The sequence below is a fragment of the Rhipicephalus microplus genome, chromosome 1 (assembly GCF_043290135.1).
Source record: "Rhipicephalus microplus isolate Deutch F79 chromosome 1, USDA_Rmic, whole genome shotgun sequence".
NCBI lineage: Eukaryota > Metazoa > Arthropoda > Arachnida > Ixodida > Ixodidae > Rhipicephalus > Rhipicephalus microplus.
This window is the reverse complement of record NC_134700.1, coordinates 211,097,207-211,169,295: the sequence shown is the minus strand read 5'-3', so window position 1 is coordinate 211,169,295 and position 72,089 is coordinate 211,097,207. Positions and strand designations below refer to the sequence as shown.

At 45.6% G+C, this 72,089-nt stretch overlaps 2 protein-coding genes and 2 non-coding genes across 4 annotated transcripts; 2 read left to right on the top strand and 2 right to left on the bottom strand.

Annotated features, from left to right (window-relative positions):
• Positions 1-12,409: 12,409 nt before the first annotated feature.
• On the top strand, positions 12,410-12,481 carry TRNAP-CGG (transfer RNA proline (anticodon CGG)). The gene has a single exon. It is a non-coding gene; the product is annotated as a tRNA-Pro (tRNA).
• Positions 12,482-22,792: 10,311 nt separating this feature from the next.
• Positions 22,793-49,156, bottom strand: LOC142766902 (disintegrin and metalloproteinase domain-containing protein 10-like). The gene is made up of 14 exons (XM_075868109.1): positions 49,094-49,156; positions 46,894-47,032; positions 45,890-46,011; positions 44,087-44,355; positions 43,202-43,633; positions 42,168-42,360; positions 41,102-41,292; positions 38,360-38,540; positions 34,405-34,561; positions 33,628-33,743; positions 30,885-31,178; positions 26,508-26,719; positions 25,389-25,550; positions 22,793-23,201 (listed from the first exon to the last, which is right to left on the bottom strand). Exons 1-14 carry the CDS (start codon positions 49,146-49,148, stop codon positions 23,196-23,198), a joined length of 2,529 nt encoding a protein of 842 aa, XP_075724224.1. The 5' UTR covers positions 49,149-49,156; the 3' UTR covers positions 22,793-23,195.
• Positions 49,157-59,623: 10,467 nt separating this feature from the next.
• On the bottom strand, positions 59,624-61,351 carry LOC142766895 (solute carrier family 22 member 7-like). The gene has a single exon (XM_075868102.1). It carries the CDS (start codon positions 61,349-61,351, stop codon positions 59,624-59,626), a length of 1,728 nt encoding a protein of 575 aa, XP_075724217.1.
• Positions 61,352-66,395: 5,044 nt separating this feature from the next.
• Positions 66,396-66,477, top strand: TRNAS-GCU (transfer RNA serine (anticodon GCU)). Its single transcript has one exon. It is a non-coding gene; the product is annotated as a tRNA-Ser (tRNA).
• Positions 66,478-72,089: the final 5,612 nt, after the last annotated feature.

Here is a 72,089-nt window from a genome sequence, read left to right as displayed (position 1 = left end):
GGAAAATAATGCATCTTTGTGAATGTAACTCGATTTCTTCACTCGTTTGTTGATATTACTGGTGGTCTGTTTGCGTACGCGGCTGACATGGGAATAGCCTCGTGCATTTTGTTCGTGAGGTACCCACGCGATTATCATGTTTTGAAACAGACCCGCGGAATAAAATATGTGTATACCACAAATGTCCACATGTAACCCACACTGGAGAGTGGGTTACCAATTTGCTCCTCGAATTCTGACACGGAATACCCTTTTGAAATGATGCATACATCAGATATGGGAAATACGCTGTTTCAAACGGGAGCGTTGAATGACATCTTGTTTATCCCTACCCCTTTACCTGCTCGAACATTCTCCACTGTCCCGCCAATTGAGGAAACTAAAATTTTCGAGTGCGACACGCTATCTGAGGTGGGTTTGGGACCTCTGGTTTAGACGAGCATGTGCAATCCAGCCTCAATGAAGTACACGTATTCGAACGAAGCACGAATATTTCGCAATAACTTCCGACAGCGAATATGGGCTGAACATCCATCTAAACACTCATCTGAATTAAACATACTCCGCACACGACCGGCCAATGTAGACGGCAAAGCACGCGGTGGTCTGTTTACTTCTCAGCATTTGAGTCTAACGCAATGCTTGGTTCAACGGCCGCTGCAATTGCGCAAATATGCTCTTTCAATCTCGCCTTCACGCTTTGCGGGTCGGAAAGCTGGAAGTGTCGGCCGTGTGTTGCTTCGCCGCAAGGGCAACATCAGTGTGTTTGTATTGATTGCCCCATGGCACCCGGAGTCACCCTGTTAACATTTCGGAGTTTACGTCGACTTCAACAAGGACATTATGGGCATGCCTCAACTAATTATTTACGACGATTTCTATTTTTATTTCACTCTTATTTACTAGTGTGCTCGTCTGCAATGTTTCTTTTCATTTGCGTCAGTTTGTCAATGCAAAATCTTATTCCAAGATCTCGTAGTCAAATTATATATTGCCACGTTCCATTTCACAAGTTTTTGTTATCGTTCCGAAACACCACACGATTCTCGGCGCAAACCGCGCCTGCAGGTTTCGAGAAGGTTCCGGACTGTAGTAGATCATTTCGATCACGCCCACTGTGCGAAAGGTACGGATTGTTCTGGAACCTACGCCACCGCCAGCGATAACGCTAGAACATTCGACGGCAAGGGTATAAATGCCGACGCGCTTCGCCGCTTGTCAGTTGTTGATCGAAGGCCGACGCTGCGTTCGCCGCTATCAGTCCGAGACTGCTATCTGTGCAAGACTGCTGCTGTAATTAGACTTTCCCTTTACCGGGCACAGGTTCGCCCAAATAAACAGTTAAATCCCAACACGAAGTTTTCTGTCTTTGGCCACGTCACGACCCCGTGACATCTGGTGGAGGTGCTGCTTCGTTCATGTACCGGACGCCCCCGTCAAGCCGTGAACCCAGCCCCCTTCGCGGAGAAGACACCGACGCCAACCAAGAGCAGCGAACGAGCCGCCGACAGCAAGGTCTCCCACCGGAGTACGGCCTGCTACAAGACAAGGCGCGGAAGACCAAGACCATGACCTCGACTGCAGCGACAATGACAACCGGAGCATCCCAGCCCGCGATCGTCATTCATCAACCCAGGGAACCACCAACGTTCCATGGCTCATCCTTTAAGGACCCGGAAACCTGGCTACAAACATACGACCGTGTGGCCGCCCTCAACCACTGGGACAACGAAGAAAAGCTCCGTCGTGTGTACTTCTACCTGGAAGACACCGCAAGGACCTGGCTAGAGATTCGGGAGTCCACGCTCCGAACATGGGATGTCTTCTGCGGCGCATTTCTTCAAATGTTCGCAAGCATCGCTCGCAAAGAGAGGGCCGCTGCTCTACTCGAGACCCGGGTTCAGCTACCAAATGAAAAGGTTGGAATTTTCTCAGAGGAGATGACCCGCCCATTCCGTCACGCTGACCCAGACATGCCTGAGGAAAAGAAAGTTCGTTTCCTCATGCGAGGGGTCAAACAGGAGCTCTTCGCGGGACTAATGAGAAATCCACCGAACACCGTCCAAGAATTTGTATCTGAGGCGACCACCATCGAAAAAACGCTGGACATGCGCACCAGACAGTATAATCGTCGCCTGACTCCAGAATGCGCTGCTACTCAAGCCAGTGACTCCGACGACCTGCGTGAAACGATCCGAGCGATCGTGCGGGAAGAGCTGCGCAAACTGTTGCCTTCGGCGCAGCCTCAAGTGGATTCTATCGCCCGCCGACATTGTGCGAGAAGAAGTCCGGCAATCGCTTCGAATTCCCGAAACACCGCCGCCCGAGCCAGAAACTATGAGCTACGCCGCTGCAGTGCGCCACAACGCTCCTCCCCGTCCACGCCAAAACGCCGCCCCGTCACACTTCCGTCGCCAGACGCCACCGCCGCCACCACCCCAACCGACGTCCTACCGTTCCCCAGCGGGCCAGCGCAGTGCACCGAGGAAAACGGACGTTTGGCGTGCACCTGACAACCGCCCGCTCTGCTACCACTGCGGCGAGGCCGGGCACACATACCGCCGTTGCCAGTACCGACAGATGGGACTGCGTGGCTTCGCCGTCAATGCACCACGTCCGCAGCCAGGAGATCGGCCACGTGACATCGCCGACTACCTGGCAGAAGCTCAATGAACACCACGAAGTCCTTCCCGTTCGCCGTCGCCCAGCCGCCGCATGTCACCGCACCTCCGGCAGTACTCTGGCCCAACGCGGGGCCGGTGTCCTAGCCTGTATCCGGGAAACTAAGTGCAGCAACCGATGGAGGTGCGGTTGCTGTGCGACGAACTACCGAAGATCCTCCGACGACGACGCCGACGCGACGGAGCTTTTTGAACACAACCCCAACCAGGCAAAGCCCTGAAGGAAAAAGCTCACTTACCGAAGGTGGCCGGACGACGCAACATAGAAGCAGCGGAACAAGCCGACGCAGCCGTGACCCGACGCCACGCCCTAACTGTAATGCGAGACGGCGAACTAGCGACCTCGACGTTCTTATCGACGGCCACAGTGTGACTGCTCTCGTCGATACTGGAGCCGACTATTCTGTCATCAGTGGGTCGTTCGCCGCGAAGTTAAAGAAAGTTAGGACAGCTTGGAAAGGCCCTGAAATCCGCACAGCCGGAGGTCATCTCGTAACGCCTGCAGGAATCTGCACAGCGAGAGTCACCATTAATGGCCGTATTTATCCTACAGACTTCGTAGTCCTACAGCGTTGCTCGAGAGATGTCATCCTTGGCATGGACTTCTTATGCCTCCATGGTGCTGTCATCAACCTAAAAACAAGGTCGATAACGTTATCCACAGAAGAAGCACTACCGCCGCGCACGCCGTCAGGACACCATGCCTTGAATGTGCTGGAAGAACAAGTCACCATTCCGCCTCGCTCAAGCGTCATTATTTCAGTCGGCGCTCCTAAATCACCTGACTTGGAAGGCGTCGTTGAAGGCAGTCAGCATCTGTTGGTCACCCGAAATATTTGCGTCGCAAGAGGAATTGCAGAGCTGCGGGGAGGCAAAGCAACGGTTATGCTCACGAATTTCAGCAATGAGTACAAACATGTGAATAAAGGAACAACGGTCGCATACATCGAAGAAATTGTCGAAGCCACCAGTGCTTTCGCCCTCGCCGATTCTGCGGAACCTGCTCAGAGGAACCAAGCCCCTCCAATAGCTTTCGACGTCAATCCCAGACTTCCGAACGATAAGCAAGAACAGCTCAAGGCCCTGCTCCTGCAATACGAAGATTGCTTTTCGTCGTCATCGAAAATTCGGCAGACCCCAATCACGAAACATCGAATCATCACCGAAGAAAATGCCAGACCACTCCGTCAGAGTCCGTACAGGGTTTCGACGCGAGAACGTGAGGCAATGAAGAGACAAGTTGATGAAATGCTGCGAGATGACATTATCCAGCCGTCCAAGAGTCCGTGGGCATCCCCCGTGGTGTTAGTGAAGAAAAAGGATGGGACCCTACGTTTCTGCGTCGATTATCGCCGCCTGAACAAAATCACAAGAAAGGACGTGTATCCTCTCCCACGAATAGACGACGCCCTTGATCGGCTCCATAACGCCAAGTACTTCTCGTCAATGGACCTAAAGACTGGCTATTGGCAAATCGAAGTCGACGAAAGAGACCGAGAGAAGACGGCGTTTATAACACCGGACGGCCTCTTCGAGTTTAAGGTGATGCCCTTCGGCCTTTGCTCAGCGCCTGCAACTTTTCAACGCGTTATGGATACAGTACTGGCAGGATTGAAGTGGCAGACTTGCCTTGTGTACTTGGACGACGTCGTCGTGTTTTCCTCGAGTTTCGACGAGCATCTTCGGCGCCTTGAAGCGGTACTTCAAGCCATCAAGACGTCCGGACTCACACTGAAGCCAGAAAAGTGCAGATTTGCGTATGAGGAGCTTTTGTTTCTGGGGCACGTTATCAGCAAGTCTGGAGTTCGTCCCGATCCACGGAAAACAGCCGCTATCGCCGACTTTCCGCCGCCCACTGACAAGAAAGCCGTGCACTGATTTCTGTGCCTGTGTGCCTATTATAGGCGGTTCGTGAAAAACTTCGCCCGCATCGCCGATCCTCTCACCAACCTTACCAAGGCCGACGTGGAGTTTAAGTGGGAAACGCCGCAGGAACACGCTTTTCAGGAGCTTAAGCATCGCATCCAGACGCCTCCGTTACTTGCCCATTTCGACGAATTCGCCGAGACAGAAATACATACTGACGCAAGCAGCGTAGGTCTTGGCGCCGTTCTTGTGCAGAGGGCTGACGGACTTGAAAGGGTTATTAGTTACGCCAGCCGATCGCTATCCAAAGCAGAAGCAAATTATTCCACAACAGAAAAGGAGTGCCTCGCCATCATCTGGGCTACGTCGAAATTTCGCCCCTACCTCTACGGCAGGCCCTTCAAAGTTGTGAGCGACCGCCACACCTTGTGTTGGCTAGCCACCTTGAAGGACCCTTCAGGTCGCCTCGCACGATGGAGCCTGAGACTTCAAGAATATGACATTACTGTCATTTACAAGTCCGGCAAAAAACACTCCGACACTGACTGTCTCTCTCGTGCGCCTGTCGACCAACCGCTACCCGACGACTCGGATGACGACTACTTCTTGGGAACGATAACTACCGACGACTTCGCTGAACGACAGCGGGCCGACCCGGAACTTAAAGCCCTAATAGAATACCTCGAAGGCAGGACCGCCGAAGTCCCGAAGGTATTCAAGCGCGCACTTGCGTCGTTCTTTCTACGAAACGGTCTTCTAAAAAGAAAAACTTTTCACCGCTTCGAGCTAAGTATCTCCTTGTGGTGCCTTCAGCTCTGCGACCAGAGCTCCTGCAGGCCCTGCACGACGATCCGACGGCAGGGCACCTCGGTGTTTCTCGCACGCTCGCGAGGATACAAGAAAGGTACTACTGGCCACGTCTTACCACCGACGTCACTCGTTATGTGAGGACATGCCGGGACTGTCAGCGACGCAAGACACCGCCGACAAGGCCAGCGGGACTTCTGCAGCCAATTGATCCACCTTGCCGACCTTTCCAGCAGATTGGTATGGACCTACTGGGGCCGTTCCCGACGTCGGCTTTCGGAAACAAGTGGATCGTGGTAGCTACCGACTACCTCACCCGCTACGCCGAGACAAAAGCCCTGCCAAAAGGCAGTGCATCCGAGGTAGCTAAGTTCTTCGTCGAAAATATCGTCCTACGTCACGGCGCCCCGGAGGTCCTTATCACCGACAGAGGAACGGCATTCACTGCCGACTTAACTCAAGCGATCTTGGCATACAGCCAAACAAACCACCGCCGGACGACAGCGTACCACCCACAGACCAGCGGCCTCACCGAGCGGCTTAACAAAACGATCGCCGACATGCTGTCAATGTACGTCGATGTCGAACACAAGACGTGGGACGCCATTCTTCCGTATGTGACCTTCGCATACAACACGGCGGTGCAGGAGACGACGCAGATATCTCCATACAAATTGGTCTACGGAAGGAGCCCGGCAACGACGCTCGATGCCATGTTACCCAACGTCACCGACGAAGAAAACCTCGATGTGAGCGAGTACCTTCAACGCGCCGAAGAAGCCCGACAACTTGCGCGTCTTCGTATCAAGAATCAACAGACGACCGACAGCCACCGTTACAACCTTCGACGACGCTTCGTGGAATACCAGCCGGGTGAACGTGTTTGGGTGTGGACGCCGATACGCCGACGTGGACTAAGTGAAAAGCTTCTGCGACGGTACTTCGGACCGTACAAGGTGGTTCGACGTCTCGGCCCACTTGATTACGAGGTTGTCCCCGACGGCATCACGAACTCTCAACGACGCCGATCGCGACCTGAAGTCGTCCATGTCGCGCGCTTGAAGCCGTTTCATACACGTTAACAAACTGAAACAGTGTTTTTTTTGTATTATTGTTGTATTGTAATTTATTCATTGTACTTTCTTGCATTATTATTGTACCTTCATCTTTAGTTAAATTGTCGGGACGATGCCTTTTTTCAGAGGGGGGCAATGCCACGTTCCATTTTACAAGTTTTTGTTATCGTTCCGAAACACCACACGATTCTCGGCGCAAACCGCGCCTGCAAGTTTCGAGAAGGTTCCGGACTGTAGTATATCATTTCGATCACGCCCACTGTGGGAACGGTACGGATTGTTCTGGAACCTACGGCACCGCCAGCGATAACGCTAGAACATTCGACGGCAAGGGTATAAATGCCGACGCGCTTCGCCGCTTGTCAGTTGTTGATCGAAGGCCGACGCTGCGTTCGCCGCTATCAGTCCGAGACTGCTATCTGTGCAAGACTGCTGCTGTAATTAGACTTTCCCTTTACCGGGCGCAGGTTCGCCCAAATAAACAGTTAAATCCCAACCCGAAGTTTTCTGTCTTTGGCCACGTCACGACCCCGTGACAATATTTTAGAGCATTTTAAGGTTGGAATTTCTCAAGCCTTCCTATAAGGCATGTTTCAAGTTCTCGACGTTTGGTCTTAGAATGTAAATCCCCAAAGAATTATCTAATTAAACCTAGTTGTCTTTCCCTCTTTTTTTTGCCATTACGATTGGAAACGTAGCATTACCTGATGCTGCCAACATGCAAAAGGCACAAGACCTTTGTTGAATTCTTCGCTTTTAGTTTCGTGCCTTTCATTGTCCCTCGTTGTGTTGGGAAATAACTATGACCAATGTAGCAGTTTCCTACGGAACGTTTTATTAAATTTCGTGTTTTTGTTTTCAGTTTGCGTGCCAAGGCAGCTTCAACTATCACTTATTCGTCTCACGTAGGCGTACGTGGCCTCTACCTTAGTCCGATTTTCTGACCTTATCCAGATCTCTGCAGCACTGTTTAAAGTAAGTCCATATTGCACTTTGAGATTTTTGGGCTACTTGGCTCTTTTCTCTAAATGATGTTGTAAGACTGGACAGACGGGACATACGTGTCCAGCCCTGTTTAACGTTGCCTTTCCAGCCCTAAGGCGTCATTCATATCGTGCCTTCAGTGTGCGCTTTGGTCTTTTAATGAGCATTCCATCTGTTTAGGGTCGCATGATTCGGTGTTCTTCATAATTTCATTCCCTCGAGTAAATGAAGCGTATGAAGAACACCGCGTCTTGCACAATGCTCGTGCAAAATGGCGCAGGGCACCTACACAATTGTATACGACTCCTCGCCTGATGCCGCTCTACACCGGCTCGTGTAAGTTGCAAAGCAATCGTCTTGCCACGTGAACTGCCCGAAGTAATCATCTATTCCTGTGCCGTTTCAGCTTGTCCAATTACACTCCTGGCGAAAGTAGATTCGGCATCCTTCCGGGTTCCAGTGTGTTAGCTCCGGCATGGTACTTCTCGTAAGTACGTCATACACTTGGTGCAATGCATGTGCAGACTCGGTCACTGTTAAAACACTCGAATTATCATTTATTATTGCTGGCTCCCTACTTGCAAGTGCATGGGGAAACGTTGAACGTGTGATTTACTAGTTATCGGAAAGAGTGAGTTGTCAACCACCAGTAGCCTTATGCGAATATAAACCCTTGTTTTTATGCAAGAAAATCAAATGTATACATGCTTTGCGTGCAAGTATTCCCTTTGAAAGAGTGGCCACGTCTGTACAATATACTCCCGGATTCAAAAGAGAACATTATTCAATACGACAGCTGTGCATAATTGCTTGAAATAACCACGTCAGGCCGTGACAGATCTGTTCTCTTAAGATTGTGTTGGCTCTGATCAGAGCCAACACTGTGGAAATTGCGTCATATGACGTAAATTCACACAGATGGTTCAAAATAGTAGACACAAAGACGACGGACAAAAAGACACACGCAGGGCGCCTCCCTATTCGTATTTTAGTTTGATTTTCATTGCGCCTATTACGAAACATTCTCGGCGCCGCTTTCACACTGCGAAGTTTGAGCAACCTACCTAGTGGCGTGTGCAGTTCTCCCCTTCAGAGGGCGAAAAGTGGAGGTGCCCAGTCATAATAAATAAATGTGGAAAGCATGTGCGTTTGCCACGAGAAAGGTATCCATGTGCTTGCATATCTGCGCCCACTGTCCCATGCATGTCTACCCGCTGTGCCCTTGAGATAATGTGAGTCTGGTGAAAGATTCCTCGGTGAGATCGGCACGTATGAATGAAAATTTCTAAATGGCTTTGTTAGGCAAGGGTACACTGTATCCAATGCGATTCCCTTGCAAAAAAAAAAAAGGTTCCTCGAGTCGGCTGCCGTAATTGATCGCAGAGTGACATCCCACGAAATGGTGGGAAAAACATTGAAGCTGATGTTTCAGACTTGAGCTTTAGGAAGAAGCCTGCTGGGATCGCATAATAGCTGATGAATCTCTGACAAATATGCCAAATTCAACGACGCTCCCACCATGTGCAACACCTGATTGCATTCACGGCACCTCACTTTCTGGGAGCCCTTGCAACGAGGTAATCGCGTTGACCGTGGCTAATCTATGCCCAAGAGACTAATTTGAAGAATTTTATTATGTGCTGGTGAGATAGAGTGAATTCATTAACATACCTAGTCTCCCTATTTTACTGACTATTTTTCTACATTTGCACTAACTAGTTTACTACTTCGCGCTGCTCCAACAATTCTACTGTGTACATGTGATCAAGTCACATGCTAATTCATGCTTTCTTTCCCCCTGTATTTGAGATTCCACAGACTGCATGTGCTCGCCACTATGATTGCATTCAGTTTTTCTTGGGTGCAATATCTCATGCGAAATACATTTAACTGGCAATTTAACCACAGAACTATGTCGTCCAAGTTGAGCACACTGTGGCACCTGGAGGCGTGCTTATAGGACATGGACTCGCACGTGTATCTCAATTTAAACTGTCAAGTTGTGCCAGCTGAGAGAGTTTCAAAAGGCTGAAAATACTTACTGTTGCCAAAAACATTTCGCTTTCAGTAGTGTCCACTGTGAACTTGTTTTATGTGTACCTTACCAAATGAATGAACAGACATCTAAACCAAGGAAAGCATAGGTGAAGTTATTTGCTCTACCGCAGAATTACCTTTTTTTTAATTAAAAGGAATCAAGGTGGACTAAAAAGCACCCATTCCATCTTTGGGATCTGACACCACAACCTTCAAAGCACATACATGTCTAACGCTGTACCAATCGAAGTTGCATGAACGTCCCCGTCGACTTGGGTGTCTGTCCATGTAATCCCTAGAAGTGTTAGCCAGCGCCACTTGTGCGCAAGGTGACGTGTGGAATATTTTCACTGAGGATGGCACGTGACTTTGGCTCAAGATGACTAATTACTACTAAAACCCCGTATGCTAACCTAGGCTGATAACTCTACCATGTGACGAGCTTCCCGCTTCGAATAAACAAAAGGGGAATTGTTTTCATAGGCCAATTCCTTTGTTATAGGCAGCAAAATAAATTGAACAATCAGCCCCAAAAAAGCATAGAAGACATTGTAGTCTTTATCTTCAGTTGTCACTATCAAGTGAATAGGGTTAGCCGTCACCGAGTAACGGTGACAACTGCTTCGTTCATTTTCTACTTCAATAAGAAAGATGAGAATCAGAGTACGCATAATGTCCTTTTTTGTCCGTGCGATTCGAACCCCCAAGTTCCACATATGACGTCCGACTCTTTACCACTTACAGATAAAAGGCCCTTCTTTCATTCATTCCTCGGCATCTGGAATTGTAGGCAAGCAGAAACTCGACATTGTCTCAAATATTGTGTTACCCGTGATCTTGCGTTACCATGCGCACATTGTGTATCCACAACACCTCAACAGAAATTCTTGGCGTCCTTACAGCTTCTCGACCTTCAGTGGATCTGTGGAAACCTATAGCCATGCCATCCATTCGTCTACAACGAGTCATCTTCGGGTTCCTGCCTCTTGCTTGCCTTCCGGGGAATGCGTCATGCAGCACAGCCCATTGATGTGGCCTGCCCGTCTGCCTTCACTCCGTTTAGGGATTCCCTTCTGTGTTGATGCTCATAACTGCGCTGGGACTAATGGCGGATGAAAACTGGCTGACAGACTGTATCTCACTTTGCCCCCGCGGGACATGCCAGCATTCTCCGGATCCACCCCGGGGTCCGTGAAATGATGTGAAACATCCTCACGTCGGTGTACGTCAGTGTTATTGTACGGTGCTGTTACAAGGACAATCGCAAAGCTTCCAGATAATGTCGCACCTCTAAATATTACGCTGTTCGGCTGCCATATAGAAAATCTAGTGTTTCTAGTGACTGTCATATTGTTAGAGATACATATTGTTGAGTTGCACTAGCGTAATGTCTGGTGCATCGTTTTGTCATTCTTGTATTTCGCCACCATATACGACTGCAGTGAAATTGGTCAATCTATTTGCATGTTGTTCTTATGCATCATAGACAAATCGTTTCTCATTGTGCCATGTAGTGGCATATTAATGCTCTTTTGCTTTGAACTGCATGGAAAGCTGGGCAACTTGGCTAAATCTATCTAATAAGTGTTACTGGGTGGCTCCCTTCTTAAGTCATGTGTTCACACGTGTTCGTTGCGCATCCTACGCTCTTCCATTTCGCCCATTCACTACTGAACTCGGTGCTCCTTTAGCTCGGTCTTGAGGTTATTTTGCGGACGTGCTCTCAGCAGGTTATCGTTTGTTCAATGAAGAGTGTCAGCTGAAGCACCGTCACGTCTGGGTAATAGACTCCATTTCTTTGGAATCTGTTTTCTTCTTTTATCCTGCTTAGAGAGCATTTGGCCAAACTGTGAAAATTTTTTTCAAGAACAGCTGTTTGCTTTTAATAAGACATGCCCTTCCTGTACAATAGAAAAAGTGAGTGTTTAAATACTGGTGCTCGCTGGTACGTGCCTCGGGCATTATTCTAGTTGAGACAGTCTGTGAGCACGTTAAGCTCGTCCCGGTGCCTTTTCTTGCTACCTCTCAGCGCTGCCGAAATGCAGCACGAAGGCCCCGCGTGTCATTAAGGTCTTCTTTACCAAAGGCTACAACGTCCCCGCTGTTCTTGCTCTTGCAGTGAATGCGTTTGATTATTTTCAATAATTGTTCTGAGAGCTAATTGGTCTACATCGTGAGTAAACACGTGATTTATTATCATATCTAACATATCATACGAATAAATGAGTAAATAAATAAATACTGAGAACTAATATTTTGAACCGAAACCGTGTAGTACAGCTTAAACATTTTTAGTGATTTATTTTGGAATAAAAACTAACTGGATGTTCGGCGGCGAACCGGAGGTCCCCGCTTTAGATACAGGTGAGGCAATCACCGCGCATGGCTCTAACAATAAGTGGAGCAGAACTTATGTGCTGACGGTAATAGTAGTAGCCGTTCTCTCGCCTAGTCTCTGCAGGTACTTAATTGTTTTTAGTGCTTCACAACTAACAACAAATCACGTCGTAAAAAACACAGTATGGCTATTCATAAAACCTCCTGATTCGCGCTGTATGGATACATTTTTCACTGAAATTGACCGAGCTGTGATCCCCAAACAAGAGGCATCGAACGACAGCGCTGGTTCCAGGCGCACTTAGAAGTGGAGGGGAATGAACGGGCGAGCCATTTGGCTCGAGGCATGACAAGATTAGTCGCGGACTCCAACGCCACGGGAGGACGCGTCGACACCTGTCATTCCAAGCAAAATGCCAAACTGTCAAAGATTGCAACGTACGCTCAGCCACAACATGTTGCTTTAATTTATATGAAGTGCTCTTTTCTAGCGTAGCGAGCTAAGTGTAGGCCCCCGAAATATTTCAACACTACCCATAGTATTCCTGCTATGGTAGTTTACGCCGTTTGTGGCATGATAAAAAAAAAAAGAATGGATATGCATTTGCAGAAACCGTTGTCGGCTCGTTGGTCTAGGGGTATGATTCTCGCTTCGGGTGCGAGAGGTCCCGGGTTCAAATCCCGGACGAGCCCAAATTTTTTTTACCATATTGTGCTTTGACGAGCTCCTGTCTGCTTAGCCTTCGACGAACGTCAAACAATCTCGCAATTTAGTTCGAGGTTGCGCACCACAACTTCAAAAAATCTAACATCACCTATAGGCTTCTTTCGGTGTTGTGACATGACAACTTTACTGCAGTCCTGTGGGACTGATATTTAGGAAATAGTGACCTACAGATTAATATGCTATACTTTACACTCTCCCCCATCTTTTATTTATTTCTCAACCTTGGTAACCTGTCTCGCCCTTCTAAAATAGCATACTCACGCAGCTCTATCTTTTGGTTATCTAGTAAGGTTATGGTGCTGACCCGCAGGTCGCAGGATCGAATCGCAGCCGCTATGGAGACGAAAATGCTTGAGGCCCGTGTGCTTAGATTTAGGTGCACGTTAAAGAACACCAGATGGTCAAACTTTTCGGAGCCCTTCACTATGGTGTCTCTCAGAATTGTATCGTGGTTTTGGGATGTTAAACTCCAATAATTATTCTTATCTCTTCGCCTTTCCTGCATAATGACATGCAAGGCTGTGCTGTACTTTATGCTCTATCCCTTCCTGGTTTCCCTTCTTCTCACCCTCACTTCCCTGTCCAGCCCCCAATGCAGTACAATACTCTATATGACGTCTCCTCTAGAAATATGTCTGCTGCGTCACTCGCTAAACCATTGCAGCCGCCCTGCGTTGAGTTGTGGTCGCTTGTCGAGAGACGACCCCCAGTTCTACCCTCTTATGCGCTATTTTGGCGCCCCGTTCTGCACTACCCAACGATCAAGTGGTGTCAACACACGCAAGGAATACCAGGGGTAAGCGAATACAAGCACGTCGTAGTATGGATAAATGAGGGTGATATATGTATGAATGTACAAAAAAGAATGAATACGCACCAACTAGCCCAAGCTTCCACTCTTGTGAGTTACAAAAAAGAACATCGGAAGCAAAGGCAAAGAGGAATGCTGCAGTAATGAAGTACAGCGCGTTGGGGCGATACAATAGGTACGAGGTGCTTCGAGGATTGTGCAGAGGTGTAATGGTTCCGTGCTTACTTTTGGGAGTTCAGTGGTGTGCATGAGGTCAGAAGTGCTATCAGGAATGGATGTAGATGAAAGGACAGCGGGACGCTTTTGCGTTGGGCGCTCACGGGAAGACGGCAATTGAAGATGTAAAGGGCGATAAGGGATGGACAAGCTTTTAGGCGAAATTCGCGGCAAAATAAGGTTCCAAGCGAGGCAACGAATATGATAGAGAGTGGAAAGGCAGAGAAAGTGTTCCGTTATTTTTATAGGGAAAGCGCTGACACACAGTGAAGAAAGAGAACTCTGAGGCTCTGTTAAGTATACGGCTGGCAGTGTGAAGGGTATGGAGACAAAGAGCATTAAATGAAAAGTCAGAAGAGTGAAGGAAAATTATACTGGATGACAGCGATGGTAAAAAAAAAGAACTGACACTGAATAACTACAAAAAGGGCAGAAATAAGATAAGCAAGGCGGCATTTCATCATAATTTAAGGGGAAGCGTTTAACTGTTTGAAGCGAGATAGGGTTGCCTTATAGAAGGCACGGTTATAAAGCAAGATTTAGCAAAGAAGGAAAATGCATAATAAGAAAACAACGACAGAGCATATTGTGGTTCAATGTGGAGATATACATCAAGGTGTACGGTTGGGCGCGAATTTGAGTTTTACGGATGACAATGGAAAGCTGAAAGCGCCCCTGATGGGAATACGTAAGAGATTTTTAGAGTATTGCTGGCAGAAAACTAGTATAACTGGACCAAAATAAGTAGTGAGAAAAATAAGAACATTCTGACGTAAAGGGCACAGAGTTGGGCAGTCAATTTGCGTTTCTTTTCTAGAGTAAGATATATTTACTGAATATAATCAATTAGTGCATTAGAGCAATTTCAAAAATAGGAAAACGTTTTTTTTTTTGTCGAGCCCGGTGGCACGCTTGTCACCACCCTGTTATAAAGGGGACGCTATAGCATCGATATATCCATCAATGCCTTGAAAAATTATGGGTCTTGTGGTGTCGGGGGTGGTGGAGCACGCATGCATGCATGTAGGTTGCAAGTGGCTACCACAAGGAGCGCTAGGAACCGCCTACATTAGAAACTATTAAAAAGGGAAACGGAAAACAGGCGTTTTGTGCCTGACGCGCCAAGCATCTTTGTAGCAGAGGAGTTGGCTATATAGAGATGCTGTTACAAATTGTGTGTCCTCTGCACAATTTCCAAGAGTTGCTTTTGTCTGCATGAAGATAAGCGCCATGGGACAACGACGGCAGCATACGATAACAGAATACGATAGCTCAGAACCATCAAGTGCGGAGCTCTTGATGAATACATGCTCTCTTCCTTGTGCTGACAAGTTTCAGTTACTCCTTGCTTTGTTTTGGCGGCGTGTTGCATATCACAACTGTAACACTGATTGACATGTGGTGTTTGATGTCCCAAAACCACCATATAATTGACACTAACACTATCTGAGTGTTCGAAGTATACATGGTACCAGTGGGTGAATAGCGACTAGGAGCGAAGCGGATAAAGTGGATCCGTACTACCGGCCTCATACACATCGCACGCTGCCGTATGTGCAAGGAGCGTATTAAACGGGAAGCTTTCAAGGCGAGGGGTTGAGTGGAGGTTCTTCCATCTGTGCATGTGCTTAAGGATTACATTAGAAAAACACAGGTCTTTCCCTATACCTTATTTACTTAAGGTGAGCCTGACAAGGTACAGGAAGTGCGAGCTGAAAGCACTCCCAGCATACGCCTGCTGCACAGTTGCAACGTCCGTCTCTCGTGCTTATTTTGTGCTAAAAGTTACCATAAGAGGCAGCCCGTTTTGGCAATAGGGAAGTGGTTCATTGTACTGCATCGCTTCAGCAGATGGCTCTTCCCCGTATAGAAGTACGACGGTGCAATTCATCAGACCTTTATCGAAGACGTCATATATCCAGACACTCCCGAATGCCACGTGCCCCACATGTTTTTTTTCATGTCGCGCACACCTCATGTAGTTTCATACAGAACCTTTGAGGATAAATAAATAAATAAATAAAAAGCGACGCAACGCTCAAACACGTGAGCGAGGCGAGGTGCACGAGCATCAACTGCCTTAATCAGATGGGTGGATGCAGTTGGCAGTTCACATAGGCGTGCGCAGGGTTCCTTAACGGGGGGGAGGGCAATATGGTTAATCGCAGCACCCCCTCACTGTTTTGGGTCACTGTATTTATGGGGAAGAGTTTGCGCCTCATGCTTGGCCTCCTGGAGCTCCCACGCAGTCACCATGCTCGGCTTCCTGGTGCCAGTGTGGGAGCTCAAGATGTGCCTCCTTGCAGCGTGGGCCGTCGGAAGCCACGGATTTATTGAGGAAAGCACTCGCACATTCGGCAAATGATATGCCGTGACGTAGGCAGGTCTCCATTCAGCTGGTCACAAGGGGGATCTCGTTGCTAGATGCCTGTGACTGCGGTTGCTCAACTAGGGATTTCAAACACGAGAAAATGCTCGGTGTCAAGCAGCGGAGCTTCACTAAGCCACCATCTATAATGAGCTGAGCTTCATCTGACAAGAAGTAATCAGCTCCCACATCTATGTCCACATGCAAGTTCTCGATGACAGCAACGGCGACAAGAACCTTGCTCCCGGCTTCAGTGTGCATCTGCAGATCCAGTGCACCGACAGGCAACACGCCCCCGCCGCGGCCACACAAGGTTCCATCGGACCAAGGCTGTAGGGTGACCAGGGCATGATGTCTTTGTAGAACAGTACGTGGAGCTCCTGTTTGTACAACTGCTGTGAGCTCGGTGATTCCACAGACGCGGACTCCTACCGTAGGAAGAGGCCGCGTTGGGTATTGGGCGGTTCGATGTCGTGCATGGGCTGGTGCCACGTTATCGGCCCAGTTATCGAAGCTCGGCGGGAGGTCGTTTCTCTTGACTGGATGTGAAAACCAGCGGAGCCAGGTGTTGTGAGGAATTAAGTCAAAGTATACTTGTCGATGAGCCACAGTGTTTAAGTGCAGCCTCGAGGACGTGCTCCTCGGTATTCGTCTGGTTCGGCATGCATGTTCCATGGTGGATTCGGCCGAAAACAACGCTGAGCCTGGCCCTCTATTCCAGCAAGGTCAGTAGCATGATGCCATCGTAGTTGTGTCACGCCTCGGCACGACCGCCAGACATGGCGAGAACTGATGGTGTTATCAGCATCATCCTAGAAGCCTCGGAACTCCGGCACTTCCGAGAGAGCGTTATATGGTGACGGGGCAGACAGAATCCGGAACTCGACGACGCCAAATAGACGAGCTGGTGGGACAATTGCGTCAGGGCACCCTAGAACTCAGCGCTGCTGTCGGTTGAGGTGCCCCTAGCACCTTGGGTGGGGTTCGCCCAGTACGTAGTGGTTCCAGTGCTCGCGGCTGAATCTATGGCTTAGGACGCGTGGACCGCGTTCCTTGTAAGTTGTGTACTGGAGCTGCCGAGGAGTCTTTGACGCCATACCGGAACGGTGGTGGCAGGGGCGGCAGGTGAACAGCTGCCAAGGAGGCGTGGACGCTGTCCTCAAGGTGCGCTTACGGCGGCCGCACGTTCGCGGATGTCCGGGACGACGAAGCCGGGGCGTAAAACTTCTTCGCTGACTACGCCATTTTATTGAATGGGACTCAGAGAACAGCCGTTGCTGTAGTTGTTGTTGTTCACCTATTGGTCGGGGCGCATACCCACTATGAGATATTGGCCAAGAATCGAGTGGTTTTAAAAATCACTGTTCAGATTTGGAATAATGGAGATACCATAGAAAAATTACCGATAGGCAGGTTGTTCCCTTCGATCTTCTCTTCTACTAAGCCCCACAGGCACTCGTGCCCGAGCTTCACTATATCTATATCTTTCATTTCACGAGCCGAAACCCGAAATGATTGAGAAGCACGCCGTACTTACTGCTCCGGAAATTCAGTGTTTAACGCACTATGCATCTCAATGGAACCGTCACGGCCCAGATCAAACCCGCTCCCTTGGGGACATCAGCGGAACGCGGTAGCCATGTACCAAAACGGCGAACTTGAGGAATGAGTGAAAGATACTGAACGTATACGTGGTATTTGATTGCAACAGATAAAAAAAGAACAAATGGCGGCACGGCAAAAGGCAAAGCAGTAATTGCAAATATGGATATCTTCATTATTTGCTCATGGTCTTAACATAATTACAAGCCATGTCAGTTATGGGGTTGAATTTCAAAAGCCCAGGGTTTACGCGAAAAGACGACCGCATGGAAGCGATCCAACTGCTTCAGCTCTGCTGTTTAGGCGCTTCCGTCTTTTTTCAATCTGAAGATCGTGCACCGTGTGAGCCTTATTCTGCGATTTTTTGTACATTTTTTTATTTCTTTTCTCCGTAGTACGCCGCGCGCAGATCATCGCTGATACGAGGGCAAAGAACGATCCCATGAAGTTATGGCACCACGAGATGCGGCTGCAGCAGCACATGCACGAATATCTGAGAATCTCCGTTAAAAAAAAAAAAGATGTTACACGTGGGCTGCCCTCCTTTGTTCTTCATTCGCTGCCGGTCACGCTGCGTATTCTGTGGACTGCAGTTCGTCGGCGCCATGTGGAATGGCTTGCTTCAGGCACGGAGCGTGCGATAGTCGCAACACGGACGAGTCGTGTTTCAACCTTTTTTTTTGCGAGTGTGTGTGGACTTTACCTGTTGACTTTACCTGGACTAATGGATTTGCGCACCACTTACAACGTCACCTTCCGTTGGAGGACCACTGGGAGCTTCGTCTTCGGCATCAAATTCATGAGCCCCCTATCATGACAGGGTGGCTATATGTGTTTGGGCGTTGTTCGCCGAACATCATTCGCTATAGATTCACAGTACAACCGAAATTTAGGTTCGCGTGGAACTTTACCGAGAGGGTTCTTTCAATAGTGCCACCAAAGGTCTACCTCCCTGAAGCGCAAAGCAGGCTCTCGCGGTTAGCATAAGTCGCTTAGTTAGGCCTGTGTCAACGGGAGGTATGGACCCGACCCTGAATCTCCGTGGCTCGACTGCAGCCATCATTTCGTGCCAATATCGTTGCTGGTGCGTAATGTGTTTTTCGCCGGTCGCAACACGGCGTCCATGCGCTTGAAGTTCACTCGCGTTCGTTCACTCGCCCATTCTAGCTGGTGTCTTTTCCGTGGTTTACGTGATTCCTTTGCACATGCTGACACTTTGCCCTCTTGATTATGCAGCTCGAACTTGGCTGTTAGATAAGTGCGCATGAACCAACTGTGGCTTAGCGCTCAAGCATTATTCGTGAGGCTGTATTTATATTTTTACGCGTACTTATCTTTTATGAGTTTTGCTTTTGTTCCAGGAGTGTTGACGCTGTAGATATACGAACTGATACACCCCGTGCCACTCCTGAGTATATTCTGTATTATCACCGACGACGTCTTCAAGATGGTCGTGCTACCAGCATTGCATCGAGTATGCATGACTCTTGTATTTCCGTGAGTGCAACAGTGAGCAGAGGACCGCATTGCTTCAAGCTTTGTTATTGGCAGCCGTCGTTGTGTGAAATGTTATCTTGTCCAAAGGTGTCGACGTGCTCCCTAAGCACCGTATAGTGACTTGACGTCTTACTCGTTTTTTTGATAATCCCGCAGTCTGAAACTTGGGCTTTTCGGTTGCCGCGGCCATGTTGGGCGCGTGCATTTTGTTGATAGCATTTCGGTTTTGGGGTGCGTCTCGTTGCCTTGCATCCGCGTTCGCCACGGGGTAGCTAGTCTGTCTTGCGTGGCACTTCTTAAAATACGTTATATTACCTGTTTATTTTGTGCTGGTCTCTTACCGTACTTCAAAAGTAACCATTGCTAACTTTCCGTGAGTTTACTGACGCAGGTGCACAGCCGAGCTTACATACTGGTGGCCGCAGTCGATTATGCTGTGAACGGTATATTCTCGTGCAATGTGTACATTCAACGGGTTTTCTTATGTTGGTTGTGCACATATGCTAACAGCAATCTCAGAACCTGGATATGAAATCTTTCTCTAAATTTATGGCTCTTACGTGTCGCTGAGGTGCGAGTCTAATTTTGTTCTATACTCCACGTTGTGCTTAACATATATAGGAAAAACGAACCCAGAAATTTCTACTTTCGTTCGTAGCAGGAGTTTCGTTTTGGTTGACTGGATGTCTTATGCTGGTATATACGAGGGATTATTGGTCAGCTGCAAGTTCGTAAACATCACGCGTGCTTCGTGATGCCAGCAGGCAGCAAGTCTTCCACAGCTGCGTCGTAGCTATCAGCGGTGCTGACTAACGCTACCAGGTTTGTATGCATATATCTATTGCATAAAGAGGACGAGAGGATGCTTTCCGCTGTATTTCGTTTGATAGAACATCGGACGCATTATTTGAAGGCCGCGGGTTCGATTCCTGCTAGGTGCAAGTTCTTTTCGTCCACTTTTTCAAGATTTACATCATAGTCAATAGAAATAACATCCCTTATGATTTCCATGTCTCTTGTGAGTTAGTTCTAATGTTCTGACTAACCAAAAGGAGCCTTTAAGGTTGGCCTTTTTTTATTTTTGACGAATGTTTATTTAACATTTTTTCCGCACAAATTCTGACACTGTCTGGGAAGGAGAAAATTGTCTACCAGTTTTCATGAGATTGAATATTACATTCCAAGAAAGTTTCAGCTTTGTTTATTGAGGTATAGCAATTAATTCTAATGAGTAATTTTTTTAATTACTGGGCAGTCTGTCATCATTACTTTTTACATAAATCATATATTCAAGATTTGTGTGTGATTTGTTTCGGTTGTATACATTTAAAGAAAGCAAGTCATACTTTTGCCATTATAGTTGGAGTGTGGCTCGTTTGTGGAGCCATAGAATAAAGCCGTTGATTCAGTCGTGTGGTTGACTGCAGTCTTAAGCAGCAAATAAGGAATAAGTAAATACGGGGACGTAGAAAAGCTTTTCGTTGGGCAGTATTGCAATCCGCATTGGTGTCTTGACTCCTCTCGTGTCAGTGTTTGTGTGCGTAGTTTTTAACATTAATATATACAAGCTCATTTATCATGCTACTTTACCATGCTTTATCGTGTTCATTTATCATGCTCTCTCTTAGCCACTAGACCCATGAACCGACAAAACACCACTTGCATCCGAGTGTGTACATTGAGACTCGAGGGATTAATAAGTTCATTCACATCACTTCTCCCCAGAAGCTTTGTCTTCACAACACACCATGTGCCACTTCAACAGAATATCGCCTGGTGGGCGTCCTCATGGAAATTCCTCGAGTAAGCACTTTCTCATATCTGCACGAGTCGTTTTGAACACACACACACAAAAACTGCTTCTAGCTGATTTAATCTCTGCCATGGTCCTCTCAAAAGGTTACCATAGTCATGCCGAAATATAACCGTATACCCAACACTCACCATAGTGACTTGGCAACTGCAGCGTTGCACTGATACGAGCTAATAGCGCGAGTGTTGTGGTTATAATTGCAGCAATAGAAGGGGAACAAATCTTGCTATGGAAAAACTCGTGTGTTCCGATGTAGACGGTACGTTAAGAAACACAAGCTCTTCGAAAATTATAGGTACTCGTTAAATGTCTGAGCGCATCCTACTAAGCTGTTGGTTAATACTTGAACAGATAGTATTAAAGTGAGGTTAATAGATTGACAGACAAGGCGCTGACCGTCTATAGTATTGCCTTGTGTCTAGCGCTACTTCCTTATGTGCTCAGTAAATACACTTGACTGAGATAATCACGCCCAAGTTCGGCGATAGTCCTCTTTCTTGGCTAAAGGCTAGTGCAGAAATAAATAGTGGGGTTACTATCCAGGAAGGCTTCCATAATGTTAAAGTGCACTAAGGCTGAGCATTGGGTTAATTGGTTTAGAATGATTTCAACGTTTCGCAGCGTATGGAACGAGGACGAGCATAGAGTAGACATGGAGAGCTCTGAACTTGCCACTGTTTATTTTTCTGTTTATAAGAGCGTATCACAAGAAATAGAAGACGAGCTACATAAAATTAGTCAAGGGAACGGGAACCAATTATCGCTATTGCATGTCTTGCGAAAAAAGTCATCTTCGTTAATTTTGTTAAACTTTGTCAGGCAGAATAATAATGAGAACTTACAGAGAATCATGCCAAGGAAAGTATAAGAGATGTTGTTAGAAGTAATTGTAATCTAGTTGTGAGGAAAGAAAAGTGTACGAATAGATTACTTGCCGTGGACAGAGACCGAACCTGCGTCATTCGAATAACTCGTCCTATGCTCTGAGCAACCATGGCGGCTATCCCCCCGCCCACTTTATGGAGTATGCCATCATCATCGTCGTCGTTGACCACGTCTACTGCAGGACAAACGCCTGCAGTAGGGTATGTCTGTGCATTGAAATATGGGAGCTTGTTGGTACGATCTGTTGTCACTGAGGTGATTGTGGAACACTCATTTGCCTGTTGGCGTCACTTAGCGCGCAATATTACGGACTGGCTGCTGACCATTGATCCCTCGAATACTTCCTTAAGGCATTAAGTCTGCCAGACCGAGACCCCGGCTATGAATGAAAAAAGGGTAAACTTGAAGGGGCGTTCTCTTCGTTAGACAATAATGAGAACTGGCAATTATATGACGAAACATATAGAGGATATTATTAGGTTCAATATCGAACATACTTAGGAACAGCGGTACATTGCCCGTAAAGCTATAGGTGGGTATTTAGGAATTGTCAGGATCGATGGTGCCGGCCTTTGTTTTTTAATCAGACGCGTGGGCTTGCAAGAAACAAAAATAGGGCAGTGCGCGAAATTATAGCCCAAGAAATCTTCGAACGTTATAAAAAGTACATCAGTGTAGCTTCGCTTGCGTGTGTGTGTGTGTGTGTGTGTGTGTGTGTGTGTGCGTGCGTGTGCGTGTGTGTGTGTGCGCGCGCGCGTGCGTGCGTGCGTGTGCGTGTGTGTGTGTGTGTTTGTGTGTGTGTGTGTGTGTGTGTGTGTGTGTGTGTGTGTGTGTGTGTGTGTGTGTGTGTGTGTGTGTGTGTGTGTGTGTGTGTGTGTGTGTGTGTGTGTGTCTTCGTATTCAGTGTGCTCCTACCCTTCTTAAACTTGGAATACCAACAAGCCCACCTTTCCACCTTGGTGATATTTCGAGCCAGCCGGCAAGCTCAGCGTTTCATTGTTCAGCCTTTAGCAAGAATGTATTACCAGCAAATTATAAAATCAAGGTGCCCCTTCCCCAAGAGAATATAAAAATAAATATACACATGGAAGGCATAAAATTTAATTATACAGAGTAAGTTTAAGTTTACACTCTGTTTAAAAGTCCGAATCATCAGCATCAAAAGAAATCTAAGTGGAATATTACGTGAATAGTCACTTCCAATATATTTTATTGTTCGAGGCAGCAAGTCTTAACACCTTGCGCGTAGAACAGGTACCGTAAGAGTTTCAGCTAATAGCAGTTCCACTCTGTCGCCACCAGCAGCAGCGACTCTTACAATATAGAGAGCTTACTAAAAAAACAATAACGATTCCATCATATTACAGCTGGCTTGCTGAGTCGTATATCAATTTGCTCATTCTACGTTAATAGTCCTATAACATCAGCACCTGGATCCCCCTCCGTGCCACATGATCGACGTTGAAGGACGTGGCCACCTTGTTACTGTCAATTCTGCGCAAACAAGGACAAAATATACACATTTTACACGAACTGTAAAAACAAAAGTATAGACATTATACACGGTGTGCTATAGCTGTAAAAAAAAGCAGCGCAAAAGTGTAGGGATAGATTACTTGATCATCTGAAATTTGTGGAATAGACAGTGCAGCAACCACCACAACAATGACGGCAGTTGGTCGTTTACAACAAGTAAAAAATTAAGTTCTTTACGTTTGTGACGTAATGTAAAATCGAGTATTGACTTACACGTATCAGAACAGTTGCCGGAAAGTTTGATTTGCGCTGGCATATATGTGAATATATAAAACAATTCTCAAGGCACAATATGGTGCATATTCTCGACAACGAAGTTTTTCAGCGTCTGTGTCTTCAGCAAACCCTCAGTGCCAGCTTAGTCAATGTGAATATAAGGTCACTGTTACGTACGCTTGTTGTAAAAGCGGATGTTAGTTTAAAAATCATTTGAGTCGAATTTGCAATACTTCTTTTTCGTGAGTTCTTTTTTCCCATTTGCCGGCTTGGATTTGTAACAATTTGACTTGAATCAATAGAGGCTGATATAAACCCTTACGGACATTTTCAGCACATAAGCATTTATATACGGGCTCGGGTGTTCGCGTGGCTGTTAACCTTAATGTGCATTGCTATGCGTAAATTCAGTTCCCTTGCTTAAAAAAAAAACATTATACTACACAGGATTGCCAATGCTGGCTACTTGGCGCCAAATTGGCTATACTTTACAACCTGTTCTGGCGAAGAAAATTTCTGGCTGGCTCCATGGCTACTTTCAGGATACTTTCGAACTTCTGTTTTGGCGCAAGAACTAACCAATCTTATTGTTTTCAGTTGAAATTGAATGTTTTGAAGCTTTTCCATCGAGTCAGATGGTGCGTGTGCTCGCGCGTTCTCCATAATCTGCAGATGCGTGCCCAGGCGCCTCAAAGCAACGTGCGACACTCCCCTGAAGGCTGTGGGGGAAGTTGCGCGCATGTAGAATGTGTGGCTAGCATGCTGCTCACGACGCTCGCCATTCGCTGCTATGCTCAAGCTTCTAGTTATGCTGCGCAGCTTGCGAACTTATCTTGTGAACACTACTAAAACAGATATGTGCAACGAAACTACTCAGCTGTTCATATTCAACCAGATTTAACCAACTATAGCTGAATTGGCAGTAGCGTAGCCAGCAAAAAGAACACTGCACCCCCCCATTTTTTCTTCTTTCTTCAAGGCAGCCAAAGTGACACTCGAACTCAATTGTCAGTAAGGCCCACACTCCAGATCACGGTGGTGCACCCCACCCCCTCCCCACTGTTGACTCCATATAGAAATTTTCTGTCCACGCCCTCGCGAAGTGGTATTACATAAACTCTACTAAAGTTCGCTTTCCGGCGTCAAGAAAAAGTTTATTCAGCGTTAATTGTTCCTATACTGACGTTTTAGCGGGAATGTTTCAAAGTGACTCTCTACCTGGCAAGAACTCTATCTATTATCGTTATTACAATTTATTTACTTATTTGCAACTTACCAGTGACTTGAGGACAAAGTGAAAAGGGGGAAAGCATGTTCCTATTTAAACCGTTTTGGTTTCATTTAAAAAGCTGTAATTGGTTTTCAGTAAGAAAAACTCTGCTGAAAACGCAACTTCTAAAACGCAACTCTGCTGAAAACGCAACCAGAACTTCGGCTACTTTTAGCCAAAGTTCTGGCTCCTATTCAAATCGACCAAACAACGACCCTAATAGTATAAGTCATCTTCTGACGTCGACGAGGGCCATTCATGGGGTATTCACTCACGCTGACGATAGCCTCCATGGGGTGAACCAACACCGACTAAATTCCAAGGCCGAAAGGCTGCCGCAGTGACGTCAGAGGGTGGAGGCCCAGGTACGCCGCGAACGCCGCGGGAAGCCGGTGTTTCGTTCGTGTTTTAGGAGAACCAACGCTCCCGCTCTCGCAGCTGCTGCGGCTTGATTGGGCCGAATGAAAGATGTGGAAAAAAAAGTCTTACTGAGCATGCTCAGTTGGATAACTGGGCCTCCAACCTCTGACGTCACTGCGGCAGCCTTTCGGCCTTGGAATTTAGTCGGTGTTGGGTGAACCGTTCACTTACGCTGGCGATAGCGTTCACTGGTTCACTCACGTTGACGATAGCCTCCATGGGGTAAACCGTTCACTTACGCTGGCGATAGCGTTCACTGGGTGCCGGAGCGTTTCCCTGAGCTTGAGTGGTGCCTTCTTGATGGGATTGTTGCTGGGCGTGTGCAGCGCGAAGCAGCGTATGACGAACAGCATCATCCACGACGATCCCAAGATGACGAAGCCCGCTTTGATGGGATGGTTCTGCGAAAACATGCACACGAGCCATTGCAGTTGAAAGCAATGTGATGTCACTTATTTTTTGATACTTTTATATAGGCAATAAATGCATGCATCCCGACATCTTCGAAGCAAAACTTTCTAATTGCCGACTTGATTGCCTGCAAGCGCCGTTACGATTTTGTTGATTCCATATGGATTAGCTCATATAATATATATAAATGAAGCGTTTCTAAGTGCGATATATGCTTGAGGAACTTAATGGCTAAATTCTAACTAGAAAGCTTCACATATTGTATAAAAAGTTTGCATCCCCTCCACCCCCCCTCAATTTTTATACAATTGAGAGCCAAGCAGCTTTCAATAGTGAGGTAAAATTGTGGATCCGTTCTTGACACAGTTATTAGCATAACAATGATTACACGTATACAAACACGAGGTTGCAGAAATTGGTGCCAAAATTTATTTTTGAGGAAAAGGAACGATAAAGATTATACAGGGCGCTTGAAAGCTTGATTAGGCTGTTTCACTTAAAAATTACGTGTTTGATAAGGGTCGCACCTACGCCTAGACGCTGGAGTTGTGTACCTAGGTGAACGTTACTTTCGCGCAAAATCATATTATTCAATAGACGAGAGCTAACTCAATATAGAACTTCCTGATATTTTTTTGCACCCCACATCGGGATTACAAGCCTTCGTCCGCAAAGGTCATCGAACAAACATAAAAACAAACGCAAAATAACTATTTGTATAATAATTATTAATAAGCGCTTAGTAATGCCTACAAGACAACAAATAAAAAATGTATTTCATCGCTGCCACCTGCTGACACATACAGAAGTTTGGGTCGTCAACAGAAGGCGCGGTTTTCCTAGAAGTGTCAAGACTTGAAAACAAGAAGTAGTCAAGCATTTCGCACTGTAGGTGGATCACTAAGCTTAATCGAAGAATGAAATTTTCCCGTCCGGATAAGGCTCACCGCAATGAATTCGTAGAGAATGGCTAAGGGTTGGCTGCCGAACAGGAAGCCACTGAGGCTCGTTATGAAGCCGCTCGCAGTGATGGGGCGACACTTGTGGAACACATCGCAGTAGCCGCGCAGACCGTTGCAAGGGGAACCAGGCTGCAGCTTGGCGCCGCAGTAGCTCACCATCGCCGGGAATGCGCAGGCCAGTTTGCAAATCCTCGAGTCTGAAACGGCATGCACGTGCTCACTGGTGCAGCAGGCGTTACACGTACGCATGTGTGCGCTGGTGTACGCACTCTCACGCATGCGTTTAGATTGGTAAAATGGTAATCGAAGAAGAAAGAAAAAGGATCAGTGTTTCGCTGCTATGGTGAATCCATAGATACGATAAATACACACTGGAATGTTATACCAAGCAAAGCTCTCTTGGATATGTTTTCGCGTAAATCTAGAAAATGCTGTTGAAGCAAATACGGCCGCTCCATGAAGTGAAGTGGTTTTCGTGCTCTCTGTCATCGCTACATGAAGCGGTCTACAAGCCGTCTACTGATGGCTATTGACATGTACACGGGCCAGCCCGCGTGGCCGCACCCGTATCGTCAAAGTTCGCACTTTCGACTCTACCTACGCCCAGAAGTCGCCCTCTCGAGATGCCTTCGCCCGATGATGAACGGGCGGGGCGTTTCCTCGTTGCTTGAGCAACGATTGATGGCAGGCCTCGCAGGCGTGGCGATTTCATCGCATGCGCCCTCCGTATAAGGGAGACGGCCGGCCGGTTTCATCTACGCTTCGGTCACGTCCGTTGAAAGTGCTCGCGCTCTTTTACTATAGCGCTTAGAACGTATAATGCAAGATCCGATGTTATATATATAAATATATATATATATATATATATATATATATATATATATATATATATATATATATATATATATATATATATATATATATATATATATAAACATTTCACGCACAATGACAGTGACGGTGACCATTGAGCGCCCGTATAACTGTTATGGCAATAAAAATGCACGGGCACATAACGTAGCAACATCTGTTTCAGAGATAGGGGGGAAAGTGCGCATGCATAGAAAAATTTGTGATGTATATTTGTCAGACAGGTATCAATGAAAAATAAACAAAAAGGGACAGCACACTAGTGATGATAATGCGTGAGATCTGATGCAATTGTTTTTTTTTTTTCAACCCTTGGTTAACTTCCCCGTCGCGAGTAAGGCCAAGAACAGGGTTCGTGGCAGTGTCTGAATTCCTGATCGGCTTTGTTGCGTTCTTGTGTTATCTTTCTCCTCCGATATGCCTTTTCCCATTCAGGGTACACAGACGCCTCGGTATTCGCTACCCCCGAGGGTATACGGTGCGAGCCCGTATGTAGGCCTAACGGCTGTCGTGGCTGTCGTATATAAGCCTAACACCTTCGTGTCAGAAACAAGATACAGTTAACGCCGCACATCAATGGTAACTAAGAAACCCAGGACAAACTATGGCATGCAAATCATCGAGTATCAAACTATGTGTTTGTGCAATATGTATCCTACTGTTCTTGAAGTAGCCAGAAATTGTAAAACGATTCAAGAATTTAAACATTTAATAATGAACATGTTTTTTGAGTCAGAAGCGGATGTGTTGTACAATTTTTAATGTAAGTTTCACTACACAAATAATAATATTTGGCGATTGCATTGTAATGTTATTAAAAGTTATTGTTATTACTATATCCACTTACCACATTATTGATGTTTGTTCTTTTTATTGCATTAGTAATTATGTTTCTACTGTGATTACATTATTACTTTATGTTCATTACTGTCGCTACGTTGTTACTATAATTGGTGATTATAAGCCTAATATATTAATGATTACGTCCTTGTTGAATCCGAATTACCCAAGTTGACTTGTTTTCAAATCTGTTGCTTCTGCTGCCCCAGTGTGGTAGGGCCTGGTCAGGAGGTTTGGATCCTCCTTTTGCCTTACCCTGCGGGCGACCCATGTATATGTGTTACATTGATCCCCTTGTTACGTGGGATCTGCCAATTAAAGTGACGAAATAAAAATATTACGCTGTTTCACGACCCTAAACCGCATGGTTTAGGAACGCCTTATTGCAGGGCTCCGGAAATTTCGACCATCTGGTGTTCTTTAACGCGCCCTGATGTCGCACACAACACGGGCCTCTGCCAGTTCACCTCCGTCGAAATGCGACACCTGCACGGCCGGGATGAAACATGTGACCTTCGCGTCATGGGCCGAGAACCATAACAGCTACACCACCGCAGCGCACGGGGCTTTGTGTGTGTTTCCTATAGATCGCATCATTATTCTTTCGGCGGACTTCAGTCATCAAGTGTAAACTCGCTGAAAATCACCCGTGATAAGGAATCCATGTTTGAAACCGTGTCACCCCATTGCGTTTGTTCTACGAGGACTTTTAAATGGTTCTTTCTCTTAGGCCTATAGCATGCATGGTGAAGAGAGGACGCCTCCGGAGTGGCCAAAAAAATTAGTCGCACCGGAGACACCAAGAACAACGAGAGCTACTCGTATTTGTCAAAAAGTTACGTAGTGTACAAGCATCTAATTAAGAAAACTTAAGCCAGCCTAATCAAATTAGGGGGAAGTATATGGATCTTCCGTGTGTTCGTGTCATCTCTCCAGTGGCGAACAAGTAGAGGAAACAAAACATTTATCTGTGACCAAAAGCGCCAACAGTCCACCCATCCAGAAAGGTTTTTTTTTTCCCTGTAAGATGTGAATTGACGGTGCACTTACACACGAGTCACTATTGCTAGAGGCAGCTTGACCTTCTGTAACCTCTCGCGTCTTTATTTTAGGACTTTGAAAGAAGCGCGCAAGAGCCGTAATGCGGTGAGCGAATATGTTTTCGAGTTCCCTTTACCAACACGCCCAAAATACGGCAGTGACAACAAGATTACGCTACAGTACCATTAATTGTTGATGTTCCAAGAAAAATAGACCCAGAATGCGAGGAAATATGTGTAGCTTATCGACCAGTCCGCCATTTCACGATAAACTTCATGACAGCTGCTCAATTCCAGTTATGTATTTATTGAGAGAAATGGGCTGTTGGCTTGAACGGTGGGCTGCCACTCAAATGCGATCTCAAACTCACTCGCTCCCGCCCATCCGCCATACACGGTGACCCACGCGTGAGCCACTACCGTTCCCAGTTAGAGAGTGAAGAGGACGCCAAGGCGATGTGAAAGCAGCTTCATCATCCAGTGGCGCGACGACTACTTAGAACAACAAAGCGCAAAGCTGCATAGCTTCGAAGCAGCTGCATAGCTTCGAAGGCATCTGTGCCATTCCTTCGGACACCCGAAACCAGCGCCGCCACCGCAGACTCCACGGCGCGTTCCCACGATCCGTCGACGACTGGCACCGCGATTCCAGGGGCTCGAAGATGGAAGGTCATCGAGCGTTGGGAATGAACGAACGACGTGGGCGAACAGATGGCTCATCGGCCGATTGGCTAAAAGAAATAGGGGCCATACATTCTAGACGGCAGGCAATAGGATGTTCAACGGAAGGATATTTCTGCTTCTCCATTGGAGTTTAATCATTGATATAGAGGGAGAAAGTTTGTGAAACCGGTAGAGTATAAGTTGTAAGGAAGGGGAAGAGGACACCTTGAATGTTCCCTAGCAACAAAACGACGAAGCTGTAATTTTCTCAAAGTGGCAGAAGCTGACAATGTCCGTGTACGACTCGCGTGGTGGCAACCATGAGATTAGCAGTGAGATGACTAAGACATGAACAAAAAATTGGAGTGTGTTGTATCATACAGAAGCGTAAGAAATCGGCAAGCTTTGAGAACATTCACTATATCCTAGTGAGGTCAAAGTGGGAGTATACACATTGAAATTCAATCTCACAAGCCGTTCGAGTTGGGGTGGAATAATAAACAAAGAAACGATGCGTAACTTTTTTGTTGTTTTTTAGAATAAACAACTTACTGCACCACCAACAAAATATGGTTTAATGGTGCAAAATTGACCTTTTATGCACCGAAAATGAGGTTGCTCTCAATTGAATGAAATGTTAATGCGTATATATTTATCTATATTTTTTTACAAATCTTGACGGTTAACCAAATTCAGCCATCATGTAATACGGAAACCTGCAGAACCGGCCACCTTCTCATTTTTTTTTCGGATGGCTGTTAAGAAGTATAGCACACTTGGCAAAGACCTACTAAACTAACATTTGTAAAACACACTGACTAAACGTATACACCGATCTCCCTGCATGATGCGAGCAACAATGCACTATCGGTGGATCACCGAATTGTACGCGGATGCATGACAAGCGGCTCTTCACATCTGATCTTTTCCGTACACTTCTTTTCCGTACCTGGTTCTCGACATGTCAGCAAGCACTGATCTTCAATGCTGAGCTCCTCCCCGGTCTGGAAGCACTCGACTAGGCCGTACTTCTCGCATATAGAGCCCGAGCACTCGCCGGCGATGCACACCTGCGTGTTCTTGTTGCAAGCAGTCAGGTTGGCCTTGGCAGCCGCTTGGGGACACGTTGCGTTCTTTCCGGTACACCGACAGTGAGAAGTCAAGGGTACGAGCACTGAATGTAGGAGCACTACCATGAGATATGGAGACGATATGGTCAGGCACTGAATGTGAGGAATCATTGCTGCAACTTAAAAGGAACAACGTGAAATAAGAGAGGCCCACATCGATTGTGTTGTTGCCTCAATAGATGTCACCGAGCCAACTAAACTTTCATTCACAATTTTAGGTCACCCCTTTGTATTATCTATCACTTTGTGTTCGTACATTTTCGGCTGCACGTATTTAACGTAATATCAATATAAATAATCAATTCTTTCAGACTACTTACGCAAGTCGCCACTTGTTTTGCAACCTTTATACGAACGCTGAAAGCATTTGAACCGTTAGACTTAACCAGTGCTCTGCGTTTCGTGTTGAAGGAAGGATGTCTTTATCACGATGCCACGGCTCATGCGCCCTTGTTCTAGAGGAAACTTCGCAGAGCGCCTCTCGATCTCGGAGGCTTCATTCTATCAATGACAGTTGTCCATGCAGTACCAAAACTATACACAGCGGTAATACGTAAAAAATTGATTCCACTGCATACCTCTCAGTTTGTACGCACGCCATTCAGCTTTAGGAGCAGTGTAAACGTTGGTTTAGGCTTGTATTGACCACTGCGTGACCATGCAGACAGTGGATAGACAATAAGCCAGGTTCCTTAAGAGCCGCGCACTCAAAAACGTGTGAACATGAGCATGCGTGCTTGGTCATTCAACAAGCACTTATACTCTGCAATAAACGTGTAGTTCTGAGGCGGTCCCCTATGAGTATGCATCGGCCATTCTATGCTTGTTCTGTACTTGCGGTTTCGCTGCTAGAACATATTTTCTGCAGTTGTAGACAACTTGGAAGTTTCCTTTGCGTGAATCTAGCAGGGCTGGGCCGAGACACTCAGATTCCGGAATACAGATATAGATATACATGCACTGGAAGGTACTGAGATATGCCTTTGACGTAACGGGATATTTCAGAAATATCATTTCAAAAAGCCGGAAAAGTATTCCAGGGTAGATATACAGAAATACAGATGCAAGGCCATAATTGCCGAAATATTTTCAGGAATACTGATGCTTCACGAAGGCATTTAATAGGCCCAGGATAATATTGAGATATTTGCTTTAGGGCATTAAATCTTGCGAGTAGGGTATATCGCTGGAATCGCGGACGATAACCAGTGAATCGAGAAAAATTGACATCTATTTCAGGCACAATATCTGTATGCTGGGGACCTTGTTGCGCATTTAAGCAACATCACCTTCTAAGTTAGGCTGTAATTTAGAAAACACTCGTTCGGTCTCAACACAGTACTCGCGAAATGGTTTGCCACCCTAAAATATTGTGGTAGAACTTGCCTTGAAAGACTGCGACTTTCGTCATCGAAGCGTCACTGCTTAACCCCGACCGCAACCTAACACGAGAGAACTGGAAGGCGGCTCTGCAGGCTCGCCTGCCAGGACCTTCCGGCCTGACAAGCCATGGTCTGGTGTGTCGGGATGGCGGCCACGACCAATGGTATCCCTAACTAGGAATTCCACCTGCTACTGCGTGCAAAGGACCTTGCCTACTAGGGGCTGGTTTTCCAAACAACCACTTTGTAAATATCTATGTTAAGACGTAGATGCCTTTGTCATATCGTTTTTAGCGCACTACTGTGTTAAGATGAGTTACTACTTCGTCCAACAGTCCGTGTTTCTCAAGCGTAAATATAAGCTTAATAAATGTTTATTACCACCGTGATGATTTTGCCCCTACGGCCTCGGTGCTTGGCCACATGGGCCATTCTGTGCGTGTGGGGAACGCTTCACCGCCTCTTACTTTGTCGGCGACGAGCGGTATGCCTTTGCTTAGCGTCGCACAAAATCTTTCTTTCCTTCTTAGAAACAGGTCAGCTCATTTCTGACGTGAAAGTAACGAAATACCGTGCGTTTTGTGTAGCATCGTAACATTGTCGATATATCTTGAACGTGTTTCACTATTGAGATACGAATAAATTTGGCAAATGTATCTCGATACACAAATACTGATACTGAAAAGTATCTCTAAGGCTATCGTGATACTCTTCTATTGCGATACTGTCAAGCCCTGAAATCCAAAGCGTGGTGCCTAATTATGTATTACGCTGTCCACCAAATATCAAGTCTGCATTTAACTGTTCAGATATTCAACGTCTAAACCACAGAGGAAAGACACAGCTGAAGGATCAAAAGAGATTTTCTTGAAGCGTATACAGAGAAATTGATCAGGTGTACTAGGCAATATAAAAAAGAAAACATATAACCGAAAAGCATCTAAAGCGCCAATTTTATTCAGTAGCTACGTCTGTAAAAGTTTCTTCGCAGATATGTCGCTAAGCGTTACTGTTAAAGGGTGTGATGCTGGTTCAGATGTACGTATCGCGCGTCTCGCTGACGCCATTTTCCAAGACCAGCTGGGCGAACTCGATCACAAGAGCAAGTTACGAAGGCTATCCCGGAGATGACGAAGAAGCAGTTACACACATAACAGAACTACAGCACAAAATATCTGACGGCACATCAAAGGATATTCGCAGTATGACTTTTCCGTGCACTCCGTCTCATCGCTGCACACTTTGCCCTTGGCGACCACTTCACAGTTGTCGGAACAGCATGCCCCAGCGGTAGGACTGTAAAAAAAAATTAAATGGAATGCCAGTGTTAGGTTGGTTTTCTTGCTTTTTGCCCTATAACTTTGAAAGTACAACATGATAACTCCGTAAAATGCCGCAAGTTTCTGAACAAGGCTTGAATATTTAAACAATGTCTTTCGTAAAAAATGGCAGATTCAACGCGCGCTTTTAGGCTTATTACACGCGAAAATAATTCGCCATTTTTTTCTGTCCCCGAATTATTTGACGGGTTCGGTGGAGCACCCCGTCCTCAGCGTGGGCAATTCCCATCATGTTACATTACGGCATACAAAGTGTAGACGACCACATATGACCCAACTCGTCTCAAAAGTGATCCTTTGTCTTGCTAAAAGGGAAGTGAATCAGAAACCGGGCATCAACCAATAAACTTGATGTGGTAATCGAGAGCGAATTAGAAGACATCTTTAGCGGCCGCCATAGAACTATGATCTCTTACTGATGTAACTTCTGTGACGAACATGACTTCAGCAAAACTGCAGCAACAATTTACCAACGTCATTTCCACGACGAAAAGGTATTCGGGAAATCTTTGGTGGCTTCCTCCACAAAAAAATTTCTTATAAACGAAAAAAATACGCCTGTCAATTTTACACGCGATTGTTTATGTGTTGAAAGCGCATGAAATCAGGGCACTCGCCTGCACGCCGCCGATTCTTTGAGGCGGCAGGCCAGCCTGCTGTCCTTGCTGTGCCGCGGATTACAGCACTTGTCGGAACACTCTATCTCGTCCATGCCGCAGTCACACTCCTCTTTGCCCTCCACGATCTGGTTGCCACAAATGGGACCTGTGTGCCCTGCGTATGACGCAATATGGCCAGTTTCAAGCTTCAGAAGAGCCCTTCTTCACTGCCTGCATTCGTTTGGTGTAGTCACTCAGCAGTTAAGCGACGAACGCGAGGAATCTAATCTCGAATAGGGTTATGTTTCTATGGCGAGGTGAAATGACAGCCAAGTGATGCACGGGGAGTGAACAATGACAGGGAGCATGTGAATTAGGATTAGTGCTATCGTGGTTCTTTGTTTCGGCGGTAGATCCAGTTGTATGGCTGCCCAAAAGAACCGCTGCCCAATCTGGGCTATAGTCATCGTCCATTACCTGCAGCCTCACCAAAGGGAAACAACGAGACCAATACGAGAAACATTGCTGTCTCATGAGATGATGCTGCATGTCTTATCCTCAAGATAAAATTGAACCTTCATTCCTGGAGGAAGTAATTCGTTACAAATGCAGTATACACAGCGACTCCATTTCTAATTAAAGGGTCTACTCTTTAGCAGAGAGAGAAAAACACCTTTACTCACCCCATCTTAAGAGAAAGGGGCTGCGAGGAGGGGAAGGATCCTACTTGCGATAAGCTTCCTCTACCGCTTCAGCCACCTCAAGATAACCTCCTCACATGTGGTTGTAACTGGCATGACCGCCTCGCGCAGCTCGTGACTAAAGTTTACGAAGGTTGAGGGAAAGGAGTGGTTTTGACACTGCCACATAACGTGATTAAGGTCCGCTCTCGTGGCAGAATAAAACCTGCAGTCTGAATTCGGGTACATTCTGATGTAAGTTTTGTGGTGTTAGGCAAAGGAACGAAAAGCCCAGTTTTGTAGTCTACGCCATAAAACCTCGCGCATTCGTGAGTTACAATGTCGTAAAGGCGGGAATGTTTGGCGACTTGGGCGATGATGCCCGCAAATATCGAGGTATGTAACCATTCTTCATATGTGCCCCGCCGCGGTGGTCTAGTGGCTAAGGTACTCGGCTGCTGACCCGCAGGTCGCGGTACCGAATCCCGGCTGCGGCGGCTGCATTTCCGATGGAGGCGGAAATGTCGAGGCCCGTGTGCTCAGATTTGGGTGCACGTTAAAGAACCCCAGGTGGTCAATATTTCCGGAGCCCTCCACTACGGCGTCTCTCATAATCATATAGTGGTTTTGGGACGTTAAACCCCACAAATCAATCAATCAACCATTCTTCATATGTAGATGTAGGGGAGAAGCTGTTGGTCTCTCCCGAGGCTAGCCTGTGCTCAGACCAGGAAAGATCGAGAGTGCAGGGGCTGCTTGATTACCGCTTAGGCCTACGCGAGCAGGTGTCTAGATTAATGCAACAAGTTGGGATGGCGGATTAGAAGAGAGAATGGCAGGGCTGTCTTACAAAATCTACCCTCTCCAAAATTATATAGGGGCGTTTTTGAGTAACTTACTATGACAGACGAATTAGAAATTGTTGCTGTGAGGAACACCGTGGCCTCCTCCTTTTGAGGACAAGGCTCGAATTGATGCTACCATTGTAACAGTGCCAGTGAAGCCAAGAAATGTTAAAGCGAACTACTGTCCATACGGATACTTTATGGCACCAGCATAGACCACATCATTCAAGTTAAAGAACTTTTTCTGAAGGCATTAAACTCATTGTTGCCTTCTAATTCTCGCGATGAACCGAATGCACACTCTTGGACAATTATGGAAAACAGCGCCTTTGTCATACACTGCCTTCCCTACTTAACCATTTCAACAGACAAAGTGTTGATGTGTTACCGCTAAACAAAACTAAAATGTTGGACCTGTTCCTGTAACAGCTCATTATCATAGGATTAGAAAAAAATATCCCACCGGTTGTTGATAGCATGCTGCTGTTATAGTAATTTTCTATGTTATAAAAAAAGTGTTTCTCGGTTGTACTTTGTAGTTGCTGTATAGTTGTTTTTAATTTATACATTTCTCTTCCTTCATCGCAATGTTTATTTTATATTCAGTTGAAATGTTATTATTGCTTTAATGCTGTATACTTTGTAACATGCTTTCTTCTATTGTTTTGAAACAAGCTTCTCCACTGTCTGCCTGGGGGACCGGAGCTTTGTCAAGCCGAAGAACTATCGGCTTTTTCTCCAGTTCTCCCTTTTTCACCTTTGTATGAAATGGTGAAAATAAAAGATTTTTTGATTGCACTGGAGTGACGTAAACTTTTTCATGAAACTTATCCTTGGTCATTGGTGTCAGCGTATTATTTTGGGAGTTTAAAATACACCTACCAGTATGGGTGTTAGATAAAAATTGCTACGGAGCTGTCAGGTGGGCTTTTACCATGCACTTCACTAAAGACACCAAGGTGCATGTAGCCAAACGTTCTTATTAGGGGCCGTAGTTGGCACTCTAAGGGCAAACATGTGTAGTTTAGATATCGGTGAATCAACGTTGTCTTCTTCAGGCCTTGTTAGGTGAAAAAAATGACAGAATAACATCAAATTTCTCAGGTAGAACTACACTAACGCTGGTTTTATACGTATATATGTAAAACTTATTAGAATGCACGTTTAGATATACGTAATAATCAGTCGTACTTTTTCGAAGCTGTAGAGCACCTTGGATTACAACCCCATAACACATTCGAGCCCGTTCCTTACGAGCTCTAGTTGGATGAAATGTATAGTGAATTATTTCAGTTATACTAACACTGTGATACCATTTCCATTCTTCTTTTCTTTCCACCACACACACTCTCACACACAACCTCTCTCTCTGACACACCACTATAATTAATGGTACCAATCACCGTCCTTCTGTGAATTTGAGCAATTGTTTGATTTGTCTCGAAAATTGAGTAAATCTCTCAACATTCCCATCATAATTGAGAATCTATATATCTAAAGCACATTTATGCCACACTTTCAGTACCCTAATGCGTGCCTTGGTGCCGCCATAATCGTGAACACTACAATCCTAGTTTTCTAGACACATACACTAAAAGCGAAGGATTGGTTATTTGGTGGTTCATCCTTGAGATGTATTGAAAGGGAGGAGAAAAGGTGCGTAAGTAAACCGTCTGTGGCACTTGGTGAAAAGAAAGTTTGATACCTGGATTCAGCGCTGCCATGTTTAAAGCGATTATTAGTTCTTTACGGACCGTTACGCATATTTTCGCCAGTTAAAAAGCTTGTTCTTTTTTATTTTATTATTTTTTCTGGTGTTCACACGCGTGCCGCTTTCCACCGTAATTGTGTCTTTTGTATAGGCAAATGATGTGCTGCCAAGTCAAGGACAAAAAAAAAACTAGACCAACACGGATAAAGCGCATCTAACAAGTTAACTTATTGAAAACGAAAACCAAAAAAAAAAGAGGTGGGATGGCATACAAGCGAGAGGGCACTGCAAGTGAACCATGCAAGATCCTGCCGGGGTGCTATCTATTCCTTAAAACACGTGATTTTACCAAACTCACAAACGTTTTTTTTTTTACCTTTACCTACAGTATGTACCAACTAATCTCCACACAAGCTTTTTATTTTTTGTACCCTCTTTATACTCTGCTCCGCAGACGCCATGGTGTGCTATGTGACCATGTCGGCTGCTTGATATATGTGCGTGTGCCTTCCAATAAACTTTTGTGGCGAGTTCAGCGCCCTGTCTTCTCTTATTCAGTCCTTGTCTCTATTTCTGCGCTGTTTTTACATCCCAAGACACATATGTTCCTATTGCAGCCTAAATATCAGACATGAAGGTCTCTATAAAATGCGACCGTGTAAGCGTAGTTAATTGATTTGTCTATGCACAATTTCTCTGTTCATGTGCCGACGTTTCGCGGAAGGCAAGACACTTACTCTGAAAGCAGTTCTCACGGTTAGATTTGCCCTCGATGACAGGCAGCAGGATAGCGGTGATGTTGCGGATGCTACACGGTGAAAATCGATCGTTGTTTGGCGCATTGCCCCTGGTCGCCGACTCGTACATCAAGTATTTGCCTTCGCTGCCCCGAGGAACGCACAACCTGCCGTCGTCGTGCTGTTGGAATGTTCGAGAAAACAAATCACGCGTGGCTGCTTCGTACGTACTTAGGATCCGTGGACAGCTGCGAAACACGAGTGACAACTAACTCTGCGAAAAAGTATGTACGCCAGCATGAATAACAAGCGACGCGTGCGATCTTTCGCACGACCAAGTGAGCCTAGTGGTGTCATGCGCAAAAGCCAGCTTCGAGGCAGAGATGGAAAAGCCACTTCGAAAAAGTTTGTTTTATTTCATTGTTTACAACTATTCTAGAACATTACTCTACTTAAAAACATTAAGAATTGTGGCAATATAAAGTAATAGTATTGCATTACTATTACAATCGAAAATTTGTAAAGTCATGAAGATATTCTGAAATTGATTTAACAAGTGTTTATCACTCATGCACCAAGCCATATGCTTAATTTACATCCCATCTATATTGCAGTACTAGAGGTATTTGTCGCAGTACAGATGCTGCTGATTCGTTTTCAAGATTGAAATTTGGCACTCCGTTTAACTAAAAAAAATGGTGGACAACATTTCTTGGTAATAAGAAAGCTACGTGGGCGGAGCTTCTGCATATTACGCTAAGTAGCTTAGTTCGGGGCGCGTTTCATACCACTTTCAATAGTGACGACTGCTCGCAATCACCGTTGCATGTCGACGCAGACGTAGTTTAGCGTTCGAGGCATGGGTAATAGGCATGGCTTAAAAAGCGCGATGAGACATGGGTAAACAGCTCAAATGATCGGAGGTCACCCGGGCCAGCACTAGTCATACATGTCCCTGGCAGGGGCCGCAGTGGTTGTTGCAAGCAACTGATGCTGTATATGGCTCCTAATGAAGTCATATACAGTAACTATTGCAAACTGATTTTTCGCGATGGGTGAACCACGATTCCAGGAGTTCTTTTTTTGCCCTATTAAAAGCGAACATCATCTCATTGTTGAAGTCGAATATTTGCCGTATCGTCCAGCAGTGTTCAACGAGCTCTGGCTTGGAACGCGTGGCATAGGTGTATTTAGCGACGTCCCTTTTATGTTTTTTTCAGCCTCATTGATCCTGCTATGTCAGTTCTGTCCATGTAAGTAATATCACAATCACCACATTGTACCCCGCTTTGACCATTCGCAGCTTTGTAAACAACCCCGCTTTGATGGTTCACATGTGTACAATCTTTTGTCTCAGCTAACACGTACCCGAAGGTGTAATGAGGCTTAACAATGGTTTTTACGTCCTGTGGACGCCAGACACTACGAACAGTTCAATATACATTGAGGTAAGGAATATACAAAATGGACGTCGTCCTTTATTGTGGCACACTTCATGTTCCCTTTCGCATCCACTTCTGGGTGTCATTATTAAACGTCTGGGGTAATTCCATCGTTCCAGTGCACCAACCATGTGTACCACTTCATGTATAGCTGACACTTCTGAATAGAGCACATGCAACACATGTCAAGAACTCCTCATGACGGACCGTTCATGTTCGGTCGGGTGACGGCAGTGAAATGACGAATACTCCCCGTGTCGCATTCTTTCCCGTACACTGTCATATAAACATTGATATTATCAGTTCTAGGTACACGTACATCCAAAAAGGCAACGAAAGGTACGAAAGAGAGGAATACAATGTCTTGCCTTTTCAAAGTATATTAGAATATATGTTCGGGGAGCCTTACGTCCACTGGCTATAAAAGCTATTTTTAAGCATTATTTCACCTTGGAATACGTGTTCTCTAAGCTCAAGGGCCACGCACCTGCGAACAATCAAAGCGGGGTCGTCTAAAAGTAAAATGCGAGGATTGCGATGTTACGTACATCACAAAACAGGCAGAAAAAGATCAACGAGGCTCAAAGAATACAAAAGGGCCGTCGCTAACGCCACTCATTCCACGCGTTTTAAGACAGTGAATGTTGAACACAGCTGGAAAACAGGGCCCACTTTCTACTCCAACAATGCTACGACGCTGACCAACACCCTCTAGACCAGCTGGCCTAAAGGGTGTTGTGCTAGCTCAGAAACAAATGGGGTGGGAAGAGAACTCCTGCATTCATGGCCTATCTGTCACGACAAATTGACTTGCAACAACAGCAGCCCTTACCACACGTTTAGAAGGACATAAGTGACTTGTAGCGGGCAGAGCGACCTCCACTTATGTGGAGCCATGGTGCACCGTACATTGATGGTGTCATGCGCATAGGTGGTGAACGTCTACGTAATTTCGTTATAATCTTCTTGTGTTAAGTTGTAGTTGATGTTTAAGAATCTACAGCTCACCAGGCTATTCCAAAATTTTTATATCATTCTTTTTTATACTTATCGACACCATAATCACGCGTCATAAAACGGATATTTCTCTCGTGTAGTAAAGACAAAAAGTGATGTTCTAGTTGTACCGGCTGAATACTGCGACTGCATAAAAAGTGTAACTTTTGATGAGGTCGACCCTGTACGTTACTATACGGTAGTCTTAACATATAACAAAAACGCGCGATGTTCAATGCATTCATGCCTACGGAGTGTCTTGTGTCAAGGAAGAACATAAAGACTAATCCAAACGGTGACTCACGGGTGAACCGAAGCTGTGTCCGATCTCGTGGGCGAGAGTGAGCGATGCCACGTGCAAGCCCACGTAGTGGTTGTAGTTGAGCAGGGTAGTGATTCCGGTGTTCAGGCTGAGCTTGTTCTGCGCGTATCGATCACCGCTAGGGTCCACTTCGATAGCCGCGCGGTAGCGTTCACAAAAACCACCGGTGCCCACTGTGAAGCGTAGGAAGAGACAGACACTTTGAAGCCCTGAAACAACTTATAGAGTCGAAAGCCTATAGATGCCTGATCAAGCGCGATAAGTAACATTCAGTGGCATCGGCGTCGGCCCGACTAATGCAAAAGAAGCTTCGTGAGATGACGCCATCATATGACATCATTTTGACGTGAAGACAGTTAAAACTCATCGCATCACGATGACATGTCTTGACGACACACAAGTTGACGTAGTCGCTTGATACCATTGTTTGTGCGAAAGTGAGCCGATCCCGGAAGCAGTTTAAAACCATCTCAGACAAATCCATAAGGGACACTCCGAGCTTTTAATTATTTATTTATAAAATCATTTATTTGTTCAGTGTCAATAAGCAATACTATCAATGTAGAAGACGTTGAGTAAGTGAATAGTCTAGACCCATTTTCACTACATGGTACGCGTTACTTGTGGACACCCAAATCTAAGCGTGCGTGTATTTCTGTGTGTCGTGACCATTGAAATAAAGGAACCGTGGTTCGCAATCAAATATGTGACCACTTGTTTCGTTGGAGTACAGTCGACCAATACGACAGTTGAACTTGCCACTGCGACGAGCACCTATCATTCTTCAATATTGGAGGAATCGTTACAATGAGCATTTCAAAACTTTACTGAGGGGCTCCTCGTATGGAATGTCCCCGTAACCTTTTATGGCAATTCGATTCACGCACTACTGTTCAAAGCCGCTCCACGGAATCTGTCTAACTCCTTGCCGAGTTTACATAGATTCCGAGGAGTGGCTATGCAGATAGGTCATCTGAGGTACGCCAATAGTTCAGATATAATTTCGTGGGAAATAACATGACCTGGGTGCCCAGGTCTACTACCTTACCTTCTTCACCGGCAATCCAGGCGAGTCCGAGAGTTCCATCCATGAAGTCTCTGTAGTTGAGTCTGTAGGAGAGACAGTAGTCATCCCGTGGTTCAAGCGACACGAAGAAAAGCGCTTGCGGGGCGTCGATTCCGAGGCGGCAGAAAGGGTTCTTCTTTCTCTTGGTGCCCACGCAGTCATCGGGCTCACTTATCTGTGGGAATGCAGCTTTGCGTCATGTGATATCTAGAACAATACAACTGATGCAATGCTTAAGACAGAATTTCGTAAGAGCTTCTATATTTAAGGTGGAAGCCTTAGATACATCATCAAACACAAAAAGCAACCGGTGGCGTCGGCATCGTCGGTGTCAACATGAGGGATGCAAGAAGTCATCTTGTGATGATGTAATTACTATGACACAGATTACCGAAACGTGTTCCGTGACGCTCTGTGCGAAATTTATAACATGACATAGTAGCTTGGTCATAGTTGAGTCGATCCCGCAGGCACGTGAAGTACAGGAGTCTTGCAAGCCCTCTGATCACATAAGCAGTGCAAAACCATTCTATAGGCGCTGCAAGCATTCGGAGACAGGGCTATCTATGCAGTCGAATGAGAAGAAAAACAGTAACACGATGTATTTCAACGTCGAGTCATGGGCGTATGCATAGGAGACCATGTGAGCTTTTGTGTCCATGAAGGCCCTTCAGATAGAGATACTCGTTAACCATAGTCCAGGTAGTACACAGAAGCGTGTTATGCAGTGAAAGCGGGGAACTCAGTGATTCAATTTTCGCGCCCTATGCGAGCGACTGTTGGTCGCATCTGGGACGCACACATGAGCTCAACGCCAACTCACACAATCACTGCTGAAGTTGTCCCACTTCCCGACCTTGTGCTGCGTATGCCACGCTCCTTGAAATCTTATCTTCCCATAACTTATCCTGTATCGAGTGAACAACGCACGAAAAGCACGTGAGGCTACGAACTCGCCAGAATAAAATCTGTGCCGTGAGATCTCTGCGCAAGCACTTACGACGATGTGCACTTACGACGATGTGCTGAACGAGGAAGTGAATGTCTTCAACACCGCCAAAGTTCGTCCTCCCGTAGATCTCATTCACTTTCTTGATCATGAAGGCGATGGCGGCGACCAGTTTTTGGCGCGTAAACGTGAGAGTCTCGCCTTCCCTGTACAACCGCTCGAACAACGTATGGTCTACGGTAACCTCAAGGTTGCAGACGCGACGCGACGCTGATGCCCCTCGACGGTGGCTCCCCTGCTTGTCTGCTGGCGTGCCGCGGTCCTCATCGTTGTAATTACCTGCGTACTCGTCTTCATGCTCATCGCCGCCTTCGGTCTCGTCCCGGTTCACATCACCAGCCATGTCTATTTGGACCACACCCTCCATCTCGACCTCGCTGCTTGTTTTTGCTACCGCCTGCAGCTTGCGTCCTACCCGACCGCGCTTGTGAGCTTGCCGCTGCAAACATTTGTGTAAATCATCACCATGATCATTATTCAAGTGGAAATTGTTCGTGAGCTTGATTGAGACATGTACTTGGAACTACAAAGGTAGAAGAAATAAGTAGACACATTCACAAAATGGGTTACGTAGGACCAAGACGAGCTTAAATCACCTCTCGCTGTCAAAGGTAACTATGCATGCAGTATTCCCACGCACAAGTGTGAATGCTGCTTTCATATCCTTTATTCGTTCATGTGCTTTTCGAGCAGTGTCTTCCTAATGATTTAGTGCCCTTGCAAGGGCATACGCAATGCAAGTCTGCACTCAACCGACATATATTTTCTGGGGAATATGTCTACTTATCTACCACACCTATATATTAAATATCATCAACACCCTTCTCGACGAGCCCATTCTGCCCGGGCAGGTAGGCACACTGCTATAGCGAGAAACGGTCAATGCTCACACCTTCTCGCGCGGCCCGCGCCGAAAGTGCCGCAGCACGTCTTTCATCCATTTCTCGGTGTCGCCGTGAAGCCCACACCAGTGACCTCCGCCCCCGCTTGAGGTAGGAAGCTCGACGTCGTTGGCCGAGTAGAGCACAGAGTGGAACGGCTGGGTGTTGTTAAAGAACTTCTCGGACCCCTCTACGTACAGGCTGTCGCCTGAACCGGTGTCGATGCTGCCTTCAAATATTCCGCCATGCAGGGAGCCGAACACGTGGCTACTCGGTTCACCTGCACATAGGTTTTTATTGTTACGGAAAAAATGGGCTTCCAATCGGTGTTTTACGTCGTAATATGCCACCTTTATGCTGTTCTTCAGCTATCAACGAAAAGTACTGAAGCATTGCATGTCTGCTTTGAGTCCTTATCAATCGACTGGGTATACTTATTTTCCCCCGGATCAATTCTGAACTGCTGCGCACATGAAGTTAACAAGGAGTAAAAGAGAACGCAGGTAACAGGTGAGCGAGGTGTCAGCTTTGCTATTAGTGATAAGGTATGGTTTCAGTCAAGAAACGTCAACGACTATATCGCGCTTAACAGGCTATGTATAGAATCGCGAACATGAACGTCAACACGCATCCAAATTAAATTTGTTTCTACTATGCTGCAGAAAGACACTTTGTTCTGTCCTACTTGTAGCACGCGATGTAACCTAATTATTATTTGACAGCTTTGCACAACATAGTACTTGATGCCTTGCCAATACTATACGAGCCACCTGCCACAGTTTCATTGTTTGTTTTCACCGAAGTATCTTACGCTGAGTTTAACTCTACGCCGGAGGTCAAGGCAGGATTATCTAGAACGCGTGACCTACCAGCCACGCCATGCAGTATACCACGCTTATCACGGCGGGTTATTAGTTACGGTGGGGTGATTGTACACTCGTTTAGTAATTCGCCATACGGTCTGTCGGTCATGATATCGAAGAAACCGTGGTGTCACAAGCGGCCGACATTCCCGTGCTTCAATGTTACTCGCCATGGAAATGAAGCCAGTGCTGTTAAATAGCCCTTACATAACAAAACATTTAATAGACAATTTTTCAAAAAATGGGATGTGTCCAGTCTCACATGACCGATCGAGACGATGTTCGCTGAGCGAAATTTACAGCACTCGTCCCAGTTTTGTTTTTTTATTTTCCGTTCTTGTTTTCTCTTCACGCTTATCATTAAGTTTGCAACCATAACAACCATCCCAGTTTTCAACCATGTATAAACTGAACAATGATCGCAGCATCATGATGTTCCGATTATTGTGAACTACGGGAGCAGCCCGACATGCTTTCTGGAACACGTTACCAAAGAGGGCACTTATGTTTCACGCTATACATCTCGTAGTAATGCTGACCCGAAGGTCTGGGGTTCGATGCCGACAGCGGTGGTTGCAATCCGATGGAGAGGAAAATGGGAGATGGCCGTGTACTGTGCAATGTCAGTGCACGTAAAGAACACAAGATGGTTGAAATTTCGGGAGCCCTTCACTAAGACGACTGTCGGAAACATGTCTTAGTTTTGATAGATAAAGCCCGATTCATTACTATTACAACTGCCTCACATACTTTTTGAAACGTATTGTTCTGACGCCAAGCAACATTGTCCCAAACTCACCTTGCACCTGAGGAAGAGATGCAACTTGAAGTGCCTATGTTTTATGAATTATCAATAGGCCAAAAAGTAATAATGCAAAGACAACGATGAAAATGCAACCTCTTTTTAACCCATAGTTCAAGAGCACGTGGCTTTACCACCCGTATACGCACCTACAACGGATCCGCTGTAAATGTGGCTGGTATCCACTTGGACAACTCCTTCGGTGGACGACTCTATGACTAAGTTCTCGTGAAAGACAGAAGTGTCAGGAGTGAGCCGCAGGTTGAGAGCTCTGCGTGTTTGCAACACAGAACAAGTAAACTCGTACGAAATGTAGCTTTGTATGCATCTGCATTCGAGGAAAGAATTGTTTGCTCAACACATTGCTTGTAGAAAAATCTATGGAATGTTAACTCAAAAATTATTATGCGCTACGAAGTCGCCAAGCCTTTCACCTTTTTCACTTGGGAATCACTATTGTGCTTCCCATTCACTAAGTGTTAGTTGTTCATTGCATCAGAAAGAGCAATACGTAGACCTGGGCATAATAAGTGAGTTAAATGAAGCTACGCAAGCACATTTGCCTTGTAAACTGAGAAACCAGTAACGTTAATTTTTTTTTTACTTTGGACACAAGACGAGTATTTCTGTAGAACTTTGACATTGCTAACTCTATATAGTACTCGCCCAATTCCAATTAGCCTTGCAGATAATGGACTCGAAATTTGGAGAGTTCCGAAGTATTGCACGTATAAGTCTGCAGCGACCAACGTATACATACAACTACCTTGAAGAATATCCACGCATTTTGGCACTGACTACGCGTGGCTATCTGTTGTTGCATTCAGGTATAATATTATTAGGGAGAAAATCTTAGTTTTATGTAGTTCTGCGGAACTAATGGAAGAGTGAAATCACATGCTGATAAGCATGATATTCTACTTGACAGCGGTACTGTCTGGCGCGATATTTGTTTATTTATTTATTTATTTCACCAACAGCGGTTGACAGTTTTAGGTTGCCCAAGACAGTTTGATATTTATCTCTTGTTTCTTCATGCACGCATTACGGCCCTCTTTATGTTGTGTTTCTGTGACATAACACTTTTTTGCCCCTTACGGCTGTCATGATATATATAGTAACCCTAACCAAATTTTCTCGAACGAACACCTACCCCTTGCTGGTTCGTAGCTGCACATCAACATGGCGGCCTCTGACAGCTTCAGCCGAGCGTTTCACCCGGGTGTGTCCTTGAGGTTGGGGTCGGTAGTAGATTGGCTCGTAGCGCTGTATGAAAATGTTTAGTCGCTGTCCTGAGTGCAAGAAGGTGAGAACGGGAGTTACGTGGCACACACACACACACACACACACACACACACACACACACACACACACACACACACACACACACACACACACACACACACACACACACACACACACACACACACACACACACACACACACACACACACACACACACACACACACACTGGTGTTATGGGACCATGCACAATGGGTGAATCAGGAGACATGAAAGTTCTTTGATATGTGTGATCGTGAGAATGCTAAACAGTGAATTATTTATGAACTAATATATATATATATATATATATATATATATATATATATATATATATATATATATATATATATATGTGTGTGTGTGTATATATATATTTATATATATATATATATATATATACATATATATTTATATATATAAATATAAATATATATATATATAAATATAAATATATATATATAAATATATATATATATATATATATATATATATATATATATATATATATATATATATATATATATATATATATATATATATATATATCCCTTCATGTAGGTGTCATATGTACTTTGTGTGAATGCGTCTTTTATTCGACTCGTCCGATAGCGTGACTTTCAATGAAGAAGGCTGAAGAATGAACAATGCAAATGTTAAACTTGCGGCTTACAGTTCGAGCACGTGCAGTTGTCAGCAAGCTTAACGCAAACGCTCCGACACGTGACCTGGACTATGCTTCGACTGGTGTCGGCCGCTTCGCGGTGGGCGCTGTTGCCGAGATAATATCTTGGTAGGCTTCGATACTATGTCGGCATGCATGGTTAACGTCTCGGCAACTACGCCCAAAGCTACGTGGCGCTATCGTCAATCAAACTGTTTCAGCACGCGCTGCGGAGCGTTCGTGTTAAGCTTGCTGACGATTGTACATGCCAGTGGCTTTTGGAATGCGCACTCGGAGTAAGCGCAGAAGGCGACGCTTCACGCTCGGCGTTTCGGAACTTCTAGCTATATTAACATCGCAGTTTCCCTGCTTCAGGCGAGGCATTGCTAAGTCCCCTCGTTGATAGGACTGACCTGTACAGGAAACGCCTCTTGTGATGGTGATTAGCTGTTGTGTTAGTATACATCAGCTAATTCGGAAGTACACGCTGGTGCCATGGTTGTTAGTCGAGTGAACTAGCTGTGACTGAAACTCCACGCATGCCCCAACAATCTTCGTGCCCAAGTGCCGCCATCTAATTCTGCGTTTTTTTTTTTTGATACCATTGAGAATTGTCTGTCCCAGAGGTGGCCAAAATCCGAAGGACTCTGTGAACTGCGGCGAGCGTATTGTGATGAAAGTACGACGACTGTCTTGCTAACGTTTTCGTTTGCAGTTCCTCAAAAATAGGCTCCCGTAAAAAAAAAGGGAGGGGAGGGGATAAAAGCATATCACTGTGACGTAACACAGGCTATAGAATGGCAATAGGATTGGGCGGCGAGAAGTTCATCACACATGATTTCATGATGAACGTAGATTCAGCTCAGTTTTGATAGTACTTTCGCCAAGATCAACTCACTTAACTCAGCGAAAAAGAGATATGCATGACGTGTATAAGATCTCAACAAAATCTTTCCAATTCAGTGAGTTCTTAAGCCACGCATTTTTTTTCTTTGGCATGTTAGTGCGAAACATCTAACTAGAGGCAACTCCGCTTCAACATTAAACATCTCCAAAGTGCTAAAACTGTGAAATAAGAACTCTTGCGAGGCTTGTTTTAAATTTCCCTGGAATACATACAGTCTTCTGAAGGTGCGATGCCAACGTGGAGGAAAATACACCGTGCGTACAAGTTTAGTGCGTTGCGCCGCATATTGTCAATCTTTACGGCTCTGTGTCTGATTGCAAGTACATCCCGTGAGACATACGGGAGCAGCTTCACGCGACCCTGCAAAGGTGGTCACGCCACTCGCCGTGCTACGGGCAGCCACTCGTGCATATATCCGAATTTGTTGAACAGATTCGTCGAAATGGTGCTAAGTTCATATCAGCCTCGTAGTAAATTCTGCCGAGGAACAGAATACTTACCATTGTCGTCTGCGGAAACAAAAGTGAGCAAGAATGCTGTCATAGCAATTCGCATGGTTAGGCTTCTCCTGCTCAGCCGGTGGATCATACCCAATACAGAGGAGGAGGAGGATGGTGACGATGGTGGCGGTGGTGGTAATGAAGAAGATGATGATGACGACTTTGGTGCTCCCCAAAAAAAGGGGATAGGCCAAGAACCAGGTGGCAGTATGCTTAAAGTAAACGTCTATGAAACTAAAAATAAGCTGCCAATTTAGTTTGCAGTAAGTGGTTATTTAACTAGGTTCTATAGCAGCCATCTTCCATACACAGCCCTCGGGCCGCATCTGGCCCGACCTTCACACGGCTGTTTTCATGCAAAGTACATATATCTTTAGAATTTTATGAATATGTACGATCAAGACTTCTACTGAAACGATTCATTTGACCCACTTTTTCAGGAGGTTTCCCAGGCGGTCAGCATGTGTTCAAAAATAACCATGAGAAAACAACATTGTATTTCGGAATCTTTGGTCATAGTATGGTGATTCGTGAGGTCGGTATCGATATGTTATTCGAATCCTTAAGCAAGATCGCCTTCAGAAATGACCTACGTACGAGATCGTGGTAAGGCATTGTGGCAAACAAACCGTTAACTGACAATTTGCTCACCTCTCCCCCTTCTCCTGCTCCAACCTTCTTCGCCGTCTCGGCCCTTGCCTGAACTCATTTCGTTACTGTGGCACGCCAGCTGAGCCGAGTTTGATACTCCTGTTTTGTGCAGTAACAGTAGGCTGCCAAAGATAAATAACATAGTATTTCAAATTGGAAATCATCAACCTTACCTGTGAACATAACTTGCAGTCACTGCAGCGACTATAGTTGGATGTGAGTGTAACGGAAGTCAGTCATATTTAAACAGAAATAAATTGAACATTTCTAAAATGTTCCCTAATGAAAACGTGCAGGAAATAAGGTATGACAATTTCAAATGAAGTAATTTAATTTTTCTGTGGTGTAGCAAGCACCGTTGCGCCAGTGACCAAGCTATGGGTATTGAACTGAGCACGAGAAATTGAGAACTTCGTCTCACTTTGTCTAAAGTGCAGTTTGAAAGATTTACTTATATGAGAAAGCGAATCTATAGAGCATCAGAAGAATTATCTAATACTTTATTCATCGCCCCTACAATATGGCTGTTGGCTAGCGATTCTTTCTCTTCTTTTATTGGTTAGAAAGGGTGCTTATCCTCTACAAGAAACTACTGTCAACAGATTAATTACAACGACCGCCATCCCCATCCAACCCCCTCTCCTTTTAGCAAAGATAATCTCAATGATAATGAAAGTGTTAATCAAAAAGTATCGGTGCGCCTAAGTTGAACTAAAAGAGTGCGAATATTATGTAAATTTAAAAGACGATTTTCATGCTCGAGAAATAAAGACAATCTGGAAATTTGAACTATCGATTGTCGTTTCGTGTAAGAGACGCACGTGTTAGTCAATCAACACTCCTCTTTTTAATGAGCAATGAAGATGCTCTAAAGGATAAAACAGCGGTTAATTCAGGTTGACCTTGCTACACTGTGAATGGGGTCTTGTATCAAAAACTACACATGTTTGTGTAGTTTGCTGGCTATAAAAGGATCTTTACGTGGGACCTGGTTAAGAGTATACGACAAAGAGAATCTGATGAACGTAAGCTTCTTTACGTAAAAAAGTTGAAATGAAATAAAAAGAACCTATATATTACGACAAATCACATAAATGAACATAAATGACAAATTATAGAGGCTGCATGGCAATGTCTTCTTTCAGAATTTTTTTTTAAAACGCAAATCACTTCGCAACGAATCAAAAGCATTTTGATATCTCTATCTGCCAGCGCCCTGTCCATCTAGCCACCTACGTCCAGGCGTTGTACTGGCAGTCTCCTTGAACTCGTATATGCAAAAATTGACATACAAAATACCATCGTTATAGGAACATGTTTCAGAAGTGAGGAAAGGACTAACGCTGAAATCTTGTCACGCACGTCACAAAACCCGCTTCATCGAGAACAAGCGGCACATACTCTCATACCACTACACGTGCCATGTGGTTATAGGCCACCGATGATTTATATTTTATGCAAGACGAAGCGTGAATATACTTCGGAAGCCTTAAAGAGGCCATGACGGAGGAAATACTCTGCTGAGATCGGCGGCATTCTCAATGGCGAAAAATCCGTAGCAACGAGAGTTCATGCGTCAAATAACACCTTGGCTCAAGCGTGTTCGTACATACTCAGTCAAATGCAACACGACTTTGACGAAGACAGGACAGACATAAAATGCAGACGAGCGCCAACTTACAACGGACCTTGTTGAAGTGCATATAGACGCAGTTGTAAGTAAGCGCAAGTCTGTGTTTAAGGTTCGAAGCTTCATAAGGTCGAGAAGATCGGGTGTGCGGTGTGACCACCCTTGCGGCGCATTGCCCATCACCTCCGCTCTCCCAAGTCCCCCTCCCCTCTCCAATGCATAGAATCAGTTTAATTTATGTTATAAGCTTTTTTAGGCACACCATTCAGGACCAAAAGAGTGTACAGCTGTTCTCGAAATATGTTGCAATAGCAGAGCACACTAAATTAAACGTACATAATCAAGAAGAGGAAACTTCTCTTCCAACAGTATTGCCCATGGTGCTTTTTTTTCGAAATGCAATTAAAATCAGACTCATACAGGGAAAGCTCAGCAAATATTACACGTGCCTGAGCAGCCTACATGCGTTCCTCCACACAATACATGACACAGAAAGAGGCGTTCCCTCGAGGGTATTTTGAGCAAAGCATTTAATGCAAAATTACGGCAGTGAGAAGTGCACCCAGCGGCGTTTGAAGAAGCGCTTAGGGGTGCGAACGCGTACGCCGTTTGCTGAGGGAGAGAGTGCTGATCTTCGTACTTTGTTAACTAATCCTGCTGCGTGTGTCCTGGAGCCTTGATTCGAGCGTCGTCTTCATTAATTCCATGTTGAGCTTGCTCATACCTGACGGACGCCACTTTTCCATCTTGGTGCACTCGACCTTGGTGGCATGCGGCAAGCCACGCTGTGCAATTATCGACGCTAGAAGAAGGCCACCGGCCATCGCATGCACCACGTCAGCGCGCCCGAGCCTCTGGTACTCTTGCACCATCGTGACCAACAAGGCTCTTATACGTCCAAAGGTGAAGATCCAACACACAGCCGTGCTACGAACGGCTGTCGGGAAAAGCTCGAGAGCGTAAACGAGGTACAAGACGGAGCCAGAGTAGAAGAATGACGTGGCCAGCATGACCAGCGCCTGGCTCAGGAGACTGGGATTGGTGCCAACGGCTATACTTAGCAGGCACTCCTGTACGCTGAGCACTGCAAACCACGCATTCGTTACAGTAAGCATGGTGAGCCTTGTGATCATGAAATCCATCACTCCGTAGCCTAATAAGTTCAGGAGGAACGAGCTCAGGGTGTACCAGGGCTCCTTTCCGTTCGCCGGCGTAAACATTGGGACGAAAGCTGAGAACTTGATGAATAAACACAAAAAGCTCAGGATGAGAGCCCGCCGCCGAATGGAGTACCCACCAAGCATGCCTTCGTGGATGGAAGGCAGACATATGGCGTTGCCAGCCATCGCTGTCTTGAGCTTGTCTATAGCCAACGCCGTGTTATGAATGGGAAAGTGGTTGATAGTAGCGGCAGTCATCATAACCGCCTCAGCCTCCTCGAAGCGCGCCTTCGCTATCAACCAGCGCGGTGACTCCCAGACGACGCAGAAGGACGGAAGCATGAGCATGGTAGGAAGCATGTAGACCGTCGGCTTCAGCACCCATCCGACCTCGATCGGCATGACGTAGGCGTACCATATGTCGGAAAAAAGTAGTCCTAGCGTTCCGGCGAAGTTAACGTGGAGTGGCCGGTTATTATGCGTAGTGGCCTCGAAGCTGGACATGACTGTAATATTCGTGATGGTGGCGACGCTTCCAGAGCTGACAAACTTCACGTTTGCAAGGCAGCCGGCAACGGTAGAGATGACGAGGATTGCCACGCCTGCCAAAAGCACAGGCATTCGACCTATGCTGTGGACAAGGGATGCCGCCATGACTCTGAATAGGCAAGAACCAAAACAGTGTACAGCTATCATAAGGTCGACGAGTAAGCGTCTCTGACAGACGAGGCCCCAGTCGCTCACGATGATAGTACGTGGGAACTTGTTATCGTAGCTGTATACGCCCGCTCTATGCAGAGGATTGTATCATAGGTGGTGTCATTTGGCGTGTACGGATTCTCGTAGCGTGGACAGCGGCTTAGTTGGCTATTACCTTCTTCGGGAAGGAGCAAAGTTCCCCAATGGGCTAAAGAGACCTTGTAATGGGGAGAAGGCACCGGAAGCTTGCACCAGTACTGGACGTCTCCCAGAATCAAGCGGAACAGAAATCCGTGGAAGTTCGCAAGGACGGGAGCGATGGTGCAGAGCAGCAGCAGGCACCTTTGGAAAGGACCGTGGCCGAAGGCGTCGTAGCAGCCGAAGGACTCGCTGGTCGAGAGGTCCTTGTACATAAGCTGTCGCGGGACCAGAATATCCATGCCTCACGTTTGCCCATGGCGTTTTCCTTAAGAAAACAGCTATAGGCACAGTCTTCCCAATTGCCGGATACGTGGCGAACGCCGATGAAAGAGCTTCTTCTTTGACGCACGAGGAGATGCTGCACGCCCTCGTGGTACGGTGATAACGATGATCTCACGTGATGCAGAATATGTCCTCATGTTTGTAATAGTCCTGAAGCAAATTTTAAAGCAATAGGTGTGGAGAGTGAAAAGCATAGTAATCATATAGTTTTTAGTAAAACATTAAAGACGATAGCCTTTCTTGGGATACTTCAACGCTGAAGCTTTGATATGTCTGCCTGTCTGTCAACCGAAACAATTCAGCCACCCTGCCAAAGCTTAAGCCCTTCCTCAATGGCCACCCGTATTGATCAGGGGGATGCGTTAATATTACCTACTGATATATATATTAGCTACAAAGGGCTTCTGGGTCCATGCAATGTTCACGGAAAAGTCAACGCGTGTCTCATATACATCTCTGTACAAATATAACATACGCAAGTACATGTATAAGTACATATAGATATCAGAGACATGACAGGAATGACGATGGCAAAAGAATAGCTGAGTGTGTGCATATAATTTCTATCACAAAAACAAGCAATAAAGCCAACTGCGGTAACAGATACCAATGTAGGTAACGGTGATTTTTTTGCTTCAACCCCCTACCTAGCCATTCGCAGCTACTCTGTGCTCACATTATGACTCCGGTGGCAGTGATGGTGGTTGAGTCTTATAGTATATTGCAGTGAAGGTGTATTCAGATTACATCAAGGGCCCCATGAATGAAAGAGCGGGTGTTTCCTGCGCTTCGCTAAAACAACACGGGCCGGCCACCTATCAGCTGCTCTGTGTTCAAGAAGACCTTCGTTTTTTTGGCATTACTGCAAGAAGCGTTCATATGCAGCGTTTTCAAACAAAAGACTCGTCTTTCAACGCCCTTTGCAGTGAAGCACGCTGATACCAGGCCAATTTGCTTTCTTGAAGTTTTCAATTACATTTGCAAATGTTTCATAAGTTTAGGTCTTCTTCATAGCACATGCTTGCTTGCTTCCTTGCTTGCTTGCTATACTTGTTTGCTTGCTTGCATGAACCTTGCTCTTTAGCTAATACTAAATACAAACAATGGACTTTTCCAGAAATTGACGCGCGCCCTCCTACGGCGGCTGCAAAGCATTGTGGGAAGCTGGAGCACCGGCGGAGTGACGTCTGCTCGCAGAAGCGTTGGCTCACCCCGTTTCGTGGGGGCGTAAAACACGCATCGTTACGGTAATGTGTCGCATCATAACCCTGCTTCAATCTGCACTCACAGAAAAGGAACCACGCAGAGCAATATACAGTCAGGAAACACTAGTATCCTTGACTTATTAATGACTCAGGAAATTGCTCACGTACCCGCGAAAAGGCCCATTGAATTGGAAATTTTTCTCGGCTTTCACAGCCAGTTCCCTGTGCTTCGCTGATCATATTTCCGCGTAGCGGAAACTTTTGTCATTTGTTTTATTGTCAGTGTGACCGTACAGCTTCATTATTAGTACTTTATGTCGGGGACTGTCACTCGTGATACGCTTCCACGCGATACGCAGTGGAAGACGATGCACTTCGCGAATGATAATGTCAAAATTCCCCCCTTATAAATGGGTTCGAGCTCCACTATGCTGTGTATATTTGAATACTAATTGCCTGTTTCAAATGCTGCCTGTGAGAAAGTTTGCACTTTGGATGCTTAGAGTAGCAAAAAGCCGCTAACAGCACGTCCATAGAGCGGACACTTCGCATGCAGTATTTGCTTTCAAACAGCGTAAAACCTGCTGTCTCTGCGTAGTTCCTGTTTCCACGACTGTGCATTGAAAATAAACTTGAGAATTTCGGACCTGACTGCGCGAAAGATCATGACTATAGTTAACAATTGGAAGAAATATACAACGAAATGAGCGTCAGTGTGCACAATTAACACAATATTCTATTTTACTGTTTCAGCTCCCGTGATCTCTTGTTTCATTACAGTTTATGAATATGTTAATTTATCAATTTGTCGTTTGTATACATCTGCCTCTCCAAGCTGCCCAAAAAATACAACCATTCTTGTCACCTTTGCCAAAAAGGCCAAGGACAAAACATCTGAAGAACTCGCCTCAGGCGTATACAGAAAAGAAAATTGCGCAGCATGAACATTCGGTGCTGATAAGCACTCACTATCTGGGTACAGATAGTTTAAGCCAAAAAACACTGTGTGGAAGGCTGTTAATGGTCAAAATGACTTTAAAAGCAATGGTGAAAGCGTGATCCAGTTCCAGTATGGGAAAGATATAGACGGCCACAGCAGCGCTTACATAAGCTGACAATGTGAAGTAAACTGACCGCGATTGTAGCTTTTGCATCGATAATCATGAAACTACAAGTAGCACTCTTTGGCTTGACACAGAGAAAAAGAGAGAGATGCGCGAAGCGAAAATAGGTGAGGCCTCTAGGTCTATGGTCAATAAAAAGCTGATGCGATTGAACATAACCATGCAGTAAACAGTAAAATAAAGACTACGTAACATCGCAAAAAACAAAAAAAAACTTGCAGGGTTTCTCATGCATTAACCCAAGGTGACCTCAAGGCGACAGCCGTCGGTTTCTTTTTGTTGAGTCAACTTATTGGTCTTCCCTCCCCCCCCCCCCCCCCCCTGCGATTGTTTTCTGCAGCTAAAGTGGCTTTGCAGTGATTTATGACTGGAGACATTCCAAACTTCGAGCACCTTACCTGGTTCTGCTCGGCCTCCGTGATTGGTGACCAATCACACACTAACAAAGTAGTGCAAATCGACGATGTCGTCTAATGACGCCGTCATTGCACCATCATGATGACCTTACACATTCTAGTGATCCATGATGTCATGATGACGTCGTATGGTGATGCCGTCACGCAATGATTTTTTGCATCACTCCTGTGATGCCGACGCCACGGGACGCCAAAGCCCCAAACGGTCAATGTTTGTTTTCAGGCGAAAACATTAGATGCCTCATCAAACGTGAAACTCGACCGTTTGCGTCCGGCGTCTGCGACGTCGAGTGATGGAAAAGAACCACCGCGTGATGACAACATATATGACGTCAGACATCACCAAAAATTGTGACGTAATCAAAACATCACGTGAATTCGCGTGGTCACGTCATCCCATGACATCCTTTCTTGGTGCAATGTGATCTTATCATAGAGGCAATGCAAAATCAGTTTCGCACTGCCTTCCTTTTTGGAGGCAGTGCAAACCTCGTAAGGTACAGCAAGTTTTCAAAGGGTGGCTTGAATGGTGGCGGGCTGGTGCGTTGGCCGGGGGGTTCAATAGGGGCACTGGCCTCCTTCAAACCACACCAGCACCTGCCCACGCCCAAGATACACCAGTGCTTTCCCCCAGCCACGACGCAACACGGGTTCGCACTCATGGTAAAACCCCTCTGACAGTCATAGACTGGCGGGATAGGATCACTACATTGACTGAGAAGAAAAAGATGGCCTTCTCCATCGAATCATCTTAGGTGGATTAACAGGGGACCCTGTGCCCCTATTCATCCTCTCGCCTTCATAAATTCGCGTAGTTAATTACAGGGTAAGCTGCAAGTGTAAAATACCAGCCCCATAATCACAGTGAGGACACAAATAACAAAGGTCAAATTTAGCTGCAGCACCAGAAACATCGAAGCCATGAAGTAGCACCAATAATGTAAGTGTTGAGATTAACGTCCCAAAACGACCATGCGATTATAAGAGACACTGTAGTGGAGGGCTCCAGAAATTTAAGCACACGGGCCTCAAGCATTCTCGCCGCCATCGAAAATTCGGCCGCCGAGGCCGGGATTCAACCCGCGACCTGCGGGCTAGCAGCCGAGTGCCTTAGTCACTAGACCACCGTGGCGGGTAAGCAATGAATGAAACGTCAAGTGACGTGTTATCACATCCCAGAACCGAGCAAGTGTGTCCGCCGCTTCATTATTCGGCATCCTCAGTGATGATTACAGTTATTTGCGACGAACAACACAGTCTAGTATGCGTGAATAAAAGTCAGAGTGATAAGAAGAAGCGTTTCTTCCCAATAGCAGCGCCTTACACCAGCCAAAACCACTCACACGCGCGATGAAAGCACGTCAAGGCGGGAAAGCGTCGTCTGCTCTAACCGCCGGCGCTCCGCTCTCCCATAATGCCCCAGCGCCGATCCACCAGGGGAAGGCGTTGCGATTTCTGGAAAGGTTCATTGGCCAAGAAACGAAGATTTAGTGTAACAGATTTTTTTTTAATATGAAACGAAGAAGGTATAATTCGATCCCTTGTGACGGGGTTTCTCAAACCTTCTGGCCTTGTAGAGCTCAAATGGCTTTTGCAGAATGCTGCAGAATCATTCAGTGGTTCTTCAGCATGAAGACCATCGAAAGCAGGAAAAGGGGAGAGCGGGGTAGTGATGGCACCGCTAGATGCACGCTACCACAGTACTAACATTGCCCTAATCGTAACCTCCCTGTCCTTCCTTCTTTCTCCCTCTTCCTCCTCCCCCTTGCCCGAATCGGTTTGTGCTTTCTTTATTATAGAAGGTCATCGCCTTTTATGTAGCACTGCCGATATTAGGTAAACTTGCAGTGTTAATAATGCGGTTGCACGAGTCGAAAAACGGCCCCCTCCCCCGCTCTGTTTTCAATTGTTTTCATAACCAAGAAAAGGTAAGGGGTACCATGGCACTCTGAATCTGGAAAAGCCGGGCCATATATATTGAGAGCCTCTGACCTGTGGTATAAACACCATTAACATCAAGGGCGTTATCTTCGTTTAGGTAGAATTTTCCGTAATACGAGGATTACATCCCAAGCAGTTGAGCTCTACTAAGATAAAATAGGAGTTGATCAGCAGCAGCTTTTCTATATTCAAAACAAACTGAGTAATATGTCACATAATGCAGTCGCCCTCCTTCTTCCTATTACACCTGCATTACCAAATGCTCAAAAAAAGACAAGCACAATAAAATAGTGCTTGAACTGTATTCGCTTCTTTCTTCGTTGATAGTTTTTTAACATTTCATGCTTCTTACTTCATTATTGTTTCTCATAATGGCAAAGCAGTCAGCCTAAATAACTTCTGCTCTGCTTGATAGCTAGATTGTAAAAACAAAACATGAATTGTTAATAAGTGTAGTCCTGCATCTGTTCTAATCAATAAAAGCTTGCAGAACAGCAATGTTAATACTTGGCGTTTGGAATAAACATAAAGAAATATTTTCTGTTTGAGAAAGCCATTTACGTAGTATACTGACTTTGTGTTACCTATATTCCTTCAGTTCATACCACGTTCGAAGTGAGCTCAAGTTTTACCATCAAAACTTCCTGAATGCATGCACGTTTTCGCAAGGTATGCCATGTCAGCTTGTCATACATGATCAATCCCCACGTCTATTGCATATATAAAAGAACAACAACTAGCAGCAGAATAACTATTTTTGTCCTCTTTCAGTAGTTTCATAATAGTGTAAATAGCTACTCCCCCTAACAAGAAAGAGTTAATTCGCATAAACTATTGAACAATTACTTGCGCTCGCACTACACTACACCACCATTCTAAAGCGGGTTGTTTAGAAAATAGTCCTGTGGCTTAATAAAGCATATGTCCATGGTGAGCCAAATAACCCTTTTTATTTTTATAATGTGCATGCACTGGTTCTTCAGCAACTTACTTCTCTCTGAAAATTATTGTCACGAACAAATACAAGAACAAAAATACAGTTATAAAACAATCGTACATATACTCGAGGTGCACAGACCCGCATGGCTAGATGAGTGTAAAACTTCTAGTAATTCACAAACTAATGACGCAGACATGTTATTCGGCAGCTTGAAAAAAATATACCATATCAATGTAAGCCTTAGAATGGAGAAGCTAGCAAAAGCAAGATCCGAAATGTTCCTAATGTCGTGAAGAGGGATGACTGTGAGAGCTAGTGGTCGATCTGGGGCTCTCAGCACTAGCCCTGCCTTCGCGTGTGTCGTGCATGCTGGAATCGGGCGTTTTCTTCACGAGATTCGTGGTGCGCTTGCTCATAGACGGCACACGGCCGCGTTTCATTTTGGCCCGCTCGACGTTCGTGGCATGCGGCAGAACGTCGTGCGCGTATATCAACACGAGGAGAAGTATGGCGGCCACCGCGTGCCCAATGTCCATTCGGCCGCCCCTCTGTAACGCTCGCCCAGCGATGGCGGAAAGGCAGCCCAGACGACCGCACGCGAAAATCAAGCCTACTGCCGAGCCACGGACAGCAGTAGGGAAGATCTCCTGGACGTAGACGAGGCACAGGATGGAGCCACAGTAGTACAGTGCAGTGGTCACCATGATCAGTATCGGACACACATCTTCACCTCCGATGCCGAAGGCGAGGCTCAGTAGACACTGGAGCACACCGAGTATCATGAACCATATGTTCAAGACAGTAACCATGCTGAACCTGCTGATTAGCCAATCCATCATCACATAACATAAAATATTCATTGTGAATGAGACTAGGTCGAACCAGGACTCCTTTCGCCGCATTTGTGAGAACGCGCTGACGAAAGTGGCGAAAGTGATTGAGAAATACGAAAGGCTTAATATCAGAGCCCACCGCCGCATGGAGTAGCCGTTGAGCATCTCCTGGTCAATCGAAGGAAGTCGTATCTCGTTTCTGATGAACTCCGCCTTCAGTTTGTCGACTGTCGACGCCGTGCAGTGCATGGGAAAGTGGTTGACTGCCGCGGCATCCATCATAACCGCTTCGGCGTGCCTGATGCGACCCCTCGCTATCAACGAGCGCGGTGACTCACTGGCAAAGCAGAAGGCCGGTACCATCAGCACCGTAGGGAGCATGAAAACGGCGTGCATCAAAGTCCAAATTTTGACCTGCGCAACAGTGGCCTCCCATATGTCGGAAAACAGCACTGCCAGCATTCCAGCGAAAATGATTTGCAGAGGCCGGTCGCTGTGTGTGGTGACCTCGAACACGGAGGTTATGGTGGTAATCATGACTGCGGACACGCCACCAGAGCTAAAGAACTTCGCCACCACGAACGTGTGGAAGCTTCTGGAAAGGCATCCGATCGCTGTGGAGATTATCAGAACCACCACACTCGCAAGGAGCACGGGCATTCGACCCACGCTGTCGGCGAGGCATACGGCCGCAGCTGAGAATAAGCAGGAACCGAAGCAGTGGACGACGACCATGAGAATGATGAGTGCGTCTCTCTGACAGACCAGGTTCCAGTCACTCACGGCGCTTGTCCGTGCCGGCTCGTCGTCGTCTCCGTACTCCCACTCATCGCAAAGCATCGTCTGTGGGGTAGTGCCATTCGGTTCTTTCGGGTACTCGTAACGGCGGCAGCGGCTCGTTTTGCCATCTGGTTCTTCGGGAAGGAACAATCCTCTCCATTCGATCACAGAGATGTTCGACTGCGGCGGTGGCGCAGGTAGCTTGCACCTGTACTCCACGTCTTTCAGAATCAAACGGTACGCAAAGTCATGAACGTTGAAGAGAAAAAAAGCGATGGTGCAGAGCAGCAGCAGGCGCCTTTGAAAGAGTCCGTGACCGAAAGCGTCGTAGCAGTCGAAGGACTCACTCGTCGAGAGGTCTCTCAACAGCAGCCGTTGAGGGAGCAGGATGTCCATGTTTTATATGGCTGTGCCTTGTTCGACGAAACGCCAGCTGTTTCGTCTCACGTATGCAGCCTTTTATCTTTCGAGACGTAGCTAATACTGTCACTATGGCTGATTTTCAGGCACGCGCAAGAATTCACTTGCTTTCTTGCTTGCTCCTTCTTAATGGCGCAAACCCACTGCGGAGAATCGGTCAAGAAGCCTACGGTAAAGCTAATGTAAATGTTGAAACATAAAGACAGCGTGAAAGTACTAAATCGCCTTTTACAGAATTCCTGCAAATCGCCTATTACAGATGATGATGGTGATCATGATGATGATGATTAGGGCATTGGCACCTACCCACTCAGGGAAATCGGCCAAGAGTCGGCCGGATCATACATACTGGATTTATGATGAATATTAAGTAAGAGCTAAAAAATTCTGATGTAAATTTTAATGTAATGTTAATTATAGATGATGTAATGTTAATTATGAATAATTGTAATTTTGAGTTGCACTATTTTAAGAAACCTCCGAGTGACTGAAGATCTTTTGAGTAGGAAAGCTGAATAAATAATTGTTAGTAGTTGATACACCTACCAAATATATTCGAGTAGCATATAAAATTTTCGACAGCCTTGAGAATATTCCTGCCCGAGTGTCCCATCGAGGCTCCAAATGATAACAGAATTGCGGACGTAACCAGTAGACCACATTCCCGCAATTGAAATTTCGATACTTTGTTTTATTGCGATAACGATTATATGGACATTCTCGGCTGGATTTTAGCGCTGGCGTGGGCATCAGCGTCGCCGTCACTCACCGTATCTGTATACGTATCTATGTATATGAAAATTCTAGAAAAAACTACAGAAAAACACTCCAGTGCAAGAAATCGAACGTGTGACCTCTACACCGTGAAAACGAGGTGTTAACCACTGAGCCACCCCGGAGCACTCCCTTCACCGTTCAAACGGCAAGTTTTTTTTAAATCTACCACTTACCGCTGCTCTCGAGCATCTCGGGGGGAATCGTGTTTTCAACATTACCAGCAAGATGGCGCATTGAGCACACGTCGCCACATCGCGTGGCGGCACCCGCTCTAATCTCCTATCTAATCTCCTACGCTTACTTTGCCCGGCTTAGAGAAGGGGAGCGACTCTCCCTCCCGCGCCCTTATCTCGCGGTGGCGAGGAAGGGAGGATCGTACTTCTTGGCTGGCCTCGGGCTTTATCTGGGACGATTCTTCTGTAGTTACCGAGCGCACAAAGTTCACTACTATCATTGCGGTCACCGTTTCGAAACTGTTAATAATTTGAATCTAAATGGTAAAGAAGGGATTCATGATTCCTTATATGAAACAGAGATAGCTACAAATTTGGGTAACCCCAGGCACCAGCGGAGTGCTTGGCGCTCAATTAGAACTAACGGACGGAACTTCTATGCGGGTACGCCAGAAAATAAGGCACACCCAATCTCTAGTATAGGGCATATGTATATCCGGTAAATCATTTTTAAGGCGTCTGTCCGCATACCTCAACGACTATTACTAATTCTTTTGAGTAGGCCCATCGCACATGACCCTGTGGTCACTGTGTGTTCAATATGCATACGCCAGTTGAGCTTTCCATCATAGATGATTCCGAGGTATTTGACTGTTTGCACTTGAGGAATATCTGCTTGGTGGAATGAGAGGCATCTATTTATAATGTCTGGCAGGTAGAACGCTAGAACTGCATATTTCTGTACATTAAGGGTAAGAAAAACACTGTCTAGCCAAGCTTCCAAGGTAGATAAGTATCCTTATAAAAGGGTATAAAAAGATTGAGTGTCTTCCGGAGATGCAAAGAATGCTATATCATCCACCTAAACATACGTGTTAATTCTTTGATGACGAGGAATGGAGCTAAGCAAGATATTAAATAGTAATGGGGACAAAACCGCTCCTTGGTGAACACCACGTATCTGTCTGATTTTCTTTGTTTATATCCCACCCTGTACAGAGTAAAACTCCCTGTCCAGCAAGAACTCAGTCGTCCATGCAATAAATAAGTCACGCAAGCCAATCTCTCTCATCCTTTTTAGTAAAATTGAGTATTCGACACTATATATCGTAGGCTTTAGAGATGTACAGTGTAAATAATGCTGCATGCAGTTTCTGTCTCCGTGCTAGCTGGATTCTGTTCTCCAAATCGATGTGAGCACACCAGATAGACATTCCTGTTCTAAAACCAAATCATTAACTGTCGCACGCTCTCTCGGTCCCCCCCTCTTTCTCTTCTACTTGACTCCTAGAACACGTATGCTTATTTGTACAGCGACGGATGCACTAACTCTGGTGGACGAGCGAACAAATAAAGAGGCAAAGAAAAACATGAGATAAAGAAAGAAAGAGATAGAAAGAAATAGAAAGATATGAATTCAAGGCGATTTCTTGGCTAGGCGGGATTCGAATCCACGTACCCACCCTCCGAACGCGAGCGCCGTTCACTCAGCTACGTACACAGGCACGCTTGCAGAGCATAGCATGTAGTCATGCATATTATGGAGTAGCAAGGCGATGGAAAAGAAATTGTAAGGTGGAGGAGAAAGGGAGAACAAGGCAACGAGTGCAGAGAGAGATTGAAAGAAAGGGAAAAAAGAAAAACGTGTAAGACGAGAAAATGACTACACTGATAGAGGATAATGAAGACATAGAGAGAAATGGAAAAGAAATAATAAACAAAGAAGGAGAAAAATAGAGTCAAAGATAAAAAGACGCCAAAAGGAATCGACAAGCCCAAGAAACAGGTAGAAAAAAACTAAGAGAACTAAGGAGAAAAAAGAGCAAACGTGGCCGTGTACGCTATAGTAAAAAGTCCAAAAGAGAGAGTAGAGTGAGCAAAAGCCAGGCCAAGCCAGTACCAGCTAGGTGCCCACAAGTTCTGCTACAGTGCCTAGAATATTCTAGGCACTATAGCTCTGCCATGAAGTTGTAACTCATCCTTGAATGGCTTACTGTAGGCTGCAATAATTGTTTCAGGTGAATAGGGTGTATATTCCATTATCAAAAAAAAAAAATGCGCGAAAAACGCGAACAAAGAGAGAAAGGAGCAGCACAAGCGCGCACTAGCAAATGAAAATTTTATTGAAAACACGTAAGTTATGAAGAAAAAAACACAATAAGCACACATGCTTGCTCCAAAACCAGAAAACTACGATTGCGTGTTTATATAACCTATATTTCTCTGGTGCTGTGCTGCGGGGGGCTTGGCGACACAACTATTTGCGGCTTTGAAAATAAAATAGTCTTCAACAAACCAAGGAATCTAGTCTTTTTCAAGCTCACGTGTCATATGTTCATTGTGCCACGTAATTACTTTGGTTTCTCAGAAATCCGGTCTTCAATGTCACTCCCGACAATGTAATCACAATTTGTTGAAGGTAATCCTCACGTATATGACAGGTGATCTTTAAACAACAGCCCTTAAGACCAATATAGCGCAGGAAAGTCCAACAGGGTGTTGCAGTCACGTGCTTTCTTTTTTTTTTTTTTTGTAAGAAGTAAGTGGATAATGTGTGAGGTTTGACGTCCCAAAACCACCATATGATTATGAGAGACGCCGTAGAGGAGGTCTCCGGAAATTTCGACGACCATAGGGTTCTTTAACGTGCGCCCAAATCTGAGCACACGGACCTGCAGCATTTTCACCTCCATCGACGATGCAGCCACCGCAGCCGGGATTCGATACTGCGACCTGCGGGTCAGCAGCCGAGTACCTTAGCCACTAGACCACAACAGTGGGGCTTGTAAGTAGTAAGTTAAGCCATTGGTTTAGCAGGATTTGTGGGGTTGTTGAAAGAAAGGTGGAAGGCACTGCGCCGAATTTGTTCGATGATGATGATGATGATGATGATGATGATGATGATGATGATGATGATGATGATGATATATTAGGTTTAACGTACCAAAACCACCATATGATTATGAGAGACGCCGTAGTGGAGGGCTCCAGAAATTTCGACCACCTGGGGTTCTTCAACGTGCAACCAAAGCCGAAGTTGTTCGAATGTAGAGTCAAACACAGGGACGCTCTAGCGGACTGAAGTGGTAACAGCTATATTGGTCAGACCAGCAATTGGCTCAACAAAAGTTTGAATGATCGCCAATTATCTGTAAGAGGGCAACCTTTAATAAAATTTTCATTGCATTGTTGTGTGTAATTGCAGCCTGGATTTCCTAGGAACCAAAGTCGCTGAGCGGCACAAAGAGCGTATGAATCGGGAGTTTGCTTAGGGTTATTTCATTTTAAAAGTTGGACATTGTTATGTCGCCAAGCACTAGCTCCGTGGCATTGCACCAGTCAGACATTGGTTATCTTGATGCGTGATTGTAGGCGTTTGCATGAGCGTACGCTTTGTGTGTTTTTTTCTTCCTTGATAACTTTCATGCTTTCAATAAAAGTTTCAGTTAGTGTACGCTGGCTCAATTCCTTTCTACCCTAGTCCCGCTTTTCGGGCATTATTCACGATAATTTTATAAACAATCTAGGCTTATTTATGTTATCTGCAAATTCATTCAACAAGTCATTTCGATTCTACGAATATATTGCAATGCTTGTTGTTATTCTCTCAGCCATTGGCCCACGCCCACAGGCGTGTTTGGCCACCAACGCGGCTAAAAGTAATTTGCATAAAACAGAGAATAACATCAATGAAGCCATAACCACCAAGACGAAGACAACAAAATGCGACGAAAAGTGATGGTTGATTTCCCACGTAGTACTTATTTAGAATGAAATGAAATTAAAGACGAACTATTGCTGCTTAACGGAGTCACGATAAAATCGCCTACATCATAATAATACAAAAATTAAATATCGGCAAATTTTACAGTACCTATCGGGCGTTTGCTTTGCATACTCATCACACGCGCATTTCGTTCAGATGTTACGTGCGTGACAAGATCCGTGTACCGAGTCCCTTTGCAGGTGATGAATCGTCGAATTGTTTCGTTGGAAACAGGCAAGCGGGATATAAATGTAAGCTACAGTTCCTTCATTGTCCAATGTTTTTATGCAGCCACTCGTGTCCGGACGAGGTGGCCGAGTGGTTAAGGCGTTGGACTGCTAATCCAATGGGCTCTGCCCGCGTGGGTTCGAATCCCATCCTCGTCGGATTTTTTACTCACTCATCGACCAGTTTTGTTTTCATTTTTCCCTCATTACGATTCCGTAGCATTTCGCGCTATATCAGTTTTGTTTGATTATCTTTCAGAAAAACAAGAGAGTCGTAGTTAAAGGCGCTAGTTTTCACATGATCGAAGCTCTAGCTGCTGCTCAGTCTGTGCTGCGGCGAAGCAACATTCTACCCAAACAATAAAGGAGAAAAGATAATGAAGCTGGAGAAGGCCACTTGTAAAACAATGTATTCTTTAATCGAGAAGAAAAAAGGATAGTGTTACTCAATTAGGAAAAGCACAACACTTACACATGATCGTTGCGGTGAACAGTACAATATAAATATACAAAGCAGTAATCAGCTCAAGAAAATCATTACAGCACAAGTGGTATAACATGCATAACGCAAGTGACACAACTAACAAAGTAAGAGCGTCACATTTTATTCAGCCTGCAGAAGTTTGCACTAACCGCACACCAAGGTGAAACACAGCTACCAACTATATGTGGAGAGACGAAAGCAAAATAAACTGCCTTCATTATCTCCTTCCATATTCACCTGCAGAGCACACATTCGTTCACAGAGCGGCATATGTTAACATCATTCTTTGATAGGTTAACATTATACTATTTCATGCAATAATTTGTGCATTCTTCTACTATATTTTCGTTTCACCTTTTGCTACTGTTGCTATTAAGTGTTTACTAAAACATTGCTTCTGTGCAGGAGGTCCCGATACAGCCTCTTGGCTATGGGACCCCCAGCTGTAAGCTAAATTTTTGAAATTATACTCAACTTTTATTAATGAAATTCTGGTTATCATTTTGATTCTCTTTAGATAGAATAGGTTTGCGTATACCTCTTCTCCAAAATAGCTTACATAGGTGCGTACATTGTTTCTTTTTAGGGAAGGGGATGCTTAATCGTAGCCTCTCCCTTTACTCTATCACCATTGCTCGATTCCGAGAGACAACATGCGTCTCAGTGTATGAAAAAAAAAAGAAAATCAAATGAAGACGTGCTTCTAACCATGGCCTGCCTATGGTCTCTGGATTTGCTGAAGTAAAAATGGAAATTGTAAACAGTTCTGAGAATGCTGCATAATGGTGCTTTCGATCGTCAATATGTTCCAAAGCCTGCATGGCCATAGATGAGTAAACCTATTGGGTTGACTTTGCACTCCACCCCCCCCCCCCCCCTCGTAGCTCATTAGTTTAATTAGGCTGGCGAGGTAAGGCGACCCTTCCCCCCTCTTTATCATGATGCCTTAGTGAGCATGTTATTTACGTTTATGGGCTGGTCACATAATGCGCAGGTCGGGCGACCAGTGAACTCCAAGAGCAACAGTATGGTTACCGAGTGATGAAAAACGCACTCGTGTGGGCGAAATTATGAAGTTTGCAGCGATAAAATAGAGTCAGCTCGCACCTGATATTATACACTGGGGATCAATGAGAGGGCCTTCGTCCTACATTAGACTAGCCCAGGCTGATGATGACGACGATGATGATGATGATGGATATGGTACCATGGAGAAAAGAACAAAGGCTGCCAAATTCATTAGAGTGCTAGCATATAAATGACTTTGAAGTACAGTTTTAGCGCAACAGCTTAGGGGTTTATACTACTTGGATTAATAGAGGCATACTGACACCGAGCGCATTCACAAGACAAGCGACGCCGATAAAGTTCAAAGACATGGCTCTGCGTTTTTGTGTTTGAACTAATGTCTTCAGATTGCGTTACTAATGCAGAAAAAAAGAAAAAGCTAGGAGTTGTACTGTGGAAGAATACAACCAATGAGCGAAGCTCCTTACAAATGGGACACAAATGACTATGCACCTGATCTCGCTACTGGCTTTCATGAAAGCGCTAGGGTGGGGATTGGGTAAGGGGGAATGTTTGCTGCCCTCGATGGCGGGAACGACTGAGCTAGTTAGTGCGTGGCGCGCAAGCCAGCCTAGGCAACGAACCGACCCCTGGTTAGAATAGAACCCCAGAAATGCCACGAAGTGTAAGAGGACAGAGCGAAAAGATGGTTTCACGTGTTGATGGGAGAGGAAAGAGACAAAGAAATATGCAGAGGGAGACAGGTTTGAAAGGAATGCGAGTGGTGATGCCGCGGATAGCTTCGAAGGCGGCGACGCTGGGGTGCGGGCATAAGGAGCTTCAATTCGAAACATCAGCGCTATTAATGCTCTGTCGGATGCGTATAGCAGTGGAATATCGCCACCAAAATCCCATCAACCTTTAACAATGAGCTTTGGTGGAGAAAGCTTCAACTTCGAAGCAGCAAGGGCTGTTTGCGGATGCCTAGGATGCTTTCCAATTAAGCTAAAGGCATCCGGGATTAAGGACGCCTCTGCAGCGCTACCTTCTAAATAAAGGCACTGATTCTCTCCAGGGCCCTATTTTCTGTTGGGGTCCACTGGACCTAATCAAAGGTCTCCACATTTCTTATCAATAACAATAAGGAGAGTCACGCTTACCACAGCGAATTGCCGAGCCTAGCTTCAATGAGTGGTTAGACGATGTTCGCCGGAGGCAGCATGCACTGGCTTTTATGCGTACGAGTGTCGGGTTGGAGTCGCACCATGGACTTCTGTCGCCATCTTTTTTGGAACGAGAACCTCCATATGCTGAGCCCCTTAAAGTCTTGTAAAAACGACAACATGACGTGCTTTAAAGAGGTGACCCATAATGAAGCGGCTTCGTCAATGATGAGTACTTGGTCTATAGGGCTAGTCTGTTCGTAGTATCATATACAGACGGACACTACGGCTGCTTACTGCAAAACGACATAAAATGAAGAATGAAAAAGGAAAAATGAAAACGATAAAGGAACACTCGCATTGCGTTTTTTCCCTCTTTTTACACAGTGGAGCTCATCTGTCCAATGCGAACAAAAATTTGCGCTTTGGCATAGTGTCCCCACTCGTTGCCTAGCAAACGGTAGCTAAGCTACGCGCCTGCTTCGCTCCCCCACCAGCCACCCGCCTGCCTGAAAACTGCGCTCAACCACCAGATCATGCCAACCATGACGTTACGGCCATCTCCACATGCACTCTATCGTAGTGTATGATGACGGTGCGTGACGGCGGCGCGCGTCGCCAGACAGAGTCACGGGGTGACCGAACAAGGTTTACACAGCCGATGAGGAAGCCGCCGACCGTTGCGGCACTCTTACACAAGTCAGACTGCCTAACTTGGTTTTACGACGTAGTACGGTCGAAAAGGCGAGAGGTGACTGTGTTGGACTTGACTAGAACTTGGCATCATTTGGCATTAGTTCACACAACTTGTCATCACTTCGTATAGCCAGGACCTGCTAGGAACCGATGAGCTCCGCTGTATCTTTAGCCTAGCGTAAATAGTGAAAGCTACGCCTGTTTTAAATGCGAAGCAGCGCTTTGACTAGCTTGTGTAACGCTGTCCCTCCGTGCGTCAGTACGAACGCGGCACAACGTGCTCCCCTTGCCGCGGATATTCGAGTGGTACCCAATAGATCACGCTGCGCGTTGATGTGACGCTTCCCGTGCAGTCTGCGCTGACGTCACTCTTCATCACCTGCCACGCGCTCTCAGCAGCGCCCGAAGCTGCCACCCGTCCGTTCACCTGCAACACGTGCCGCTACCTCCACTCGCTGCACATACTATGAGCACCGCTCACAAATCTTCCAGCGCTCACCACAGCACCTGCCTTGATATTGTTCAATCCATGACACCACAGGTGCGCAACGCTGCTGCTTGATATCCCTTCAGGGTTTCCTTTGCGAAGATGGTGTGATTTTTTGTGGTTATTTTTTCGTCGTTTTGTGCTTAGGGACCCCAGATTTATGGTCAATAAACATATTTCACCAATATTTTCGCAGTTTCATTCTTTTGATAGGTTCATAGAATATAAAAAACTTCCGGTGGCGATCCTAATGATGGACTTAAGCGTCTGGTTATGGCGCTGGCACGTCAGCCTTCGTGTACTACATGTGGTGCACTCGAAATTTTAACCATGTACTTCGCGTGCTGCCCAAGCAGCCACGTAGAAAAAGCGCGGGCTTTTCTGATCGGTGAGCAGCCGCAACGATCCCCGCAGCAGTGGGGCCAAGATGGAGGCTGGGAACTTATGCGCTGCAGTGCCCTTATTGTGCTTGTTTTGGGCGGCGAGCAAAAATTTCAAGGGGGACAGCTGCCCCCTGCGCCTCTCGCTGGCGTCACCCTTAAATCTCCATTATCCAGAACACTTCAAGTAACTCATCAATTCATTTTGGTAATTATTTCGACAGTTATTGGCAAGGTTATGCACCGACATTAAAATGATACATAGAGTCTTTAAGGGACAAACGTTGAAGACGGCGGTGACGATTTCTACACTTTTCGCGCAGCTCTCTTACAACGAATTGCTTGTGTACACTCTCGTGAATGCACTTGTCTAGAGCCTCTCTTGTGCGTCCATTTCCGTATCAATGCATGTCCAATGCAAATAACTACTTTCAACTTTGAAGAGAATCATCAATGTTTATTTTGTAGAAGACCAATTAGCAATGAGAATGCTGAAAATGCGTGCTCAAAGAGATATGCTTGAAAGAAAAACAAGACGCACTCAGTGCTCCCGCCACTAAAGAAGAAACACCACGACACGTTCGAGCCATTGCCTTTAATTTCTGTCATCACAATAAAAAATGAATAAAGCGGATTGTAGTATATGCGCATCTACCAATCAATGCTCTTGACAGAACCTAGCAGGAGCATGGCGTCCGGGTCACTGCACGTCACCACGAAAAAGAACGGCTGGTCTACGGAGTAGCGGCAGCCAGCTGCAGCTCTGCCTTTGGGTGACGTGGTCTTCATCGCCTGAGCAGCGCCGCTCTTCGTGCAGACGCGAAAAGCGGACGCGTGATTCGCAGCGCTCACTGCGTGAGGGCCGCTATCCTGTAGCGGTGGCAGTTGGTCCGTGTACCACGTTTCGAAGCCGAGCGAGGAAATTGTTTCCTTCAGGTCAATCACCTTTGTTTCAAACGGGAACAGCACGGTCACTGTTTTGATTGAATATAGTTATGAAACACGCTAAACGCCGACATTAAAAAAATGCCGTTAAGCCTCTTTATGTTGTCTTTGAAGACACACTTGCTTTCGTCACATTACATGTGAGTTATTCAGCATTGGCATTTTCATTGTTAATTTAGTTCCATGTATACGTTAATTTATTGTGTGTAGTCTTAGTATTAGTCTTTATTTCAGACATGCATACGAAAAATACATGGCTGAGGAGGAAGGAAAAAAAGGTCACACAGTCGCGGCTTGACGTTGCTCCCTTCCTCCGGATACATGGGAACTGCGGTAGGCACGAAAACAGAAATAGCACAGGCTAATGTGTAGCATATTAAACAAGAACTCAAACACAGAAAACTTCATGCACAATAAGCTTGTATTTAATTCGTCAATACAAACCTGTATAAGCAATTCATTACTGAACCTACTAAGTTACTTTGTCCGATTTTGATAACAGTTCCAACCCAGAGTCTTTACTCTAGGGCCTCCTCCTAATATTGAACCTTAATATATATTGTTACAGTTGAACTAAAGGATAGGTGGATTTATTTGCAGGGTGAGGA

What these genes read in the sequence shown, in the direction of transcription:
- LOC142766902 (XM_075868109.1), bottom strand. Translation starts at nt 49,148, where the DNA reads ATGCGAATTGCTATGACAGCATTCTTGCTCACTTTTGTTTCCGCAGAC. An exon ending in CTGGATTGCCGGTGAAGAAG is followed by an intron (nt 41,293 to 42,167) that starts GTAAGGTAGTAG and finishes TACGCTTCACAG; the next exon opens with TGGGCACCGGTGGTTTTTGT. An exon ending in CCGTGAGAACTGCTTTCAGA is followed by an intron (nt 34,562 to 38,359) that starts GTAAGTGTCTTG and finishes CGTCATACGCAG; the next exon opens with GGCACACAGGTCCCATTTGT.
- LOC142766895 (XM_075868102.1), bottom strand. Translation starts at nt 61,351, where the DNA reads ATGGACATCCTGCTCCCTCAACGGCTGCTGTTGAGAGACCTCTCGACG.